Below are 72,089 nucleotides of genomic sequence, written 5' to 3'. Positions count from 1 at the left end.
TTGGCATACGATTTTCAAAAGGAAACGCGTGAACGAAATCGGGAAAAGCTAGTTTTGAAATGTCTTTATTTTTCCTTTTAAAGTCAATCCGAGACGGAAACCGAGATCGCGATAAGGAATTTGAATATTTTCTTGAATGGTGTTCTGTTCTCATGTGAGAGGGCGATCAAATGTGACTGATTGATCCTCACATCTAGTAAAAAGAGAATTTTTGTTGAAATGACAGTGATAACTTTAATGAATCTAATAAATAGAAAGAACGGTTGAAATGAATTAAAATAATAATAATTGCTAACAGATCGGAGAAACTAATGTATTGTGACTGTGAACTAAAAGCATAATTAGTCTTAGAGAAAGATGAGGAACAATGTAAAGCGAAATGTTAAAGATAGTTACCAACAAAGTAACAGAAATTGAAATGGACATGATAATCGAAGCTCTCAATTAGCAAGCTTCAAAGTGAGACAAACTATTTGATTATAAACTGTAAAAAATTGCGTACATAGTAGTGTATAAGAAGGCTTAAAATGGTGTGGAAGTCTGCCACAGATACGATGAAGATAAAAAGTGTTAAACGTGCAGATAGGCCGACGGACAATGATAGTCCGGTTGTATAACCGAAGGCGGTGATGTGATTACGTGCAGTGCATCGGAAATCAAGTGTGTTAGCTGCTTTGCAAAGTGCGAGCGCTAGCCTACCTTAAAATCTTCAAAATCGGCTGGAAAATGTGGAGACAGGGATGGTTTCAATGGAGTCTTAGTCCCTGGTAATCTTCGTCCCTCCACACCAGCTCAGCAAACCACAAAAAACCACAACACCATCGACGCAACGTGTTCACTGAACCGTGCGCGGAAAAGCTGAAGTACCGCGTGGAGGCTGGTGAGCGCCTCGAGTTGCGATTCAGCTCTAACAATCAGCCTGTGTCAACGTCCATCGACGCAACAAACGCGTTAAATTTAAAGTGATGTACTTGCACAGCACTCCCGCTGCAGTTCGACGAAACGGACTTTCCATGAAAGCCGCTCCCAAAATAAAAGACTCTTATATGAGTTCACAACATATCACATACTATGCTAATGTTATATCCCGTGGATGAAATGCGAACAGCCAAACCACACGCGAATTGTGACAAAGTCAAATTCCTATGAATCCCAAGTCCTAAAATAGATTTAAGCTTAGTTCTTAGACTAATGGGTATTTATATTTTTTGTTACATGTAACGTGTGTACGTAACGTGCGAGTGAGACTCGCCCGCCAGAGCTGATGAAAAGTTTTCTACTCGGAGACCGCAAAGTAGCGATCCAACTTCTCAAGGCATAAGCTTCACCTGGAGAAGAATCAAATTTTATCTATCCTGTCAATACACAAACGATGAAAGCGTAAAAATTATAACAACTAGTGAGCAATGGAAAATGGACACGTGTGAGAAATTCCATGTGTGAGAAGTATATGTGTATAAAAATGGACACGTGTGAGAAATTCCATGTGTGAGAACTATGTGTGTATAAAAAGATGAATCCTATGTGTTTTCTTTCAGGAGCAAAGAGCCTATGAGCTCTGGACAATAACTTGAGGCCACAAAGATGGTCGGTATGAACTGTGTAAAAAAAAAAGGACTGTAATGAGTATAATGTATAATGTCCATTGTAAACTTCGTAGATTTACTGTCTTAGTTTTTAAATTTTTTTTGTGTATCTTTACCTTAAGAACTGACTTTGTCTATGAATGAGAGATCACCATATTTGTGTAATCCTAATAATCAAATGACAGGAATACTGTGTTTGATCAATGTAAATCTGTAAAGTACTCAATCCCATAATGTTAACGGCGACATGTGAATCTTGGTAATCTCCTTGATTTCCAAGATCCCCATGGAAGGCAATGTAACATTATGTGATTGCCTTATCATTTTAAATCATTCATTAATCGAGCAGTCGCTCGGCAACAGCTACAGTTAGCAAATAATGTTGCGAAAATGTAAAAGGTGAACGACCTGTGATGTAACTTGTTTATTGTCGAAGCGCCGTCAGAGATACTGTGAGTTATTGACTTTGAAAACCGCGGCGCGAAAAACGGACAGAAGAAGAACATTTTTACACATTTTGTTTAGATGTACGAGATATTCTCGATGAACAGTTACTCATTCTTTTGTTGTCTCCTGTAATTTGTGTCGGACGCGCATGTCTTGCCGCCGTATTATTATTGTCAAAATTAATATTGTTCTAGTGTAAAGTAAATGTGTAATACTAAAAGTGCCTAGCAGTAGATTTATTGTGCGACGTGTATGTGAAAACGTCAAAGGAATTGTTTTCATTAAGAGAAGTGCCAGTCAAAACGGCATCCATGTTAAATCCTTCATTGCAGTGTAAGTTCGTCTATTAATTGCCATAAATTCAGAGTTAAATGGAACTGGTGTATGGACTATTCATTTACAACAGAATCTATGTCTCACTTCTTCATGAAATTATTTAATTTTCTATATGTTTCTGCCAAATAGAGAGTTCACAGTCACGAATTCTTTCGTCGAGTTCGGACGGAAGTTGCATGCGGCGAAATATTTTCTCCGCGCCATATTCTACTGGTAAATGCATGATAAACTACGGTCCCTTAGGAAATTCATGTTGAGCTATCCAAAATAATTATATTTTGAATAGGCATCTACTCTCCTCGGCAATGCAACTTCCGACTGATCAGACGATCCAACAAGAAACAGCCGCAGACGGTCGGCGTTCGCAAATATGTTTCCACCGCTGATTATAGCTATATGTTACAGCACAAAAGTAACATATTGTTATAATTAGAGACTACGAACGGGAACATTTATAACTGTATGTTTATTTCCGGAGAAAAGTTTCAGACGTGACACACCATCATAGTAAGTAGGTAACCGGGTCAGTTAAACGACACCCATCTTCAGGTAGTTGGTTCTAAGACACCAGACAATGTTAACTATGGTGGTAACTACATTGTGGTGTTTAACATTGTCTCACGTCACTGTATTAATTAGAGTGAAAGTAAGGTCTGAAGATTGTTGTCACTCAAATGAAATGGGTAATCTTCTTAATTTTGTGTTATGATCCCCCTCCCCTGACGGTTCAATTCCGCGTCCGGTCTCCCTGATTTAGGTTTTCCGTGATTTACCTAAATCGCTCCAGGCAAATGCCAGGATGGTTCCTATGAAAGGGCACGGCCGACTTCCTTCCTCGTCCTTCCCTAATCGGGTGAGACCGATGACCTCGCTATCTGGTCTCCTCCCCAAAAAGATCCCCAACCCCCCCCCCCCCGCCCCGCCGGCCGGAATGGCCGAGCGGTTCTAGGCGCTACAGTCTGGAACCGTGCGACCGCTACGGTCGCAGGTTCGAATCCTGCCTCGGGCATGGATGTTTGTGATGTCCTTAGGTTAGTTAGGTTTAACTAGTTCTAAGTTCTAGGGGACTAATGACCTCAGCAGTTGAGTCCCATAGTGCTCAGAGCCATTTGAGCCTGCCTCGGGCATGGATGTGTGTGTTGTCCTTAGGCTAGTTAGGTTAAGTAGTTCGAAGTTCTAGGGGACTGATGACCTCAGCAGTTAAGTCCCATAGTGCTCAGAGCCATTTGAACCATTTGAACCCCCCTCCCCATAAGCTCAGGGCTTGTAATATGTCAGAACGACCGAGGGGTATGGTTAAGTAGAGAGAGATGACTCACGCCAAAGCGCGCAAAGAAACATACTCAAGTGTGTCAATGACTTTATTACATCTAAGAAACACAGCCAGCGTTGAGCTGAACTCGGCGAAGGCGCCGCGCAGCGTGCGTGGGTCAGCGTCATGCAAATGCTGGAATCTGCAGCGTCAGTGTCCCGGCTGACCAGCCTTGCGGACGTAGCGATGCCACACGGGCCACGGCTAAACGGCCGCCGCGTGGAGAAACTGTGCCCGTGTCCCGGAACACGACTGACTGCCCCATCAAGCGTGACTCGTGGATCCCATGTTGAGCTTCTATGGGGTGCAGCCGACCGCAGTCTTGTAGTGAGCCTTTGCAGCTCCGGCAGTGCGCTCATGGCAGCTCATTTAGCGCCCAAAGACAGCTCTGCACCCGGGAGACCGCGAGTTCGTGTGTTGCCCCGCCTTCGAGAACGACAGCCTGCTGTCCGCCAGACTATGCTAGCAGCCCACTCGCTCCTCGTGCAGGTGGAGCTCCACGGTGCGGCCCACAGCATCACAGCTATGAAGCGTCTCTGTAGTGGAGGTTCGAGGTTACTTCAGCGGGCCAGTTGGCTGCCCATCTCCGTCACTAGAAGGTCGTCGTGGTTGGCCTGTAACTCAAACAATCTACATCCTCTCCTGTTCTAGATGAGTATGAAATGGCGACACGACTGCCTGCTTTGAGCGTCCAGACTCTCTTATTTATACGTGTTTTCCCTATGCTTCTGATGTAGTTCCTCTGGAGGGGAGAAGTGGAGTTCCCTTTGATAGTTACAGTAGTAGGACTGAATTTAAAAAGTTTTTTTTGTTGTTGTTTAAGGAACTGGTACAAATCCTTAGTATTCCTCGAAGTCACAACCTTGTGCTTCGACACAACACGTATAACGCGATTCCCACTGCATGTACACCGTCTGGAACTCGCTTTCCAAGACCCTCTTTGGAGATACCGAGTCGGCGTTTTGTACGTCTTTTACGGAGCCGAATCGGCGTTCCTTGAGGTCCCTTTGAGCTGGGGAAAGAGGAAGAGGTGCGCCGGTGAAAGATGTGGACTATAGGGAGGGTGAGATAACGTGGCAACCCTGTGCTTGTCCTGGTGTTCCAAAACCCACCGCCGGCTGAAGTGGCCGAGCGGTTCTAGGCGCTATAGTCTGGAACCGCGCGACCACTACGGTCGCAGGTTCGAATCCTGCCTCGGGCATGGATGTGTGTGATGTCATTAGGTTAGTTAGGTTTAAGTAGTTCTAAGTTCTAGGGGACTGAAGATCTCAGAAGTTAAGACCCATAGTACTCAGAGCCATTTTTTGAGCCAAAACCCACAGCTCGCAATGGCACGGCGTGTTGTCATGGTACAGTTTCCAACAAGCGGCGACGCCTGGCCGCGCTAGGAGGACGCGTTTGCGCAAACTTTCTAGCACTTATTCGTAACAATTAGCATTCACAGTTCGTCCATGGGGCACAACCTCTCTGTGAACCACACCACGACGGCCAAAAACGCAGATGAGAATTGTTTTGATCTTGACTTTCTCATTTTGGCTTTCTTCGGATGCGGGGAATTGACGGTGTGCCATTGAGCGCTCTGGCGTTTGGTCTCCAGGTCGTAGTCGAAATACCACGACTCGTCACTGATAATCACATTGTGAAAAAATTTGGGTTTTCATGGACACAGTTCAGAATTTTGTGGGAATTTTGCAAATTTAGTATTCACAGTTTGTCCAGTGGGTACAAAGTCCCAGTGAACCACACCCCGACGGCCAAAAAAGCAGATAAGCATGGTTTTGACCTTGACTTGCTCATTTTGGCTTTCTTTGGACGCGGGGAATTGGCGGTGTGCGACTGAGCACTTTGGCGTTTGGTCTCTGAGCCGTACTCGAAACACCAAGATTCATTACTGGTGATCACATAGTGAAGAAGATTTGAGTTTTCTTGGACACAGTTCAGAATTCCCTGGGAAATTTGCACACGATTCAGTTTTTGTTCTTCACTCGGGATTTTTGGTATAAACGTGGCACACACCTTTCGTATGGCCAAATGCTCGGTAGCAATTTTTAAGATGGTACCGTACGAAACCCCCAACTCATCAACCATCAGACGAATGATAATTAATTGAAACCCTGAGCTGCCGACAGGTGTTGTTGATATACCTCGATGGGGACAGCTGAAAATGCGTGACCCGACAGGGACTCGAACCCGGAATCTCCCTCTTACATGCCACACCCTCTATCCATTTGAGTCACCGAAGACACGGATCAATAGCGCGACTGCAGGGCCTTATCCCTTGCTCGTTTCCCGTGATACCCACATTCCCAACTGTCCACAATCTACATACATAATGCACCTAACAGATATTTGCCCATTCACTCATTACTCGCGCACGCTAAGGTGACAATTCTCGTTAGTGTTTGGGCAACGTGTGCGCATTCGCAAAGTGGATGGGCAAATATCTATTAGGTACATTATGTATGTAGTTTGTGTACAGTTGGGAATGTAGGTCTCACGGGAAGCGTACGTGGAGTAAGTCCCTGCAGTCGCGCTATTCATCCGTGTCGTCGGTGCCTCAGATGGTTAGAGCGTCAGCCATGTAAGTAGGAGATCCCGGGTTTGAGTCCCGGTCAGGGCACACATTTTCAGCTGTCCCCATCGAGGTATATCAACAGCACTTCTCGACAGCTGAGGGTTTCAATTAATTATCATTTATTCCAGAGAAGTTGCACGGTCAACAATGGTATCTGTTATTTCGAGAACAATTACTATCTTCATACATCAGACGAATGTTGAAGCGCCGGTCGGAGTCCAGGACCGCCTTCACTTTGGCCACATTTTCATCATACCTTGAAGTTGATGGGCGACCGACGCTCTGGTCGTCTTCGTCGAGCTCCTGCCCCTCCCGGAACAGCTTTTGCCACTCAAACACTGTTGAGCGGCTTAGGGCAGCAGCCCAGCAAAGCGTCCTTAATCATTCCGATGATCTCCGTCGCGGATTTCCCGAGGTTCACGCAGAATTTGGTTGCGTAGCGCTGCTCGAGATTTTTCTCCATTTCGAAACGCGACCACACTAGTGAACGGAGGACCACAAAAATCGATATACTCTGCGCTTCCCTGCAGGGGACTGGAACAGTTGTCGGTCTCTCCGGAAGGATCGCCACTATCACTCCCAGGCAGTCCGACCCCCTTCCACCGCTCCGTTCGCGCTACAGAAATTCAGTCCTACTGCTTATGAGCACACACTGTACAATGTCAGCTTTCTTCATCCCGCCTCGGCCCCTATACACAGGTCACTAGTCGCTGTTGTAGCTGCAACGTATGGGCTCTTCACAGCACGTCGGGGCCCTGTGCTGCCCTGATTACTTCACATTAGTATGCAGTGCCCGCTCGGCCGCGGCCCCTAGCCTGCGAACGGTGTCCTAAACCTGCTTCGCATAAGCGTTTGCAAAATATCAACATTGCCTGCGCCTGCCATCCGATGTGCCAGTCTGTGCCTTAACTACCTACTGCGCGTAATTTGTAAGAATTCCTCAAATCCTCACCACACAGATATATTATTCAATAAAGAATGATTTGAATGTGACAGTGATCCACTAGGCTTGGTCTCATTGGAGATGGAATACTCTTGAATTCCTCCGACCTCAGAGCTCAGTTATACAGCCGTTACATGAAGGAAGACAATTTGGCGAGTGCAACGTGGTTCTTTTAATTGAAATAAATCAGTGGAAATAATGAAGGAAGCAATAAGGGCCAGAAAAAATTCATCTTGCTAAGTGGAGATCAAACCTTCGAATTCGTGGCGTGGTATTTAGTCAATGATCCATTACGCAGCAGATGAGCACATATGATAGATTGTGCATCTCAGCTGTACTCGCGCAGTATTCAGTAAGACCGTCATAGAATTTTTTTATGTACAGTCATTTTGTTATAAGAAAAGACATAAGAAAATGAGACTTAAAGCTTGACGAATATATCTCTAACAAGTTGATTGGTCGACGGTACCGAGTACAAACTGTTTTAAATTGAAACCAGTAGCTTCAATGGCCTTCCCACGACTCCCTTCCTATAGTTCTGACAGCTGTTCGCGGACTCCCGATTTCGTGAACTGCAGAAGAGTTGTACGATATTGTTTTAATATCCACGTCTTTCAACCACTAACCAATAGGAGCAGAAATTTTCATTGTTTGGAGTCCACTATAGCCAAAGGACGAGCCAGCAATTCTGTGTTACACACGGTCCACTTTTCATCTGAAGAGCGGTTCCGTTAAACGCTTGCCTTAGCAGAGACCAGAAAATATTTAATAGAATTGGTGAAGAGCTATTAACGTACGTTATGTGACCTTGAAACGAAGTTACGTTACATTTTGCAAGTCATGAGGTGCCAACCTCTTCATCTCAGTACCCCTAATACGTGACGTCCTCTGTTATCTGCTGGATTTATTCCGATCTCTGTCTTCCCCTGCAGTTTTTGCTCTTTGGTTCTCTCTAGGAGCGTAGAAGTAATGCCCTTACGTCTTACCAAACGGTCTTAGCACCTTGCTTCTACTTTTAGTCAGTGTTTTCCACATATTTCCGGCCCGCATCTCGTGGTCGTGCGGTAGCGTTCTCGCTTCCCACGCCCGGGTTCCCGGGTTCGATTCCCGGCGGGGTCAGGGATTTTCTCTGCCTCGTGATGGCTGGGTGTTGTGTGCTGTCCTTAGGTTAGTTAGGTTTAAGTAGTTCTAAGTTCTAGGGGACTTATGACCACAGCAGTTGAGTCCCATAGTGCTCAGAGCCATTTGAACCATTTTTTCCACATATTTCCTTCCTCCTAGATACTGCGAAGAGCCTCATTTCTTATCGGCCCATTTCATTTACTACACCCTTCTGCAACACTACTTCTCAATCGCCTCGATTCTCTTTCTCATTTTCCCAAAATCCATGATTCACTTCCACACAATGCTGTACTCCAGACGTACATTCTCAGAAGTTTCTCCCTCAAGTTAAGGCCTACTTTCAATAGTAGGAGTTCCTTTGGCGAAGTAGGCTGTTTTTGTCCGCTCTTGACTATCTTTTATGTCCTCCTTGTTTCAAACTTCATGTGTTACTTCCTTCCAACGCAGAACAATTTCTTCAACTCCTCAAGTACGTGGTTCCCAATTCTGACGTTAAATTTAATATTAATGCCATTGCTACTCTTCCTCAACACCCTCGGTTTTATTCTGTTGTCTCTCAGCTGATATTCTTTGGTGAGCTGACAGCTTATTTCACTCTATAAGTAGTGCGATTCTTCATCACTTTTACTCGAGAAAGCAAGGCGTTCAGTGAATCTTAAAATTTCTATAGATCACCTTGAACTTAAACTCCACTTCTACATCTTACCGTTACGTCTTCTACGAAGACTGCGTCCTAGAGTGAGGCCCTTTTTCATCTAAGCTGTTCTCTTTTGATTTTACACTCTTATTTTTCCCTATTCATCCCCTCACCTGTATGTACTGCATATTAACCGCCTGTTCCCGTCGGTTTATGTGGAACGTACCAGGGGACTTCAAAAAGTACCCTAATCTTTATTATGACAAGTAAAGCAACAATTATGCATCCAGGTGACACAGATACATGGCGCTTCAATACAGTCACCAAATCTCTTTAAAACAATGGCCGAAACGTTCTACCAGTCGTTCCTATCCTCGTGATGGAAATCGGCTCCTTTGTGAGCCATTCGAGAACAGCTGTAAGAATGTCCTTGTCGTCGTAAAATCTGCGGTTTCTGCGAATTAGTTCGTAGATTGCCTGGATATTGTCGTCCGTGGGCGATATCTATGTCCTATCTTCCCGATCAGCATTAGCAACGTCTATGCTGCCTTTGTAAAATTCTTGGCACTATTTCACTCTAGCTGGACAGGACTCTGGATTTGGTCCTTATTGCATTAGACTGTTGTTGTTGTGGTCTTCAGTCCGCAGACTAGTTTGATGCAGCTCTCCATGCTGCTCCATCTTGCGCAAGCCTCTTCATCTCCGAATAACTACTGCAAACTACATCCTTCTGAAACTGATTACTGTATGCGTCTCTTGGTCACTATCTACGATTTTTACTCCACCCCTCCCCCGCCCCTCCCGCTCACACTTCCCTCCAGTAGTAAATTTGTGATCCCCCTGATGTCTCAGAATGCGTCCTATCAATCGATACCTTCTTCTTGTCAGGCTGAGCCACAAATTTTTTTCTACCCTAATCTATTCAGTATCGCCTAATTAGTTACGTGATCTCTCCATCTAATCTTCAACATTATTCTACAGCACCACATTTCAAAAGCTTGTATTCTCTATGTGTCTAAATATTCATCGTCCATGCTTCATTTCCATACATGGCTACACTCCATATCAATAATTTCAGAAAAGGTTACCTGACACTTTATTCTCTGTTCCTCTTTTTCAGAAATGCTTTTCTTGCCACTGCCAGTCTACAATTTACAACGTCTCTACTTCAACCATCACCAGTAATTTCATTGCCCAAATACTCATCCATTACTTTGAGTGTCTCGTTTCCTAAACTGATGCCTTCAGCATCGTCAGATTTAATTCGATTGCATTCCATTATCCTTCTTTTGCTGATGTTGATGTTCATCTCATATCCATCTTTCCAGACACTGTTTGTTACGTTCAACTGCTCTTTCAAGTCCTTTGCTGCCTCTGACGGAATTGAGGCAGATCTCAAAGTTTTTCTTTCTTCTACTTCGACTTCAATTTTTTTCTCTGGCTTCCTGTATTGGTTGCTCAATGTAAAGATTGAATAAAATGATGGCTAGGCTACAACCCTGTCTCATTCCCTTCTCAACCACTGCTTTCGTTTCGTGCCCCTCAACTGCGATAACTGCCATCTGGTCTCTGTACAAATTGTAAACAGCCTTTCGCTTCCAGTATTTTACCCGCTACTTTCACAATTTCAAAGAAAATATTCAAGCCAACACTGTAGAAAGCTTTCTCTAAGTCTAGAAATGAAACGTAGATTTGCCTTTCCTTAATCTATCTTCTAAAATAAGTTACGAGGTAAGTATTGCCTCACGAGTTCCTACACTTCTCCGGAATGCAAACTGATCTTCCCCAAGGCTGGTTCTACTAATTTTTCCATTCTTCTTTAAAGAATACGTGTTAGTACTGTATTTTACAACAATGATTTATTAAGCTGACAGTTCGGTAATATTCATACTTGTCAGCACCTGCTTTATATAGAATAGGAATTATTACATTCTTCTTTATGTCTGAGGGTACTTCGCATGTCTCACAAATCCACCAGGTGGAGGAGTTTGGTCCTGGCTGGCTCTCCCATGTCTGTCAGTATTTCTGACGAAATGTCGAGTGTTCCTGGACCTTTGTTTCGAATTATGTCTTTCCGTGTTATGTCAAATTCTTCTCGCAGTATCATGTTTTCTGTATCATCTTCACCTACTTCCTCTTCCATTACTACAATATCGCACTCAAGTATATCTCCCTTGTACACACCCTCTACATTCTTTCAACTGTCAGCTTTCTCTTTTATGCTTAGTACTGGTCTTCCATCTGAGTTCTTGATACTCATATAGCTGCTTCCCTTTTCTCCAAAGGCCTCATTAATTTTCCTGTAGGTAGTATCTACATTCCGCCTAGTGATATATGCTCCTAAATCCTTACATTTGTCCTCTGTACATTCCTGCTTTGTCATTTTGCAGTTCCTATCAGTCTCACATTTTAGACGTTTGAATCCCCTTCTGTTAATACGAGCAATAAAAGACGCAGTCTGAGGGAAGTGACTGGTCTGTAAAATGGCTCTGGGCACTATGGGACTTAACTTCTGAGGTCATCAGTCCCCTAGAACTTAGAACTACTTAAACCTAACTAACCTAAGGACATCACACACATCCATGCCCGAAGCAGAATTCGAACCTGCGACCGTAGCGTTCGCGCGGTTACAGACTGTAGCGCCTAGAACCGCTCGGCCACTCCGTCCGGCGACTACAGAGACGGTCCATTAGGACATACCTGAGCAGATAATTAAGGTGAATTGCACAGATAACAAACTCCATTGAAATAATATTTTTATTGAAAGTAACCGTGAGAAATTGATCATTACGGAATTTTACACAGTGTGTCATCCGATATTTGGAATCCACACCAATATTTATTGTGTTTCGGCCGTTGAAATAGAAAAGCTTGCGTTTCAGCAGTAGTACATTCCTGCTTTGTCATTTTGCAGTTCCTATCAGTCTCACATTTTAGACGTTTGAATTCCCTTCTGTTAATACGAGCAATAAAAGACGCAGTCTGAGGGAAGTGACTGGTCTGTAAAATGGCTCTGGGCACTATGGGACTTAACTTCTGAGGTCATCAGTCCCCTAGAACTTAGAACTACTTAAACCTAACTAACCTAAGGACATCACACAAATCCATGCCCGAAGCAGAATTCGAACCTGCGACCGTAGCGTTCGCGCGGTTACAGACTGTAGCGCCTAGAACCGCTCGGCCACTCCGGCCGGCGACTACAGAGACGGTCCATTAGGACATACCTGAGCAGATAATTAAGGTGAATTGCACAGATAACAAACTCCATTGAAATAATATTTTTATTGAAAGTAACCGTGAGAAATTGATCATTACGGAATTTTACACAGTGTGTCATCCGATATTTGGAATCCACACCAATATTTATTGTGTTTCGGCCGTTGAAATAGAAAAGCTTGCGTTTCAGCAGTAGTACATTCCTGCTTTGTCATTTTGCAGTTCCTATCAGTCTCACATTTTAGACGTTTGAATTCCCTTCTGTTAATACGAGCAATAAAAGACGCAGTCTGAGGGAAGTGACTGGTCTGTAAAATGGCTCTGGGCACTATGGGACTTAACTTCTGAGGTCATCAGTCCCCTAGAACTTAGAACTACTTAAACCTAACTAACCTAAGGACATCACACACATCCATGCCCGAAGCAGAATTCGAACCTGCGACCGTAGCGTTCGCGCGGTCACAGACTGTAGCGCCTAGAACCGCTCGGCCACTCCGTCCGGCGACTACAGAGACGGTCCATTAGGACATACCTGAGCAGATAATTAAGGTGAATTGCACAGATAACAAACTCCATTGAAATAATATTTTTATTGAAAGTAACCGTGAGAAATTGATCATTACGGAATTTTACACAGTGTGTCATCCGATATTTGGAATCCACACCAATATTTATTGTGTTTCGGCCGTTGAAATAGAAAAGCTTGCGTTTCAGCAGTAGTACATTCCTGCTTTGTCATTTTGCAGTTCCTATCAGTCTCACATTTTAGACGTTTGAATTCCCTTCTGTTAATACGAGCAATAAAAGACGCAGTCTGAGGGAAGTGACTGGTCTGTAAAATGGCTCTGGGCACTATGGGACTTAACTTCTGAGGTCATCAGTCCCCTAGAACTTAGAACTACTTAAACCTAACTAACCTAAGGACATCACACACATCCATGCCCGAAGCAGAATTCGAACCTGCGACCGTAGCGTTCGCGCGGTCACAGACTGTAGCGCCTAGAACCGCTCGGCCACTCCGGCCGGCGACTACAGAGACGGTCCATTAGGACATACCTGAGCAGATAATTAAGGTGAATTGCACAGATAACAAACTCCATTGAAATAATATTTTTATTGAAAGTAACCGTGAGAAATTGATCATTACGGAATTTTACACAGTGTGTCATCCGATATTTGGAATCCACACCAATATTTATTGTGTTTCGGCCGTTGAAATAGAAAAGCTTGCGTTTGAGCAGTAGTATCTACTACATTTGGATCAGAGGAAGGAAGGTAACTTACAATGTATTGAGTGAGCATAATTTCTCTCGCCGAATTTACATTCTTTGACCTGATGCTTCAAGGGTGTGCTCGTAAATCATTTGTCGATAATTTCCAATTGCTGAAGACTACTATCGTGTAAATCTTTCCCTTCTATTTACGTCAGTCATGTGAAATTCTGTGTTTATTCTCCCTGCATACTGAGCACAGGCCATTCTACGACTCTCACTTGGTTCAGGAGTAGACATTTCGAGCTCCTGTTCATTTAACTTTTACAGCGATACTGTTTCTGACAGTATCTCTCCCATCTCATACAGAGAAGAAAGTTGCAATCGTCTTGAGCGGCAGCTTGCAGCTACATGCTCTTATCTCAGAAGAGAATGTACTCTCTCCCTCCTGCGGTTGAGTTACAGCCTTCATCTGGAGCTATCGTGTTGTATAGTGCACCACCTGCAACACAGTTCTCAGAAATTATTACGTTTCCCTTCAACAGATACCTAACGAAACAATTTCTGAAAGTACCTGCAGCAATTCTCCGCGTATAATTCCTTCTTGTGTCACCGTAAAGAAACGGGCTAATACCTTTCACACTACCTGGAAGACAGAGAGGATCGGCCAGAACATGTCAAAGGTATTGTTAAACCACAGTCTAATACATACATTCACAACACTCTCTGGAGCGAAAGTTGTACCGTTTGACAGCTGGAGCGACACTTGCGCTCCAAGTGGTCAGAAAGTGGTACCATGCATCGTAAAGGTAATGTTTGTTTTGATTATTTTCTACTTAATTACTGAAATAGTGGTTATATCTTCGAGTTCCACGCCTTAATGAATAAGCAGGAGACATAAATGATCGTGAAACATATTTAAGAACAGTCGAATCACACTGATTCAATGAAATAAGCTATAATTTATTCACGAAAAAATACTGTCTAATGTGTATATATTTGAAGCTTATTCCGTTGAAAGCAAGAGAATATAAATGAAAAACTTATGTAGGATATGCAAATATATCTGTTATCTGTTCTTGACGATGTAAAATTTTTTGAGTCTAGTGATTCGCACGTTCTTATCTTCACTCGATTTTCTAATACACGAATATCTGTTGAAGATTCATGCCGTTTGTGGCTCAAATTTAACAAGAACTGTGGTATTGGAGTCTTCTGTGTTGGGGAAACAGTTTTATTGCTTTCGAAGATATATTATCACGTCTTTGTGGTACATCTTTGGTTACTTATTTGATACGTTTAATAATGTAGATATTACATTCAATATACTTTTTTTTACGTTCATATTCACCGATATGGCTGAAAGTGTAGCGAACAAATCTCAGCGTTGTTGGGGTAGACATACGACGTCTTTCAGCAAAAGGTCAGGTCTTCTAGAGCTTCCTAGTAAACGTTTGTTGTTGAAGGAAAACGATACTGCTCAGCAAACGACTGCATGTTAGAAGAGAATCTTAAGTAAACCGTCCTTAGACATACGACGTCTTTCAGCAAAAGGTCAGGTCTTTTAGAGCTTCCTAGTAAACTTTTGTTATAGAAGGAAAACGACAGTGCTCATTAAATATCTACGTGTTAGAAGAGAATCTTAAGTAAACTGTCCTGTAATGTGCCATTTTGTACCTTATAACGTCCTTAGGAAACTAAATAAAACAAAGGCGGTGTCGCTTTTCGATTATTGTCGACTTTCATGACACTACATACACACCCCCTATTGTAAACACCATGTTACAAATCAATGTAAACTTTAGTACTCGCAATCATCCGATATCGTATTCAAAAGTGTCGTTAACTGACTGCTTGGGACGCTGCTGTCGCTATGGGTAGCAAAAACGAGACGGGGTGTCGCGACTGTTATGCTAGACTGTGGTTAAATGTTTCACAGTTTGAGAATGCAGTTTAGTATCTGTGACCAAAGATAGAACACGTCTATGTACGTGAACCTCGTTTCCAGGCAGTCGTAAACAGCTTTGGTGGGACACATTAACGGCTCTCTCAGTAACAACCCAGCTTACGCGAAGAGCGTGTGGTGCGTTCGCTGGCAGGTAAAGCTAGTACGTCGTTCAGTGTACAATGCTCTCTAATAATGTCAGTATTACACAGGTGTCACAAAGGGCAGTGACTAGAATTCCTGTCTGGGCACCCAGGTTTACTTTTTCCGTGCCGTAATTCTTTTTAAAAAGCTCGCCTGACTTCCTTCCTCATCCATATCCGTTCCGGGGTGCAAGTGATTTCTAATGACGTTGTCGTCGACTTGATTTTACCCATTAATCTCGATTCCTTAGCAACGTTTTCGTAAAGTACCGTGGGCTGTTTCCTGGATTGATTCTTGAAAAAGGGCTTGTACAATACACGCTCTTATTTTTCGAACGGTAGATCGTCTCCAGTGCCCTCAATATCGAAGGGGTTTGAAGCTCTACATATCAGTTTACGATGTCGTTGGTGCTAAATTTTTCTATGGAAGAGTCTGGGTAATTGACGTCTAGATAGGTATATTCATTTACGTACGCTTTCCATAGCGCAAGATATCTCTAGTTCATATCTTTGAGTAGAAACGACCAGCAAAGAGGATCACAACAATGTGTGTTACAGTTTCAGAAATATTCCATGGAAGTTATGCGCCGGGAAGAAACAGTGAAGGTCATTGTTTCTAAGTGAGCCGTTAGTGAGACAAAATATGAGTAATAAGACAAAACGTTTGTATGTACATCTCAGAAGTAGAAGCATATGCGTCTTCTCTAGCTTTTCAGTCACTCCTATCCAAATGTTACTGTTGTTTCTCATATTACGAACGCCGTGGCAGTCATATGTCAAGAGGAATGCGGAAGAACATAACATTAGACATTGGCTGTAAATATATTATAATTAAAAAGTGAAAAGAAAGCTTATTTAAAGTATGTTCTTCATTTATATTAGCATTAAATTCGCACTACTAAACTAAATTTGCAAATTTCCGTATTTCCAAGTTATAAGTGAACATTCTAACAATGATTGTTACTGTTTATCTCAATTACGCATGTAAAAATTATTATTACAAATGGAGGAAAATTTACGTCATCCTTTCAGAAGACGTCATTGTCAACTTTGGCTGTTACAGTTATTTATTTATAAGGTCAACGAGTGCATTTGAGCCATTTCAGGGTGGACGCATAACAATTGCAACTGCAGATTTTTAAATGAGAAACGTTTTATATGACTGTGGTGTTCATTCCTGCACCTCTCCCACCCGCCCCACATCCCCCACCCCTTCCAAAATCAAAGTCTCTATTCGTTGACTGTCTCTCACATAGCCAGATTAATGTGTTGCCTACACCTTAATTCTCTCTTGGCAGACACTCTCCGTAACTTCAGGGCTGTGACTGTTTCCAGCGATACGCTGTCGGTCTTGTAGATAAGCGATAGTGAGTGTTTTCGGCTATTCTGCATTACGTTTGGTTACAATGTTCAGGTCCCAGTCATTTAACGAAACATTGTCCTATTAACATTCGCAATTCTAAGGATACCTTACGCCCTCATTATGAAAAGCAGTATTTTAGACAGTTACATTATATTTTAAAATTTTTTTTAAAAATTTATTCATTTCAATGAATTCCTCTACCAGATTCATAAAAATTTTAAAGTTTTCAGTTAAATCTAAGTGATAGTAGACAATGTCATCTTCCTCAATGAATCTCATATTCAATATTTTCAATTACACACCAATATTTAATTAAAAAGTAAGTAGTGAGTGAGAGTCAGAAACACTTAACGAAATTTGCATCTTAAAAAATATTTTTAGTGTGGGCACAAGGTACCACCACCCTCCTTGGTAGTACACGTTACTGAAAGAATCTTGATATTGCTAAGAGTGTGCTAAATATCTACATCTACATCTACATGGATATTCTACAAATTACATTTAAGTCCCTGGCAGAGGTTTCATCGAACCACCTTCAAATTCTCTATTGTACCAAACACGTATAGCGCGCGGAAAGAACGAACACGAATGATTATCCGTACGAGTTATGATTTCCTTTATTTGATTATGGTGATCGCTTCTCACTATGTAGGTCGCTGTCAACAAAATATTTTCGCATTTGGAGGAGAAAGATGGTGATTGGAATTTCGTGAGAACTTTACGCCGCAGCGAAAAACGCCTTTGTTTTAATGACGTCCATCCCAAATTCTGTTATCATTTCAGTGACACTTGTCCCGTATTTCGTGATAATGCAAAACGTGCTGTCCTTCTTTGAACTTTTTCGATGTACTGCGGTAATCCTATCTGGTAAGGTTCCTACACCGCGCATCAGTATTCTAAAAGAGGACGGACAAGCATAGTGCAGACAGTCTCCTTAGTAGATCTATTGCATTTTCTAAGTGTCCTGCCAATAAAACGCCGTCTCTAGTTAGCCTTCCTGACAACATTTTCTGTATTCCTTCCAATTTAAGTTGTTCCTAATTGTAATTCCTAAGTATTAAGTTGAATTTACGGCCTTTATATCTGACTGATTTATCGTGCTAACGAAGTTTAACGAATTCCTTTTAGCACTCATGTGGATGATCACACACATTGCGTTATTTAGAGTAATTGCCAATTTTCGCACCATACAGATATCTTTTCTAAATCTTTTTGCAATTTTTTTTTACCTTCTGATGACTTTATTAGTCGATAAACGACAGCGTCATCTGCGAACAACATAAGACGGCTGCTCAGATTGTCTCCCAAATCGTTTATATAGATAAGGAACATCAAAGGGCCTATAACACTACCTTGTGGAACACCAGAAATTACTTCTGTTTTACTCGATGACTTTCCGTCAGTTACTGTGAACTGTGACCTCTCTGACAGGAAATCACGAATCCAATTACATAACTGAGACGATATTCCACAAGCATGCAATTTCATTACAAGCCGCTTGTGTGGTACAGTGTCAAAAGCCTTCCGGAAATCCAAAAATACGGAATCAATCTTAAATCCCTTGTGAACAGCACTCAACACTTCATGTGAGTAAAGAGTTACTTGTGTTTCACATGACCGATGTTTTCTAAATCCATGTTGACTTTGTGTCAATAGACCGGTTTATTCGAGGTAATTCATAATGTTCGAACACAATATATGTTCCAGAATTCTGCTCCATATCGACGTTAATGATATGGGTCTGTAATTTACTGGATTACGCCTACTACCTTTCTTGAATACGCAACTTTCCAGTCTTTGGGTACGGACCTTTCTTCAAGCGAACGGTTGTATATGATTGTTATGTATGGAGCTATTGCATCAGCATGCTCTGAAAGGAACCTAACTGGTACGCAGTCTGGACCAGAAGACTTGCTTTTATTAAGTTATCTAAGTTGCTTCACTACTCCGAGGATATTTAATTATACGTTACTCATGTTGGCAGCTGATCTTCATTCAAATTCTGGAGCATTTACGTCGTTTTCTCTTGTTAAGGCATTTCGGAAGGCTGTGTTTAGTATCTCTGCTTTGGCTGCACTGTCTTCGATAGTATCTCCATTGCTATCGGGCAGAGAAGGAATTGATTGTGTCTTGCCGCTAGCATACTTCACAAGCGACCACAACCTCTTGGATTTTCTGTCAGGTTTCTAGACAAAACTGGAAACTATTATAAGCATCTCACTTTAAAGTCCGCGCTAAATTTCGAGCTTCTGTAAAAGATCGCCAATGTTAGGGATTATGCGTCTGTTTAAATTTGGCATGTTTGCTTCGTTGTTTCTGCAATAGTGCTCTGACCAGTTTTGTGTACCAAGGATGATCAGCTCCGTCGTTGGTTAATTTTTTTGATACAAATCTCTCAATTGCAGCCGATACTACTTCTTAGAATTCAAGCCACATCTGGTCTCCAATTATGTTGTTAATTTGGGTGTAGTGGAGATTGCCTCTCAGGAAGGCGCCAAGTGAAGTTTTATCTGCTGTTTCGAAAAGGTATACTTTTCGTTTATTTTTGGAGGATTTGGAGGTTACAATATTCAGTCTCGCTACGACAACCCTGTGTTTACTAATCCCTGTACCCGTTTTTAAGCTCGTTATTAACTCAGGATTATTTGTATATAAGAAGTCAAGTGTGTTTTCACAAATGTTTACCATTCGCGTGGGACCATGAACTAATTGCTCGAAATAATTTTCAGCGAATGTGTTTAACACAATTTCGGATGACGTTTTATGCGTACCTCCGGAATTAAACATGTATTTTCATTTTCTGGAGACTACTATTATATCGTTACCTCTTTAAAAAGTATATTGTTAACATAAGTCAACAACAGTTAAAGAATTTAATTTTTTAATAATTCTTTGTAGGGTGGTCATAGAGTACTTTCCGACCCCACCCTTGGAAATGTGTCTTATGGAAAAGACGTTGGTCTTGATAGGGCAAAGTACATTGCTATTTAGTTGCAGGTTATATAAAACACAAACAGTGTAACTGTATCCAGGTCACTCAAAAATCTCAACGTTTCTCAAAGTAATCTAGAAATAGTACTTTCCCTGGTGGACCGAGAAACAAAGTGATGCCCACGGGAACAAATTATCATCCTCAAGGGAATAATAGTCTTTATTATCCTTAATAACATTATAGACAGCTGACGTAACCAATTCTTCCAGCGCTACAAGAGCAACAAGAATATTCGTTTCGAAACAAAGAACGTTGCTGACTGCCAATGCAGGTATTTAGGTACATGGTACGGCAGCTCTGATAAAGGAATTTAACTTCAGAAATTCAGACTAAAATATTGTCTATTTAAATAAGTATATAATGTATATTATATGCATTTAAATATATTTTTTGTTACTGAGCTTCGTTAATAATGTATGAAAACACAAACTGAGGACATAACCAATGCAAAACAACAACAGAGAAATTTCATACGAAATCCATCAAATATGCCACCACTGCGCAAATGTTAAAAAGTGACCATTAGTACTTACGATAAAATACATGCTGCTATTAACCTCCTAGATACTCTGAATGAATATTAATATTTCCGATTTTAGCTCTGAGTCGAGGATTTTCTTACACAGAATGTGGCAAAGTCTAAGAAAATTCTTAACCGAAATTAGAACATTCAGTTCAGAATTTACTCGTAGACATTATGAGTTCATTAAAAATCCAGTACAGTAGTTTCATATAGAAAGCAGCAGTTTTATTGTTGGCATTCTTTTACATCTTGCCACTTGTAGTTTTTGTACCTGTTTACTTTTATCTTCAACTATTTAAACTTACAAATTGTTGAAAAAAATCAAGAGCTTACGACATTTAAGGAAAAGGAATTCTAAAACAGAAATCAGTTGTTAAAGTACAACAAAAAGGAAAATTTGTATTTAGCTACCCACAGTTTATGAACAGCTTTGCGTTTAGCAGTTTGTTACACGTGTCACTCCATAAGTAGATCTAATTTCTCAAAAATCTGTAAGAAATGATTTTGTTTCCTTGACATGTGTTGACAGGAGACACTTTCAATAACTTTTCGAGGTTAGAGACAATAATAGTTCTCGCGGCTTCGGGTAAGGAATTAAGCTGAAATATTTCAAACTTCCTTGGCTGTACCCTCGTTGAAGAGTACACTTAGATTTGTTGACTTACGCGCAGGCCAGCACTTCGGCTTCCTGCGCCTCATATGTTTTCAGAACAGAAACATACCAGACTTCGTATCTGCCTTGCTACACAAGACATTGAGAGTACTTCGTTGTTAAAAATTACCAAGCTTTATTCCAGTGGACTATAAAAGAGCGCTACTAGGACTGTAACTATTAAACTTCGTCGTGTGTCCATCAATAAAGTTCGCGGGGGACACACTTGGAGCTTAAGAAGTAAGTAAGATGTCTGTTTGCACAAGGGTAACCTTGTGCCGAAATAGCATGATGTTACTCCAAGGGATGACCACTCTAACTACCAAGAAAAGTCCACTACATGTGATATCCAGTGTTATGTCTGTGCTCTACATTGTTACTGCCTGCTAGTCTCACTGAATTTACAAAGGTCGTTAGCGAGTAAAATTTTATGCAAATAATATTACGAAGCTCCTATCAATAGAAATCAAATGCACACTTCAGCGCACTAAAGTAAGCATTTTTAGAATAATAGTTCTAATTGTAGATAGACCAAGAATGGGACATGTTTATAAGACAAAGTAGCGTCTATGGAGACTGAGAGGGGGCTTTCGCTTGGGACAACGTTACCGGAGCAACAGGCAAACTTGAACACAGCCATGACTTTTTTGGAGGTAAGACAATGCAACCGCACCAGGTGCGTAGCTATAAATTGAAAGCATCTCGTACTGACGCACCATGTGTTTCCCAATGTTGATCGTTCTGGATGCCGATGTAGCTTCAGAGTGATAATTATCCATATGTCAAACATCATCACACATCTATTCGAAGTTCAGTTACATTAACATGAATTTAATATCATCAATATCTCATCATTGCATGGCGGTCTACGTCAGCGAGTGTATTCGGTTGTCACCGGATATCGATATCCAATACTAGGTGTCTTTCTTTTGAACTTTTGGTACACCTGGTCTAACTCATTAGAGTTTTAATTGAAGTAGATTTTTTGTCATTCTGTATTGGCTCCTCAGAAAGTCACTGGTAGATGAGAGAACGTACTGCAGGTGGAGATGCTTCAGATGCGAGCACATTAACAATTCTACAGTTTTTAAGGCTACACCATAGGATGAACAAAATGATTTACTAGTGTGTATGTTGAATGCTCGTCATAAGGAAATCAGAAATAGCTAAGGCAGGTTTTGTATAGGTGGTAGAAGATGAAACTGATGTGTCTTCAAACTTTCAGATGGTTGTAATATTTCGTTATCTATTCTCTACTGGAGAGCCTGTTGAAACATTCTTCTTCAGCAGCTTGAGTTAGAATGTCCACGCCGATCTTGTCGAAGAACACAAAGAAAAAGTAACATCTGGGAGTTATGATGGTGCATGCGTCATGTGCAGTCAAATGTAAGAGAAGAGTATCATTTATCGTATTATGTGCTTTGTTATGCATACCATCCGAACTTAATTCTTACCAAAGATACATGTAAAGTAAACAAATAAAACTGTTCTTCAGTACTACTGTAGACGTACCAAATTCTTCTAATTCAGCTCAAGGAGTGGTTTTCTAGATGCAATTGCGAAACGAAGAGTCCATTGTGGATCAGCCACAAAATGGGGGCTTAAAACTGAGAACAGTCTTCACAGTTCATGAGGATAAAGAGGCCGTTCAACAATGTTTCGAACACATTGAACATACCAGAAAAAACGATGACACCTGTGTATCTGCCTTATAGCCTGAGGTTGAAGCAGCACCGAAAATTTCCCTTTTGGTTTCCGGTATTTTGTAAAATAGTGTCCCACGTGGATGTCTGGTATAGCCAGTTACCAAAGCGCACCACCGATAATAAATCAAGCGACTGTATCATTCTAAAACTAAATTTTCAAAATCAGAGACAAAGTTGATAATATCATGATCGAGGAGGAACAAAATGTAGCAAAAAGAAGATGCGACGATATATGTATGACATTGAATGTAGCTGCGAAGAAAGTATGTGACTAATAATTCAGCAGAGCAAACAGAGGTTTCAACTCTCCAGCCCCCAACTTCTTCCCTTTACAAAGAAATAAATTTCCTTAAAAAATTCCTTTCTGTTGCTGTGCAGTCCTATCCATTTTCAATTAAAGCCACGTCAAAAACAGAATTACAGATCATTTATTCCCGAAATTATTTTCAAGAAATGGAAAGTGCAACAGCGCTTCTGAAGTTTTGAATTGAAAATAACCAACAATAATCTTTTGATGACGTTGTAAAACTGTTGAAATTAGCGAAGCACAGAAGTGTTTCTCCGCTTGTCGCGGATTAAAACGTTTCTTGAAAGTACGATGGATGAAAGCAGGCTGTCTGCTCTTGATCTATTGAAACGGAAATGATCCACAGGTTCCCAGGTTTCGTCGGCAGTCAGCACGGAAAATAAAAAAGAAGGCCGCACATTCTCCTAAATATACCTGTGTAGGGGATTCAACCCCATGAATGTTGTCAGACTGGTTTTAAGATAATTTTAGAGCTACAGAAATAATTTTAATAATGTAGAAAAGTACGTTACTTGGAAACGTAAACTGCATAATGCTGTAAAAGTAGTGAACCACCTTAGGCACCAGCCTCTATGGCTTTTACCTTTCGTAAACCCAAACTGATCGTCATCTAACAGATCATAATTTTTCTTTTCTATTCGTATTGTCTTTTTTTTCAGCAGTTTGGGTGCAGAAGCTGTTAAGCTGATTATGGCATTTGCTAGTTTCGGAATTGTGCTGGTAATATTCTTCATAGAGTTTGATGGTACGTTCCCACTCTCACAGATTCTACTTCAGCTTGAATGATTAGTTTTCACTTCCTCCAATGCTTTTAAAAATTCCTGTTGAGGGTTATCAATCCCTTCTGCCTTATTTGATCTCAAATCTTCCAGAGCTTTTTTAAATTCTGACTCCAATAAAGGATCGCCAATGTCTTCCACATCGACTCACATTTCTTTTTCTACCACCTCATCAGACTAGCCCTCCCCTAGTTACAGGCCATCAATGTAATTTTTCCACCTGCCCACTCACCTGCTCTGCGTTTAACAGTAAAACTCTCATTGCTTTCTTAATGTTACCTCACTTGCATTCAACTTCACCAAAGCCAGTTTTGACGTTTCCGTATGCCGAGTCAGTCCTCGCGATAGTCACTTCCTTTTTATTTTTTCACAATTCTCTGGCAGCCGTTTCACCTTGGCTGCCCTGCCGTTTCCATTTACTCCATTCCTAAAAGATTTATATTTGTGTATTCCTCTATTCCCCTGGGCATTTTGTAATTTGCTTCTTTTATCGATCGACTTAACTGTTTGTTCCGTTACTCAAGGTTTCTTCGCAGTTATCTTTCTTGTACCTAATTTGTCTGTCAATCATTAATGATTGTCCTTTTTAGAGATGTCCATTCCTCTTCAACTGAACTGCCTACTGTATTAGTCCTGATCACAATATCGACATCCTCAGTTAACTTGAAACACGATTCATCATTCCTCAGACTTCAGTATACCACTTCCTCCACACTGATTATTCGGTACGGTTCTCTATAAACTTCATTCTACTCTTCAGCATCACTAAATTGAGATTTGAGTCTTTATCTGCCACTGGGTACATCTTACAATCCAATACCTGATTTCGGAATCTCTGCCTGACCATAATCTAATCAAGCTGTAATCTTCCGGTGTCTCGGAGTCTTTTCCAGGTATGCTTCCTCCTCTTGTGATTCTTGAGCAGACTATTTGCTATTACCACCTGAAATGTATTGCACCATTCAATTAGACTTGCTACTCTCTCATTCCTACTGCCAAGTGCATTTTCTTCCGAAACCCTTTCTCCTACTCCCTCCCGTAGAACCTCGTTCCAATGATCTATGATTAATATATTTTCCTCTCCTTTTACATACTGAACTACCCTTTCAATATCCTCATATACTTTCCCTATGTCGTTTTCTCATTGCGACGTTGTCATGTATAATGAGGTGTCGTGGTTGGCGTTGGTTTGCTATCTAATCTGACGGGTACAACCCTATCACTGAACCGTTCGCAGTTGCTCACACTCTTCTTTCACTCTCTGTGAAGAATCGTAGCCCCATTATATGATTATCTGCTGCTGTTGATACTACCCCATACTCATCCTTGTCTTCTTTCCATTTCAGTTCACGGACTCCCTCAATATCTAGATTGAGCTTTAGCATTTCCCTTTTCAGATTTTCTGACTTTCCTAGTACGTTAAAACTTCTGACATCCCACGCTCCGTCCTGTAGAACGTTATCCCGTTGCTGATTATTATATCTTTTTCTCATGGTCACCGTCCCGTTAGCAATCCCTTGGCCGAGACCCGAATGGGGGAGTAGTCCGGAATCTTTTTTCAATGGAGAGATCATCATGACAGTTTTCCAATTACGGACCCCATGTCCTGTGGATACATATTATATGTCTTTAATGCAGTGGTTTTCGTTACCTTCTGCATTCTCACGCCGTTGACCATTGATGATTCTTGCGTCTTTTCGGGGCATTTTCCCACCCCAAGGACAATGTGTACTACTTCGCCTTCTTTAACAAGGCAGATGCCAGAACTATGGTGACTTATAGTGTCGGAAGTCCTGGGCAACCATTTCTAATGGCTTTTATTCAAAAATGAAGCAGTGGCTTTATTGGAAATCGGGCCCAGGTCGTTTGGGTCACTGGCCAAAGACGCTACCCCTGTAGCCCTGCGTCTGAGTGCTGCCTGTTGCTTCTAATTTTGTACTTCATCTGCCTCAGTGAAACTTTTTTGTGGGAATGTCTTGAGGTAGATTCGTATTGTACTACTAAAAACATTGTTTCTTAAACTATCAGTTTCTTGGGTTTAGTATCCTGACACCTTTACAACTGATATTTGGATGTCTTAAGGTTTTGTTATTAACTTACTCTCCAATGTTCTTCATAATGTTGGTTGACGTGTGTGTACAAGAAAAGAGGTTTCTAATTAGTGCAATAGATTTGCTTAAGTCAGTATCGTTGTGCACCATTTTGGTTACTGCATATTATCTTATGCCTCTTAGATTAAAGTTTTAATGCCGATTTGTTTATTTTTCTCTCAGTGAGGGTTTTCTATATATCTAAGGCAGGATACAATTACAAATCATGAGATTTGGTGAGATATTTGGAATAGTGGTTTGGTTTCTCTCTTAACGAAGTTTATGGATGTTGTTGTTTTAGATATTATTACGATTAGATCAGAAGCCGTAAGCGTTCTCCTTTAATTGTTAATAAATTCCGAGGTAATGAAATTAATTTAGTTATGTACATATAATCTTGTTATGAAATCATCAAATGATAGTTCTGATTAATTTCTGTTGTTCAGCCGCTTCAAAATTTGTTGTAAATTTCAAGACATTTTTTCTTTCGAGCCTAATTGTTTTTCCGCTGTAGCTGGACACCGGTGCACCCTTTGCACCCCCAGATACAGGCACCTCTATTTCTGTACTTCGGAATTAGGGCAATTATTTCCATTTGCTGCAATGTTTTATATTGTTGAACAAACAGGTTGCGCTGGTGACCAAAAGGCCGTCTCCGGGCGGCAGGGGTGTCGTGATGTGTCTTCCATCAGCGCTGAGGCCACGTTGGTCGTCATCCGCAAACCAGTCCTGCCACTGGGCGTCTACCAGCTGGGTCTCGGACCCCGGGTCGCTCGTCTTCTTCGATCTGCTGGTGCTCCTCGTTCGGTCAGTGTACCCCCTCCTGACCGCGGCTTACGAATTGCCTCGGGATGCCGCCTGTGACATGGAGGGCCGCTACGACTTCGTTATTGTGGGCGCTGGAAGTGCCGGTGCCACCCTGGCTGGCCGTCTCAGTGAGAACAAGAAATGGAAGGTAAGACCAAGTACAGCTGACCGCGAGATTTCCGTATTTATGTACAAAATGTCTCCGAATTCAGTAGTAGCCTGGAGCGTTGATCTTCCATTTTCATATTTGGCCAACACCACATGTAGTTAAACCAGTACGAAAAAAACGTGACAGACATTCCTGTATACCAACATCTAAGTAGAGAACGTGACTCAGGTACGTGTTTGTACAAGCTATCATCAGAGTACCAATTCTCGAGCAGTGATAATCATACGTTTCAGTAGTAAAAGAGTAATGTGGCCTGTTTGGAAACATATACAGGGTGAATATTAATGAAACCGACAAAATGCAGTGACGGATTCCTGATTGGAAATGGAGGAAAAAAAGATCCTATGATCATGTGTCCGGAAAGGGACGGTGTACGTGGAACGACAACATATCGTCCCGGAACACAGTGCACAGCTCAAGTCATGGTTCAAATGGTTCAAATGGCTCTGAGCACTATGCGACTTAACTTCTGAGGTCATCAGTCGCCTAGAACTTAGAACTAATTAAACCTAACTAACCTAAGGACATCACACACATCCATGCCCTAGGCAGGATTCGAACCTGCGACCGTAGCGGTCGCTCGGCTCCAGACTGTAGCGCCCAGAACCGCACGGCCACTGCGGCCGGCTGCTCAAGTCATAAAATGGCTCTGAGCACTATGGGACTTAACATCTGCGGTCATCAGTCCCCTAGAACTTAGAACTATTTAAACCTAACTAACCTAAGGACGTCACTCACAGCCATGCCCGAGGCAGGATTCGAACCTGCGACCGTAGCGGTCTCGCAGTTCCAGACTGTAGCGCCTAGAACCGCTCGGCCACACCGGCCGGCACAGTGCAGAGATGCATTGCATCCACGTCACATCAGATGTTCCAAGTGGCCTCCACGGAATTACAGCTGATAGGGATAATAGACGTTACCATGCAGGATCCGCATTATCATACTTCGGCTTACACCATGTTGGCGGGGCACTTTCCATGAGCGTGTAGTACGTTTCAACTCAATATCTCGTAGAACGCAGTCCTTCAAATCTGGTATGGGCACATTCCGCTGTCTCCCTGCATGTTCGCCTGTCTGAAATGACCCATGATCACACAAACGTCCAAAAAGGGCTTAAAATGTTGTGTGATGTGGTTCGTGTCTGCGAGGGTAGTTGTTTTGATACAACCGTGCTGCCTCTCGACCGTTCCATCTACCTGGTCGTATACAAACACCATCTCAGCTTATTCTCGACAAGAATACCGGACCGTTCTTCCACTTACAGTACGCTGCATACAACATACAAAGAGCACACGGGACGTGGTCAAATGTTTAAATGTGTGTGAATTCCTAAGGGACAAACCTGCTTAGGTCATCGGTCCCTAGACTTACACACTACTTAAACTAACTTATGCTAAGAACAACACACACGCCCAAGCCCGAGGGAGGACTCGAACCTCCGGCGGGAGTGGCCGCGCAGTCCGTTACATGACGCCTCAAACCACGCGGACACTTCGCCCGGCGCACGTGGTCAGAGCAATTGTCATTCGTCAGCGCTGTCTACAGTTACAACGATGCATTACCGGACACATGTCTGTAGTACCTGTTTTCCTCCATTTCCAGTCAGCAATCCATCATGTAAGGGGTCGGTTTTATTAATGTTCACGCTGTATAATATTCTCAGATGTAACCAACGACGTATCCTGATGTCAAGGTCATGAACATGAGGAATAAGAGTAGAATAACACATTGAAAATTTTATATTGCACAGAGTATTTGCCACTGATTGTTTTTTAACCGACAGGCCAACGAAGACTTAATCAATCTCTATTCATAGATCACGTTTATTGCAGTGTCTCTTTTTACACCATCCAGGTGCTCGTTAAGACCTATTTTCACTTAATAACCAGTGACAAAGTGTTATCAACTTCCATTATAATAACTATTATACAAAGTATCTTTCATCCAGGCTCAGCTGTCATAGTGCCTCTGTTGTGGCCTGTGGGACAGTCACGTGTACTCAATTTCACCCACTGTATACTGCCAAATCGCCTACACATTTTATCATGTACTAGTAGAGAAACGCGGAGTTGCTCAGGTATTTATTTATAGCTGTACTTCCACGGCCGTAGTACGCAGCGTCTTGTCTTGGGTTTAACGTTTATGACGCCACGTATCCTCATCTGTGTGTCGTACAATGATAAAATTTGGTAGGTACATTCGGCGGCATATTTGGACATTGTCTGCAAAATTTGTTGCGAATGGAAGTAGTTGCAACGAAGTAATAATAAACTTATTACGACAGATGCACGATGCGAAAGTTTTACACGCATGCAGTGTTCATGACGTCATATCTCCTACAATGATATAATGATACAACGATATAATATTGCAAATATATTCAGCAGCCTATGTGGATACCGTCTGCCAAATTTATTTCGAATAGAGTTAGTAGCAAAGAAGTAATACATTTAAACGTCGTGCATGATGCGGCATTTTTCACTCATATTATTGTTTATGACTTCATGTTTCTTGAACTATGTGTCCCACAATGATGTAGTTTTGCACTCATATCCAGTGGTATACGTGCATACCGTCTGTAAAAAGTGTCGCGAATACAATTTGTAGTGAAGAACTAATAATTTATAACGTCATGCCTCGTGTGGTACTTTTGTGAACAACGGAAAAGTAGTAAGCAATACACATTTGTTGTTTCAACGTTTCGTAGGGGTCGTGATCGAAAAAAAAATTCGTAAGGGTTTGAAATTAAGGTCTGCAAAGTCGCTAACAGCTCTCATTCTCAAATAAATACTGCGACTTCACGCGTCGCTTACTACGCCCGTCAGGAGGAAATGTGGAACATACACATACCCACACATAGACATACGTACACTTTTATACAATTTTATTTATTTATTTATTCTTCATAGTTATAGACTATTATCTGAAAAGCTAAAATCGACCATGAAAATCACATTTCCTTGGATAATAAGAAAATTATGTGTTAACTATTTATCTCTGATACTTAATTTAAGAAAAAGAAAGAGGTCCAAAGAAAGAAATGAAAGGAAACTAAAACTGCTTCTACTACTATAAAAATACAATGAAACCCTTAACCACTTAGGTTGGTTTGTGTGGGTTGAAGGGACCAGACCTTTAACCACTTACCGAATTACTGATCTACTATAAGCACTACAGAATTTGTACTCTGTTTGTTCATTTATTTTGGTGCATTTAACTTGTAGATGGCTACCTCCGCTACAGGACCCGCCCTCATACTATTCCGGTCAACAGCCATTATCTCCAGGATTCCTCGGGCGCCGAGCAGCACGTCACCAGCGTTTCAACTATAGCAAGTAATTCCATCCATCACTGTTACGTCTTAAACTCCATACTTCCGTGATCATTTGCACCTGCCCAATGTAGATTCTTCGGGCAGTATTGCATTCGGTGGTCACCGACCTCTTATCTTCTATCCATCTACAGAGTATGTTGTCTAGCCTGGGTGGCAGCATGATGACTTATGGTTGAATGCCTCGTGAAGGCTTCCTTGTCCTTCCTGGATGCTGCCCAAAATGGGCCAAGTCGACTAACCCCTTAGTGCTGCTTTGGGATCCAACGTGCTTAATACCTGACGTCCATTACACGCTGCATCTTCAAGGAGCGTGCAGTCCACAACGTGTATTCTGATGTGCCTACACTGGCAAAGACGCAGCTATCATCCATTTGTCTTATAATTTTGTGTATATAGGTAGCATATGGGCCACGGCCAGTCGGGTAATGTACCTGTCCACTCGAATGATTAAGAAATCTCATTTTTAATCTCTCCCTAATGTTAGGAAGGAATTCGTATGGCCTCCTACCTGTGCCTGAAGTGTCCCATTCATTTTCTCTCATTTATAATACGCGATATTTTATTACCTATTACTGCCTCAGTACCAAGCACCCTTCGTACTTCTGTTTGATTGCCTTTCTTTAACCAGTAAAAGGCTCCCATTTTCCTAATTTCGAAGTCCAATGGGCATATTCCTAGAATTACTAACAAAGCATCATTAGCATGATGCATTAGGCACCCGTCCTTTTTAGTAGCACTCCTGGTTGAACCCTTCTCGCTAATGAGGTTGGCTTCACTAGCCACAGTCTATGAGCCAGACATCCAAACGTATAAAACAAAAGAAAAAAGAAAGAAACTGAGGAAGTACCAAGAATCAAATCCGGGTCCTTCCGTTTTGAAGGCAGCGATGTTGACTAATCGGCTACTTAACCTGTTTATGATCCAATCCTAAGTCTTGAAATCGTGTTTTGCTCATCTTCTGTAAGTTTTCGTACTAGGAGAAAACCAGGTGGCGCTGTGGTAAGGAACTAGGCTCGTGTTAAGAAGGACAGTGCTTCAAATGACCGTCTGACCATACACCTAAATCACTTGAGTCGAAAGCACGATTGTTTCTTTGAAATTAGGCGGTCAGTTTTCTTTACCGCCTTTCCACAATCCGAGCGTGTTCTCCATCTCTGACGTGCCCGACGTCGGCGCGACATCAAACTCCTAACTTGTGGGACGCGAGCCAAGCTAGTAAGTCTTGTGGCTGCAAAAGTGATCTGCACTGGATGGACCGACTGAGAGACAGACTTTGAAACTCACGAACTCAGATACGTAGATGATTCTGTTGCGCAACGGACTGAACTATATGAATACAATGCCATTGGAAAATCAGTCCCAGGTGTTGGTTCCTACAAAAAAAAATTAGAGGTTAGATAATTAAAAGGGGTTTTTCTACTGAATTAAGAGTCTTGACCAAATTTTTAACTCCAGCAGATTTGTTACAATCATTGCTTGTAAGTACACACATAATCAAGAAAGCAACAAATACACATTGTACAGTGGGGGCCGATACTGAATGGATTTAATAGTATAAAATTTGATTTTTATTTTTCACTTTATGTCGTTCAGTGCCTTCTGCCTGACGGCTAGTTACAGCATATCAGTCACGTTGCAAGACCAGACAGAACCACTTTGAAACTCACGTGTTGAACGGTCAGCAGCTAAACTCACGTGTTGCTGACGAGGTAACGCAGCCGAACTGCGCGTCTAGAACTTGGCTGTCCAACAGGGAGGGTTGGAGGAGGTTACGTGGTGGTGGAACCGCAGCCAGCTGCCGGGAGCGGACACTCCGTCCGCTCTCTTCTGCTACCAGCTTCCGAACCGACTAGATGCTCTCCTCTCCTGCTCTCTTGGGCAGCAGCCCATTCAGTTTCAATGGCTTCTCTAGACCTGCCTTTCCTTTTTACGGTATTAGACATCCATCCACTTAAAATGTGATTTTTCACCTCAATGGGTGCCCATTGCTTTCCCTTCCTCGCAATAATTCGCAAAGTGACAGTAATTACCTAATATGAACGTTGAAATACGCTTAAATCGGAGGTAGACTGATTGGCAAATTCTATAAGAAAGAAGCGGGTCAAGAGTGACCACAGTTTCAATACGTTATTCATCCACAACTATGGAGAGGTGTGTAACGATTAGCCTGATCGTGACAGAAAGACATATGAAATCTGCATGCGAAAGACAGAGTCTGCTCTTTCGTGGATGAGTCCTCGAATCTCAGATCATTTGTTAAGTCACGAAACCTGATTAAATGCAACGGACCAAAAAACGCCTGTCTCCTTTCCTTCCCAATTATTCTGTGCTGCCAAATAATGTCACTCAGGTTGACTCGGAGCGTCAAGCCCTGCAACCGTCGGTACCTTCTGCCAGCCGCGGATCACCAACCGCTGTGGGATCGGCTGACACTGAGAATCCCAAACATGTCGTCTGCCGTGCCTCCGAAGTCCAAAAATCCTCCTCTCCACGGTCCCAAGACCCGAGAGTCTGCTTCAGCACTTTCATCCAGACTGCCCAAAAAAGTTTTATCTTACCTCTCTGCTCTGCACAAAACCTGCGCAAAAGAATATTCCACCAGGCAACAGGATTCGTTTAACACCAGAAAGTAAACTCTTTTCTTACCGGCAGTCCAACATTCCACCCAGCAAATGTTTTACTAGTTATCCAGTCAGCTTCCTTCCGGCGTTCTGGCGAAAGCAGTTATGAGAAAGCCGACTTCCGAACTCTTGCTTCACAGATATATTTTACGTCGCTCTGTGGGTTATATTCCTGCGTCTGAAATTTCCAGAAAAGAGCGACATAAACTCCAACTTACAGATTTATTACAGATTTCGTACAGCCAATGGTTTTCCCTGCATCAGTGCGAGAGAAAGAAGATAAGTGGAGTGGCCTCAGTCTGTCACAGTTCCTCTCCCATAAATGCAGAAGAAAAAATGTCAACAATAAACAGCCACTGAGGTTACCACGAGAAAGCAGGGATGAAAATATTCCAACCAGCCTGAGATAGTCCGTTCTTTGACGAAAAGCACTACCAACGATATCAACTTTCCACTCCGGTGTTCTATGAGCAGAGAAAATAACTTGTAGAAATAATGTCTTTCGCGCTGGCTGGATGTGTAACGCAGTCCATTAACTGGCCCTTTTCAGACGGCCTCCGAAACCCCACAGCACGTGGCTATGTCTGACGTAATCATGACCGCTCGCACCATGCCAGAGCGAGCCCAGACAAAACAAAGTCCTTGACCTACCCGCCTGTTTTCAATTTCCGGGCCACTGCCCCTGCTCCCAGTAGCCCGGTTCTAAGACTCTGCCTGTTTTCCCTAGAGATTTCCAGAGTTTGCTGCTAGTGGCCCCAGTACCTTCACTGAGGACCCATTTAGGACTCTTTCCAACTCGTAAAGCACAGAAAGTACAGGATATGTTAGTAACTGAAGAGACAGAAGGACAGTGTGAGATGTGTTGGCATGGTACTTTCTCCCACAAGGACATGCTGGAGGACACAGAAAGTCTTTTTATAACTGTTTTATACTTATGGGACATCAAAAATAATTTAGTACGTAAACATTGTATGATCTGAAGTTTTGTAGATGTACAGCTTAAACGAATGAAAACTTTGTGTGCTAATGAAAACTGCACTGTGAAATGTTCCCTAAAATAAAAGTTATTCACAGTGCTAACAATTATAAATTTAACACTTAATCTAAATGTTTATGTCTTATATAACAGTATTTCCCGGAAAATTCCGAAATTACAAGGAACATAATCATAGAAGTGCTGGCCGCACATCACCTCGTGTGGTTTCAAATTGCTTTGCTGTCCTTCGAGGCTTGTACTTCAATGGTCATGCTGCGCAAGTTGTTTTTTCCTCTGAGAGAACAAGGAGTGAATAAAACAGGTCATATGGGCTACAAGCGATGTGTGGTCTCTTGCAAGTTGAGATAAAAGATCTTTGAAAAGGTAGGTTTTCAGTGATCGGAAGCACACATGAGAATACGCTAGGCAAATTGGAATGTTCTGTACCAGTGTTTCAGCTCGACACTCGAGAGGGCAGTAGTGTGCGCCACGACGACGGTCCGCTCGCACATCGGTACCAGGGGGCATCCGCTTCACCTGCTGTTGCCGACTCACTCTGGTGTGGACGTGTGTCATCTAGTGCAACAATAAGAGACGACGGCCCGGTACACAGTCCAGGATCAGGCCGACATGGTCTTCACATAAGAACAGACGACTGGCTATGGCAGGCAGCAGCATGATTGTAACAGGGAAAGTATCCCAGCCGACATCACCTGCACAATAAACTGTTTTCAACTGTGTCGTCGTTTGTGTGACGCAGACTCGTATATGGGAATGGGTAGTTATGAAAGACAGGTGCACGCGATACGTACACAGGCCCTCGAGGAACAGGTGTTGAACACTGTACAATATGATCCCGGTATCAGTAGGAGGGAGGTGGCATATGGTAAACTAGATGACCTTGTGGAGCATTCTCCAGAGTTGCCAGTATCCGTATCACTTACAACGCGCACACGACTTATTAACTACGAACTTGCCTCTGCGGCAACGGTTTTGTCGCACGTTCATCGCGCAGACCACCATGGTGCCGAGATTACCGTCGTTCGTGCTTTTCACAGATGACACTATTTATGTGGGATCGTATCGTCAACCATGACCACCCTCACCTGTGAGACACGGAGAATCTCTGTGGTATGATGGCAGCGAGCCATCACACTAGTTCACCCATAATGTATGGGCCAATCGACCGCCCCGTGGGACCAGTGAAATGAAATGACATGACCATATGGCACTGATTGCCGATAATCACCAGCTGGGAAAGTTCGTCTGCCAAGTTGGAAGTCTTTTTAGTGGACGTCACTCTGGGCGACTTGCATGTCGATGCTGATAAAATCATGATGTGGGCAACATATCACCCAGTCCCAGAGCAGAGAAAATCCCCTAATCGGCCAGGAATCGAATTTCGGCCCGGTGCATGGCAGTCAGAGGTGCTGACCACTCAGCTGAGACGGCAGACAGTAGGGGCAGTGATCTTTCCACAACGGTTCACTGGCTCTGGCATATCTGTATTTCTTGCGGAAGACCCTGTTTGCCCTACATGTTGTAACCTCCCCGCAAAAATTTTTTAAAAAACGACAATAATTGAATAATAATGCAAATAGTGCCAAATGTTAGCTTCCCACAGTAATAAAACTCAATGATAATAAAAATGTGCAAAAATGTTAAGTCCCCACAAAATTAATGTTAAGATGAACCTGATAAATTTTATATGGGCACTTGCGCTGACCTTCGGCCCTGTGCAATAATTAAACCTAAACACAAAAACCAAAATTCTTACCTCAGTAAACTGCATCCATATCTGCTCTTATTTTTCGGCACAGCTCCGTGTAATGCTGGCCCATGTTTAATTTTGATTCTTGGAGGGAATGCATAGGAAATATTATTTAACTTGAAATGAAACTTTTTCTTTAAAAAGGTTACTTTGTAGAAAAATTATTATTGGGGAAATTCTTGAACAAATTAATTACAATTAACATATGTTATTAGCTGAGCGCAATGCTGCTTCATTACCTTCGATAACAATATACCTGTGACCAGAGATGTAAGGAGAGCACGCCGCCGACCCATGTCGACGCCCTCTCAGTACAACCGTCCACTCGCTACTGGTGCTTCCGACTGAGTGCAACTCGCAACTCACTACTCGCTCTGCCGACTCCTCACACACAACTACTGTTCCTGCCGACTCGCTATACGCAACTGAACTCTCGCGCGGTCAAGCGCAGACTAGCAACGATAAATAACTCTCTGGTCAGAGATTCTGTCATACCTCGCCATCGCTGGTACACGTTTCAATGTAAGACGTGTCTATGTCGACACGAAGGGTAATATGGCTTCTACATGATGGTTGGTGCTCCAGTTCATTTCCACATTTCCATGCGGGGGCACTCCGACAACATCTGTTCCAATCGATGGATCGGACGGCGTGCTCCGGTTGCATGGACTGCCATATTGCCGGACCTCAAACCTTTATATTCCCACTTTCAGGGGCACCATATAGTAGTCATGTACGCGGATCATATCTCGGACGTACAGACACTGGGACAGCACATTCATACTGCCTGTAACACCATTCGGTTGCAAGTTGGCATTTCTGATGGTGTGATAGTTCCTGCTGCATCGAATTTGCGAATGCGTAGAAGACCGTCGGAGCCGCTTCGAACACTTTGTTAACGCTGGTCTCATGATAGCATATGGTTCTCTGTACTGCACTCTACTGTACAGGCGTGATGAATTAATAAACACCCTATTGCATAGAAACAATGAAATTTGTGGTAAGGTCTTATGGAACCAAACTGCAGAGGCCATCGTTTCCTAACTTAAAGTAACTTATGCTGAGGACGAAACATACACCCACGCCCGAAAGAGGACTCGAACCTCCGACGGGGGTAGCCGCGCGGCCCAAGACAAGGCGCCCTACACCTCGCGGCTGCCCCGCGCGGCTGAGAAAATTTTGCCAAGTGCGAGGACGACTCACACACTGAGGCTTCCGAACAAACTTCATTACGTGGACAGAAAGTTCGTCCATTACAGGAGGCAGAATCTCGACGATTGTTGCCTGTTATCCACACTGATACTGGCAAGACATCGGTCGCAGAGATTCCAGGGCTTTCGAGAGTGTTTTAATTTCAAGTTTGAAGTCGTGTAACAAATGACAAAAGAAATATCTTTTTACCTGTGATATACATTACAAATTATCAATTTTCTAATTTTTTCCCTTCCTTGTATTGTGAAACTTTTTTTTTCCTGCCAAATTTCTTGATTCTAGGCAAGGGGAAGTACCCTATAGATTTTAATGAGTGAGTTTGCGAGTGTCAAAATATGTGTTACAAAGGGACGGACAGACAGGAATTTTTTAAGTAAATGGTAAGTTCCTTGTAAGTTTTGGACAGTAAGTTTGCAAGTATCAAAGTATGTGGCATAAATGGTCATATCTTTTGATTACATTGACTTAGAAGCTTAGCTTCGTTACAACGTCAAGTGACTATAGACCTTAAATTTCAACTTGAAAAGTATACCCGCCTGAGACAGACCGAAGGACAGACAAACAGTCCTGTAACAAATGACCAAAAAAATGTTCGACTCATATAATTACAATTAACAATTTTTGGATTTTTTCCTTTGGCTCTGCCGTACCGTGAAAGCTCTCCTGTTGGAAAATTTCATGATTCCAGGACGACGGGAAGTGCCCTATATGTTTTGCTGACTAATTTCGCGAGTATCACAGTATGTGACATGTATTTTGCTGACACTGACTTCGAAGCTTCATTTTTTACATCTTCGTGAGATCATAGGCGTTAGTACATCTGTCTACATCTACATGATGTTCCATTCTCGAATGTTGGAAAAACGAGCACTTAAATTTTTCTGTGAGAGCCCTGATTTCTCTTATTTTATCGTGATGATGATTTCTCCCTATGTAGGTGGGTGCCAACAGAATGTTTTCGCAATCTAAGGAGTAAAATGGTGATTGAAATTTCATGACAAGGTCCCGCCGCAACGAAAAACGCATTTGTTTTAATTATTGCCACTCCAATTCACGTATCATGTCTGTGTCACTATGTCCCCTGTTTCGCGATGGAACAAAACGGACCGCCCTTGTTTGAACTTTTTCGATGTCATCCACCAGTCCCACCTGATGCATATCCCACACCGCGCAGCAATACTCCTGAATAGGGCGGACAAGCGTGATCTAAACAGTATCTTTAGTAGACCTGTTGCACCTAAGTTTTCTGCCAATGAATCGCAGTCTTCGGCTTACTCTACCCACAACATTATTAATGTGATCGTTCCAATTTGGGTTATTTGTAACTGTAATCCCCAAGTATTTAGTTGAATATACAGCCTTAAAATTGTGTGACTTGTCGCGTAATCGAAATTTAGCCGATTTCTTTTAGTATTCATGTGAATAACTTCGCACTTTTCTATTTTCAGAGCCAATTGCCAATTTTCGCACCATACAGATATCCTATATATATCATTTTGCTATTCGTTTTGGTCATCTGATGATTTTACAAGACGGTAAATGACAACATCATCTGAAAACAATATAAGACGGCTACTCAGATTGTCTCTTATGTCGTTAAAATAGATCAGGAACAACAGAGGGCCTATAACACTTCCTTGGGGGACGCCGGGTATTACTTCTATTTTACTCGATGACTTTCCGTCTATTACTACGAACTGCGACCTTTCTGACAGGAAATCACGAATCCAGTCGCACAACTGAGGCGATATTCCATAGGCACGCAGTTTGGTTAGAAGACGCTTGTGAGGAACGATGTCGAAAGCCATCTGGAAACCGAAAAATATGGAATCAATTTGACTTCCCATGTCGATAGCACTCATTACTTCATGAGTATAAATAGGTAGCTGTGTTTCGCAAGAACGATGTTTTCTGTATCCCTGCTGACATGTGTCAATAAATCGTTTTCTTCGAGGTACTTCATAATGTTCGAATACAGTATATGTTCCAAAAAGTGAAATTAATTTCAACTTGATACGTCTACTCGTTCCTCAGGAAAAGGGTATTGAAGAGTCGGACATACAGGCATCCTATTCTACCTACAGAGGTAGGGAAAGCTTAGAATCACCCTGGATGTCAGAGGTATGATACCTGGACCTGATCACTGCCGAAAAAAGTGTCAGGTATGTGCACCTAAAAAACTGTGCGTAACTGGAGTGGTTCCCTGTGGAAAGATGATATCTTCTGTAGCACAGAGAGGTGTGTAAGTTAAGAAAAACTTAGGTCGACAGGATGGTTTAAGACGTTATCGCTGTTTGGAACTTATTGTACGACTCGCAGTAATCGAAGATGGTGAACAATGACCACTGAAACTTCCAAATGAACCGATACTTACAGTGCGAAACGAATAACGAGTTTTCGACCCTTATAAATAAGGAGGAAAATAGGGATTTTTGTGAATCGCGGGTGATAAGGGACTTATGCAATAGTGAAACGACGAGTCTTGGATGAGCTGTGAGGATTCCTGGCCACCAGGTGCTGCTTCTGGAGGAGGGGTCGGCGCCGCACGTGTCCTCAGAAGTGCCCGGCCTGGTTTCGCCAGTCGCACTGCGCTCCAGCGGCAAGATGTTCCACACGGAGCCGGAAGCCCACGCATGCCGAGGACATCTGGGAAACAGCTGCACCATCGTGACCGGCCGCGGTCTTGGAGGCAGCAGCAGCATCAACGACATGTACTACCTCCGCGGGCACAGGTCAGTCATTATCAATGTCTACCTCAAAAGTTATTACTATTAGCCTTTACCCTCAGTGCTTTCAAAATGGTTCAAATGGCTCTGAGCACTATGGGACTTAACATCTGAGCAGATCAGTACCCTGGACTTAGAACTACTTAAACAGCGGCCGGCCACTCAGGGCTTTGCTTATTGTGTTACTGTAACGTGACTGCTGTGGTGATCTTATAATTCGGTTGCTTTCTTTGTCAAGCATGTGAACGAGGTCGCTAGTTCGACCTATTCTCGAGTACTGTTCGAGTGATTGGGATCCGCACCAGGTCGGATTAAAGGAAGACATCGAAGCAGTTCAGACGCCCGCTCCTAGATTCGTTACCGGTACGTTCGTATAACACGGAAGTATTACGGACATGCTTCGGGAACTCAAGTAGGAAGCCCTTGAAGAAAGGTAACTTTCTTTTCGAAGAAATTTAGAGAACCAACATTTGAAGCTGACTGCAGAATAATTCTACTGCCACCAATATAATTTCACGTAAGGACCACGAAGACAAGATACGAGAAATAGGGTTCATACAGAGCCACATAGACAGTCATTTTTCCCTCGTTCTGTTTCTGAGTGCCGGCCGCTGTGGCCGAGCAGTTCTAGGCGCTTCAGTCCGGAACCGCGCTGCTGCTACGATCGCAGTTTCGAATCCTGCCTCGGGCATGGATGTGTGTGGCATCCTTAGGTTAGTTAGGTTTAGGTAGTTCTAAGTCTAGGGAAATGAAGACCTCAGATGTTAAGTCCCATAGTGCTTTGAGCCATTTGAACCATTTTTGTTCCTGAGTGGAACTGATCAGTAAATGACTAGCAGTGGTACAGGGTACCTTCCACCACGAACTGAGTGTTGGCTTGCGGAGTATGTATAAATTTATCAAAAGCGCTGCTTTCGTCTTAATTTATTTGTCATCTGTAGCTATGGCACTGTGGCAAATAATTGTTCATCTATACACATCCCAGCTGATGGGATATCATTTCTTTGTATACGACTAGTAGGATATCATACAAAATGTTAACATCTGAAAGCAAATAGGCGATTTTGTTTTTGTTATGACTTCCCATTTTTTATGTTTTTTATTTAATTTATATATATATATATATATATATATATATATATATATATATATATATATATATATATATATATATATATGGTTCCCTTACCTACTGCTCCTAAGAAGCAAGAGCCACTTCTGACAAACCTATCAGCCCGTAATGGAATGTGGTACCTCAGGACATAATCTTCCAAAGAATAATATAACGTTTTCAGGATGACTTAAGGCCTCCACAAGCAATCTCATGGCCAAATCTGTGTTAATGTGAGTAAAACTGACCCTCTGTGCAAAGCTGATTTCTGTATCTTGATTAGCTACGTCTTAGATTATACAGGACGAAACGAAGCATAGATTTAGAGAAAAAGACAGCAGAATGATAATAAATGTTCATTATTGTGCTTTAAAAGCATAAAAAACATGAATACAAAATTATTAAAACAATTTTTCCTGATATATACGTCATATGCTGGAGAGAATTTTTAATTAAACGCCAGGGACAGGTAAAGGTATCAGGTCGAAATTTATTTCACATACTAAAGTCTATGGTTCTATGGCGGTGTTATAAATGTAAGCTTAAAAGTGAACGCGACCAAAAGACGGCCGGCCGAAGTGGCCGTGCGGTTAAAGGCGCTGCAGTCTGGAACCGCAAGACCGCTACGGTCGCAGGTTCGAATCCTGCCTCGGGCATGGATGTTTGTGATGTCCTTAGGTTAGTTAGGTTTAACTAGTTCTAAGTTCTAGGGGACTAATGACCTCAGCAGTTGAGTCCCATAGTGCTCAGAGCCATTTGAACCATTTTGAACCAAAAGACGCGGCCATTTAGGTCACTATTTTGATACTCGCAAATTCACTCATAAAAACCTAAAGGATACTGAGTGTTGGCCCAAGGTCATGAAATTTGGCAGGGAACAATGTTTCAAAGTACAAATAAAGGAAAAAATCCGAAAATTGTTAATTTGTGATTATATTACACGAAAAAAAATCTTCGGTCATCTGTTATCCGACGTCAGATTTGAAATTAAAACAACCACTAATTCTGCATTCAGGTTGATCGGGTCGCCTTTTTTAAAAGTCAGTCATCAGGCATAAAGAGGGACGAAGATTGGATTTAACGTCCCTTCAACATCATCATTAGAGATGGAGCAAAAGCTCGGATTGTCTCAAGGATAGGGAAGGATATCCGCAGTGCCCTTTCAAAGGAGCCGTACTGACATTTGCTTGGAACCTAGGAAAATCACGATGAACCTCAGTCTGAGTCGACAGACGTGAGTTTGACCCGTCGTCCTCCCAAATGCGAGTCCGGTGTGCTATCTACTGAGCCACCTCACTCGGTAAACATCAGGCAAGGAATGACCATTGCCCAATTGACGCTTTTCGGAATTTATTCACCATCAGATTTCTAGGTGTGATTACTGCTCGTATATATGGCGTTTCAAATTGTATGTGACACAAAAATTCACAGACTAGTCTGCCTGGATGGAGATATACTGATTATTTTAATAATGGTCGCCTGCCTGTCGCATGAATTTGTCACGTTTATATTACTGAAATTAAAACATTGTGGATAATATTGAAATTCAAGGGACCGATATCTTGCCAGTATCAGTGTCGATAACAAGTAAAAGTGATCGAGATTCTCGATTCCTCGAATGGATGAACTGTCTAGACACATAAGTAAGTTTGTACCGAACACTCAGTGCGCGAGTTCTACTAGCACTTGGCCAATTTTTTTATTTATATGTGTGGTCCGAGCCTTATCAACAAATATTACTTGGTTTCGTGCTTATGTTCTGCACATAAGTGCAGATGTACAAGGTGTAATTCAGAAGTTTCAATACTGATACATTTCTGAGTAGGGGAGCGTGCGCGGACCGGTTCCGCCCGATGGGGGTCTCAGGGAACGAACTGACGCTGCGGCAGTTGCCTCCGGAACCCTGTTGAGTGCGCATCGCTTGCAGCGTGAGTGCGTGTCATTGACCCCGGTCGAAAAGTGGGAGAGGCGGAAATGGAGAAGCGTTATGCGATTAAGTTTTGCGTGCGACTGAACAAAACCACCACGGAGGCTCTCGGTATGATTCAAGAGGCCTTTAAGGAAGAAGCCATGTCCCACGCAATGGTTTTCATGTGGCACAAACGCTTCAAAGATGGCCGCGGGAATGGTGAAGACGACGACCTCTCTGGGAGGTCATCATCAAGCCGAATGTGGAGAGAGTGCGGGCACTTTTTAAACAATGACCATCGTCTTGGTGTGAGTGCTCCGCCGTTTGAGGGATCGAGTTCACTGCGTCCGCCCGGCGATCAGGGGTGATTGGATTCTCTACCATGACAACGCGCCCGCTCACACGTCGCGCGCCGCCGCCGAAGTTTTGGTCAAGTTCAATGACAACACTGCCGCAGCCACCCTGCAGCCCTGTCTCGACTCCAAGTGACTTTTTCCTCTTCCCCCAAACCAAGACTGGCATAGGGAAGTGATTCGACTCCATCATCGCCATCCAGCAGGCTTCGACGAGAGCCCTTCACAGCATGACGCCCGAAGCCACGAACAGTGGAAGACGCGCTGACAGCGTTGTGTTGATGCTGAAGGATCATATTTTGAAGAGTTTTAGTTCGCTGTACTTACATGTCCAATAAATCTCTAATTCTGAGTTAAGTCTTGAAACTTTTGAGTCACACCCTGTACAGCTGCACATATTTCGTATGTTATTGGGTAGCTTTATCTTGTCTTCGTGAACTACAGTACCAGGAAGTAGTATTAATGTTTCAGAGACACAGAGACGCTTATCTTCACGTTTGCGTTTTCCACGAAAATATGACGCAATGTCCCCTGGCTCAGATGTAACATTTTGTGATAGCCGTCGCTGCTGTATATGAATAAGGAAGCTAGGAATCGAGTGAGTGCTTATTACATAGACCAAGCTGTCAGCCAATGAACGACAAGTTCTCAGGTAAAAAGTCTGATAGTCGTGTCAGACGTGCACAATGTTTCGACAGTAAAACGAGTTTCCACCGTCAATGGGCACTCCAGCTTCCTGCCATCAGACCAACATTGCTCCAGGTGATGAAATCTCGTTTTTCTGTCGGAATAGTGAGCTTGTCTGATACGACGAGCTAGCCGGTTGGCCGACAACCTTTCCTCCGCACTAAAATCGGTAAAAATTATGAATTACACGATTTAGTTTTTGTCCAGTTAGTGACAGAGTTGGCTAATCTTGGCTTGCAGATACGATTACGACAATTGGGAAGCACTTGGCAATCCCGGCTGGTCGTATGTGGATGTGCTGCCCTTCTTCATGAAGTCTGAGGACGCGGTGTCGGAGGACGTATGGGCGCTACCAGACGCACAATCCCACCACAGTCGCGGGGGTCCTCTAACCGTCACCACGGCGACCAGGGAACATCCGATTATCCACGCCCTGCAGCAAGGTACGCCTATACAATTGTGACTTTCTTAAGCGAGACAAGTACACCGCGAAAAGTACTATAGTTGAAGTCACGAACGATGGCGGTCGAATTTAGGCTTGTTCTGCGCACCTATGCCACGTATTCTCCGGCAGCCAATCAGCGTTCAGCATGTTCTGAGTGCCTTGCTGTGAATGCCGTAGCTACTGCGAGGATGAAACGTGATCGTAACGACTTTTTTTAGTGAATTTCGATCCAAATTGTTACGAGTTGACATCGCTAATTGTGGCGATAAGTATAAATTCTGCACAAGCAATCGAGAGACATAATTTGTAGGAAATCCGCTTTGTTCAATGGGAAAGCACGCGCATGCACGTTCCGCAACTGTCTCATAGAATCGTCAACAATGCCATTCGCGTCCGTGCCTCGACATGCGCGAACCGCCATCGATCGTAGATCGGACTACAGCCACGCGATTACATGCATGCATTGGTTGCATTGGAGCGATGCAAATCAGGTAGAATTGGTACGAAACGGCCATGTGACACTTCAGCGCTGACGTGAGTTATGACTGTGAAGTAAAGTGTATGTGACAATCAGTTACATGGAATCAGTGCAGTAATATGGATTCACGTAGGGGCCTTACTGAATGTTAGAATGGAAGTGTCCATGACCACAATGTTAGTGATAGTCTGCAAGGAATGGTGTATCGCTCGCAGCCGTAAAGCACATTGTAAGAACAACGGACGAAGACACTGAAAGTCAGGGAGAAGAGATGAGTGTTGCGTCCTGTCAGTGACAATAGCTTTCAATTTCGACAGCAGTTGCTGCTATCAGGGAGCGCAAATCCATTACAGTAAGTGTCCGAGCAACGAGGAATAGAATAAATCACAAAAAAATAAATAAATGAAACATATTGCAGCAAATCGGCACATAAAGCGTCACGTCTTCATTAGGACAAATAACGCAAAGCTGGGCAGCAAATAACTGCAGGCGTTTGAAATTATTTCCTTACTATAATCATTGTTTTAGTAGAATTAAGTATACTCTGTCCAATAGCTCTCGGAGGGCCCAACGGTATCGACCGACGCTGTGTCATCCTCAGCCGATAGGTGTCTCTAGATATGGATAGATATGGGGCTACCACAGCGCTCGCGCGGCACTTTCTTAATTTTCGTGACCATAGCAGTTACTTCACAGTTATGTAGCTTCTCAACTGGTCTCACAAGGCATGAATAAACCCAGCTTGCCAACAGCTCTCGGCAAACCCCGACAGTCACCCATCTGAGTGCTAGCCAAGCCCGACAACGTTTAGCTTCGGTGATCTCACTGCGACCGTTGGTACCACAGTGGAAAGACAATTTGTCATATGCATATTATATATACAAATGTCATCAGCGAATATTGCTGTTATTCTCCTTTCACCTTGAATTTTAATCCCAATCTTGAATCTTTCATTCATTGCCATCATTTCTTCTTCGTTGTTTATATTGAACAGTTCAAATGTTCAAATGTATGTGAATTCCTAAGGGAGAAAATTGCTAAGGTCATCAGCCCTAGACTTACACACTACTTAAACTAACTTCTGCTAAGAACAACACACACATGCCCGAGGGAGGACTCGAACCTCCGGCGGAAGGGACCGCGCAATCCGTGACATAGCGTCCTAGACCGCGCGGCTATATTGAACAGTAAGGCCAAAAGTGAGAATAAACAAGGAAGACAGGGATGTACACTTTCGGCCTTACTGTTGAATCTAGCAATGAAGTCAATGAATGAAACGTTCAAGACATTGACTAAAATTCGATGTGAAGGGAGAGTAACAATAATATTCACTGATGACATTTGTATCCTCGGTGAAACTGATGAAGATTTAAGAGATTTTGTGAACTGAATGAACATCTAATGAGTATGGAATACGGATTGAGTAAATCGAAGGAAGACGAAAATAATGAGAAGTAGCAGTAAGAAGAAAAGCGACGAGAAACTTAACTTCAGAATTGGTGACCACTAAGTGGAAGAAGTTAAGAAATTCCGCCAGGAGCAAATTAAGCCATGACAGAAGGAGCAGGGAGGACATAAAAGGCATATTGACTCTGGAGAAAAGGCTTTCCTGGTGAAGAGAAGTTTACCAGTACCAAGCATAGGTCTTAATGTGAGGAAGAAAACTCTGAGAATGTACGTCTGGAGCACAGCATTGTATGGTAGTTTGGCATGGACTGTGGGAAAACCAGAAAAGAGAAGGATCGGAGTATATGAGATGTGATGCTACAGACGAATGCTGAAAATTAGGTGGACTGATAAGGTAAGGAATGAGGAGAGGCGAGGAAAGGAAGATATAGAAAACACAGAGAAGAAGAAGGGGTAGGATGATAGGACATTGGGACAGAGACTGGAATACATCCGGCAATAATTGAGCACATAGATTGTAATTGCTACTGAGATGACTGAGGACCTACAAAACAAAAATAAGTATGCTAGTATAGCGACGTCACGTTAAAACCGAAACAAAATACTGTACATCCCGAAGCGAAGAAATTTCGTGGATAGTTTTTGCCAATTTAATCCAGTCCAAGACGAAATAAATTGCATATGTATAGTGCACGAACTGCACAACAGGACACAACACCAAGATGAATGGAAGAAGTTGAAAAACACTAAGTACGGCAAAATAAGTATTCCACCAGTAACCTCTGATAATAAGCATTCCGAACCTTCTATCTAGTAAGGCTGGATTCACCAGAAGTAAGACACTCAGAAACCTGACAAAAAGACCAGAGAGCTAGCTGGATTAGAATCTCAGAGTTCTGTAAATTACAAACCTTATTATAGCTTTACAAAGTTTACTTGTCTGTTAGTGCTTGGCTATTATTTTTGTGGTTGTTGTGACTTTATAAACGAGGACCGTATGTTCTAAAAAGATTCACGATGAATGTACTTTATTAACAATCCCACACCATGGAATTTTGTAGTATATCAGACTCTTAAAAAATTAAATGTCTACTAATCAACGGAAAAGTCTGTTTAATGATACTTCCACAAAATGTAAAAAGCAGTTTGTCCCCAAACGGACATTCGAAGGGGAGACAGGTTTAGGTTCGGAATATTCACCGTTTAAGGGTACCCATCAGAAGACTGATTCCATGTTCGTACAGGAGTGATGGAAAAGGATGGTAATGCAGGTGCAAGAGTATATAGACAATCAATATCTTTCTGTCAGATCGACAGTGGAGGACATATCAAAGGTTCTATTGAAATTCATAAATGTTGCGTAGCGCCACCTCTGTGTTCGGAAAAACAGGTTTCAGAAAGAAATAGTACTGAGTGACTAAACATCAGCACAGCAAGTTTCTTTTCATAGACAACCAAATATGTTAGCCATCGAAAAATTATCTTTAGTAGAAGCTCATTATTACACATAGGGATGGGATAAGGAAAGCAGTGGATACTAGTCCTGTCTTGGAATTCGTAGAGTAGGCTGTCCGGTCAACTAGCTCCATATAGCAAACACAACGTCCAACAGTTCCAAGCGATGCCATAAGAAATTAATAAACCAAAATTTTCGGGTATGTTGTGTGGAGTATCTGACACTGCAGACTTAAAAAAGATATTAACAAAACCTTTGCCCCAAAGTATCCACTAAACTAATCAGTGAAAGTACTACCCATTATTATTGCCCTCCCCGCAAGTGTAAATACACTACCATGTATAATTTATAACAAAATAGATATGTTGAAACGTCCCCTTTGAACAATCATACATGACTGTGTTTAAACTGACACACAATATTTTTTGCGCAACGCAATCTGACTTTCAAAAATCCCTACAAAAGAATGGCCCTGACTAACATTAACCTATACCTTTCACAAATCACTTACCTCACAAAAATCTTCGTTACTCGAACTACTGCAATACAGCGAGCGCCACTACTGCCAGCTAAATAAAAGTTTCAAACTACGGAAGGCACTAACTACTGATTTATGGAAAAGACAAAGTTAAAAAGCAGATTATCTTTCAATAAACGGTTTTACATGTGCAATGTGGTGCAATCTTTTACCCTTCATAGTACTCAGAGTTTCAACTTGAACGCAATTATCATGCGGTATACGTCGGTAACGAATACTGGAATTTTTCTCAAGGTTAGCGTGTATGTTATTTTTCTCTGAGCCAGCCGGCGCACGCGGCTGCCTGAGGTGCGAGTCATTGTCTGTCTCTTTGTTGGCACGCGTCGTTATTGGGATTAGGAGACCTAACTTCTACAAATTCACCTAATCGAGAGTGCCCTGCTCTGTTTGAATCTCGCCAGTTCTGATGAAATTCTGGTCTGTCGTTATGATTATATCGTCTGTCGTCATGTTGGTAGTTCCTGTAGTTTCTTTCTTGTCGGTTAAGTGGCGGAGAATTTCTCCCTGAATTATCACTGCACGGTACACCGTTGCGTCTGAAGTTATTCTGTCTCCCGTGATAATAATAGTTCTGGTTGCTATATTGTATGCTTCTGTGATTGTCTCTGTCACATTCATTAGTACGGAAATGCGATCTTTCTCTGTAACTATTATTCTGCCAACGGTTGTCATACGGGTGGTGTCTGTTTTGGTCACGATATACGTTGTAAGAGTAGCCTTGTCGTGTATTATTTCTGTCATCGCGGAATTGTGACAGATGTGACCTGTAATTGTTGTGCTCCTGTTTTCGCGTTCCGCGATGGTCACTGTCAATTTCCAGTTCTTGTAACAGTCCCTGAAAAGCTTCAATGTCGTCTTTGCAACGTCCTGCTAAAATAATATGTCGTAAGTGTTCAGGCAATTTGGTTAAGCAAATGCGGATGAGTTCTGAGGGGCTGTATGGGTTAGACAGGTACTGATTCTTGTGCAACATGTCTTCAAAATATTTCACAAGACTGGAAAATTCAGATTGTTCGAAATGTTTCATCATTATGATGCTATCTTTTACTCGGTCTTGTGTAGCTTGAGACCAATATGCTGAGAGGAAAGCATGATAAAATTCTCCTTCACTGTGACAATCGTGAATGACCGATCGCATACTTGCAGCTGGTTAATTCTCTAAATAGCCACACATAAATTCTAATCTGTGCTCTAATGACCAGTTGGGAGGAAAACAATGAGAGAATTGATGGAGCCACGCTTGTGGATGAATGTCGTTGCCAGAATTCTTAAATGTTATGAATTTACGTGTAGTAATGAACAGCTTATAGTCCAAATCATCGTGTCGGCGAGTCGCACATCGATCATTGTTACTTCGTTTCGGCGGTTCCATCTCAAAATCCAATGTGCATTGCCAATTTCTTTTATAATTTCCGAAGTGTCCCGTGTTATTATTTTCTGGTAGTTCCGTATTTCTATGTCCCTCTTCCCGTACTGGAGCGCGAGTGTCCTCTGAAATATGTAATTCTTGTATTACTTGTGCCAACAGATCTTGTACTTCCCGGAATTCTCTTTTGTACTGTGTATTGATTTGATTTTGATTTTGTTTGAATTTTCTAATTTGCTCATACTCTTCAGTGTCCGTGAAGGCTACAGGTCTTGTGTCATTCAGATCATCATCTACCTTTATAGATAAGTTAGTGAACTGATCTGAAAGTTCGGCTACTTTATCCGTTAGTGAAATTATTTCCTCTGTGTGTTTTTCTGAACCAAGTTTCAGAGTGTCCATTTGTGTTGAAATCGTATCTACTGTGTCCTTTAAGTTTTCCTGAATTTTTGCAAGTTGCATAACCGAATCGGTAGATGCAGCTGAGTCAATTTTAGCTTGCAAGGTGTCGTGATTTTCATGAACAATAGTTTGCAGTTCTTTTATGGCTGCTTCGTGATTCTGTAATGCATTTTCATGACGCGAAAAAATAGGTTGGAAATGCTCACAAATCTGTGTTTTTACGTCGTTACAGACTTTTTGACATTTCGATTCGATTTTATGTAACTCAGTAGTAAAATCTTCACGTGTTTATTCAAGAGTGGTGTGAAGATTTTGTTCCATTGTGTCTAACTTTTGAAGATTTTGTCCCATTTATTTCAGATTTTGTTCAAGCGTTGTGTCTAACTTTTGAAGATTTTGTTCCATTGTGTCTAACTTTTGTAGCCTTTGTCCCATTTGTTGCATTAACTGTAATAACAATGCACTGGTGTCTGAAACATGTTCCTCAGTGCTATTCGGCAGTGCATTTGAACCGGCAATATTCGCTTTTTGAAAAGCAGAAAATGTGTCTTGACTTATTTGAGAAAATGATGAGGACGCAAAACCTGAATCTACAGTATTTGCAAGATTGTGTCCTGTCATTTCGGAATCCTGTGGCGAGCTGTTGCCGACCGATCGATCGATAATGCTTCCCTGTTCACTAATTGTTTCACTGTCTACACCATTATTTGCCGCCGCTCCATTTCCCTATGCACAATTATCAAATTACTATGTTGAACATTAGTTAATTCATTACACAGTGGTGCTGATAAGCTACGCTCGTCGTCACTATTATTTCTCAGTTTACTTTGGAGCCTAGTGTTACGTTTTTCACACGCCATTATTGTCACAATATTTCACACGATAACATAGAAAAGCACAATTTGAAGAGCAAAAATAAGAGAACACATTAACATAGCACTGAAAAAAATATCTGGTTAATTGCAAGCGCAGCTGCGAAATTCTTCGTGCAAATTTACATGCATGCCACAACTGTTTTACTGTACAACAATGAAAGACTGCAACTTCAAAGGAGATTCTCTCTACAGTTACACGCTAGCAATAAACTAAAGCTACACTAATTACACAAACTACAAGAAATATCAGAAGATTCCAGTGAGGTATCCTCGGCTAAGGGTCGACATATGAAACGTCCCCTTTGAAAAATTATACAAGACTGTCCTTAAACTGACGCACAATATTTTTAGCGCAACGAAATCTGACTTTCAAAAATCCCTACAAAAGAATGGCCCTGACTAACATTAACCTATACCTTTCACAAATCACTTACCTCACAAAAATCTTCGTTACTCGAACTGCTGCAATACAGCGAGCGCCACTACTGCCAACTAAATAAAAGATTCAAACTGCGGAAGGCACTAACTACTGATAGGCATAGTTAGCAAATGAAAGATTTTAATAGAGAACAAACAATGTATTTACCTTAATAGTGTTGAAAAATCATAATATACATAGCAGTTCATGACATCCAGTCTTAGAAATTTAATAACTCCGCCATCTCTCTCCCCACATCCACCACTGCTGGCGGCTCACCTCCAACTGTACAACGCTACGCGCTGTTAACATCCAGCTGCCCAACACTACAATGGCAGACAACAATGCAAACTAGCCACAGACTGCACACAGCACAGCCAGTGATTTTCATACTGAGCGCTACGTTACGTTACCAATAAGAAAACCTAAACAGCCTACTTACAATGTTTATGAACTGCTATCTACCAGCGTGTGAAAAACTGCAAGAGTGTAATACAATGACAGCTGGAAGATTGGAATGGGAAACCCGATGTCAGACACTTATGTATGAAACTTCCTGGCACATTAAAACTGTGTGCCGGCACACAGTTTTAATCTACCAGGAAGTTTCATATGAGCGCACACTCCGCTGCAGAGTGGAAATATCACTTATGTATGAATGTGAACAGCATTAAATAAATACGTTTAAGGGAAGAAAATAACATATTCCTGTATAATTTTTTATTTACGTAACTTCTCTAACCTGAAATAAGTGTATGAAGGGTTTTCCACCTAATTAATTTGTTTGTAAGAACTTTATAGATCCTACTGCTTACAGCTGTCAGATATTTGAAGTAAAGCACCATGAGCCTTCAGCTGTATATATGCAACTTTATTTCATTTACTACAAGCATATCTCTGGAGGACTAGAACTAAAACGAAACGAAATATATATCTACTGCACACAGTCAAATAATAACATACCCTGCCAGAAAAAAATTTTGTGCGCCCTTTTAGAGGTTTCCATTTCACTCAATATTTATTGTTGCAACAGTTCATGTGAAGTACATGAAATGATTACATTGCAACGTCCCCTTAGAAAAATTAATGAATTACTGTGCTGATAAACCTCTTACATTATTTGCTTTTCAAACAGCTGAGCAAAACTGAACGTACTCAGACATTACTATCTTTACTTATTCTGATCAACACTAAACTGACACACAATATTTTTAGCGCAACGCAATCTGACTTTTAATAATCCCTACAAAAGAATGGCCCTGACTAATAGTAACCTATAACTTTCATGAATAACTTATCTCACAAAAATCTTCGTTACTCAAACTACTGCAATACAGCGAGCGCCAATACTGCCAGCTAAATGAAAGATTCTAACTACTGACTGAAGTCACTAACTACTGATAGGCATGGTTAGCAAATGAAAGATTTTGATAGAGAACAAGCAATGTATTTACCTTAACAGTGTTCAAAAGTCATTATATATATATATATATATATATATATATATATATATATATATATATATATATGTGTGTGTGTGTGTGTGTGTGTGTGTGTGTGTGTTTGTGTGTGTGTGTGAGTTCATGACATCCAGTCTTACAAATTTACTGTCTCTGATGGACATACATCCAAATCATCCAATCTCAAAACTCCACCATCTCTCTCCCAACATTCACCACTGTTGGTGGCTCACCTCCAACTGAGCAACGCTACACGCTGTTAACATCCAACTGCCCAACACTACAATAGCGAATATTACAACAATGCTAGCCAGCCACAACCTCCACACAGCACAGTCAGTGATTATCATACAGAGCGCTACGTGGCGTTACCAATATAGACACCTAAACAGCCTACTTACATAGCCCACATGCTCCCAACAAAAAATTTTACAAATTGTTTTCGGCAGTGGGCAATACAGATTTGAAAATTTTTGACATAATTACAATAACAAAGAAATCAAATCCACACACTTATTAATACAATGTTGGTCAAAAGCTAAAATTTTCTCACAGTCCATAAAGACAGTCCTGATCATTCATCACAGTAAAATTGCAGTGTTTTTTTTTTCTCAAAGTCTGAGCAGTAAAAGAAAATGTACACAGAAGTAGAGGATTTCCATGCAGTCTTGAAGAAGTAGTGTTGCCCTTCCAACGGAAAGACAGTGCCGACTCTTGACATGCAGACAGGTAATGGGACACAACAGAGCAAACCCACAGCAGAGTCAGTCGAAATTTTGAAGAATATTGGTAGGTAGGTCATCACAGAGTAGACTCACTGTAGTCCTGGAAGAGATGATGGTATTGATGGGCCACCAGAGGTGCAGACCCAATGCAGTCCTCGTAGAAATAATGGTATTCGTGGGCCATCAAAGATGCAGACCCACTGTAGTCCTTGTAGAGATGGCCAGCGGCCATCTGTTGCGACTGTGCGGGTGCACAATCACCATCGAATAGTCTTGCGGACAATATAGCAAGTCCATGAATCATCACTTGTGCAATCACAAAACTTTTTGGAATGTCCTTAGAACCTACAATGCTGTTAACCAGTCCCTTGCTGAATTATTAACACACGTGCAAGCACTAACACTCCCAAATCTCACATACTGGGAATATATATCTACCAACAGTAACGTGTCCACTGAAATTAAATTTAATTTGAAGAACTGGTGTCTATACAATTATAAATTTACAACATAAGAATACAATTACAAAGGTACAAAATAAATTATTAAAGAACATAACAATACAGATAACATTTGTAGTAACACAGGCTTTACAAAAGAATAGAAATAAACATATACATCAGTGTTACAGGAATTATGACATACGTAAATACATAAAAGGTCAGAATAACTTTCGAAACAAACTTCACACGTGAACATTAAAACAAAAGAGAATAAATAATGTCTAAAGAACTTTACAACGTAAATAACATAGTATTAGAAAAATTCTACAACATAATTCTCATCAGATAAACACAGAAAGACAGGAAGAACACAAATACACAAGGGTACACAAACACATAGCGGAATAAGACAAAAGGAAAGGACAGGGTTTGTTTTACTGTAGTATTTTACGAACAAAAGTTTCTTTACTTCTTGGAGATCTCCATTCATCATTATTCCCAAAACATCCTATCTATACCTGCTTTCTGTACTTTTTCCGCATAACTTCTCGATGCATTTCTTCCAATTCATCGCAACTCATTCTCTTATATAGCCTACCCCCTCTTAAGCTAACTTAAATCCACTTAGCTCAGATGCTAAACTAAGGGACGAGGCAATGCAGCAGCACAAAACAATTAAAAAATTTCACAAGTCGAGAATTTGCGATACAAATGTGTAGAAACAAAATCCTATAAATACAACAGTGCCCAAAAAATTTTCGGTGGCATTGTGATACATTCACACATGTACACACATTTCATAATTCTTAAAGTACGATTCTTGGTTTCCAACATCCTTTTCCACAAATCAGGGTCCCTAACCACTACTCCTTATTCATATACATATAAACACGTAATCACATTCCTCATATATGGTAGCATCATCTTATTGATCATAAACATACCTCAACAGCATAATACACATCGTCATCGTAATAATAACATCATAACAGATCAATCACATCTCAAAATCGTTGCAGCTTCTTTCAATAATTTCAAGACCTCCAGTAAAGTCATCTACCTCAAACGTACTTCAAAAATCATGCTCCCTTACTAAATACGACATTCAAAGCTCTCATAGAATCACAATGGTTCCGAAAAAGTATGAACAGTTCAACAGTGCAGACAAAATATAATTTCATAAGTGTGAATTATCCAATTGTGTAATCACGTAAGCATGTGTCACTGACGTTGTAAAAAGAATGTTTGTTTCTCTGTCAAATAATCGGATAGCTGTGTAATTCTTTGTTAGAGAAATATGGTACCGATGTGTAAAATTGTATAAGCAAATACCATATTAACTAAGGCTCCTTGTGCTTGCCAAACACATGGTACACAAAGTAGGCGTGTACCCCCCCTGAGGATTAATGTAATTATACCGTCAGGTGTTACAGATTACAGCAATGGAATGAAATGTATCAAGGAAAACCTTTGTATCATTGTAATTCAAAAATCTTTAAACATAGATATTTTAGGTACAAAATCAATCACTCAAATACGTGAACTGCAGCGCTAAACTGTGCGTCTTGTTGTAAGATAATCTCTGTCATTACGGTAAAAATGTGCCAAGTGTCGTAAATATCGTCGTCCATAAGCAGAATTCTGCAGAAGTCAATGTACTTATCTCGTAATAAACAAAAGTGAAATGCTATGCATATAGATATCGTAGTTGTTACGCTTATTGCCGTGATGAAGTAAGTACTGTACTGTAACGTATTGTTGTGCTACAGAAAATGCTGTCTCATTGTAGCTATACAACAAAAGTTACTACTAAAACACGTTTTCCTTTCCAGAAGAATTCAGACAAACTGTGCAGATATAAAACAGATACACCGCAAAAACAACAATGTAAATTGTGTCACTCATTAGTAGCGTCATGATATAGTCGTGTAGCTGTCAAATAAACTAACCACTGTGTCATCTGGTATCTCTCAGAAAGACTTTAAATCCATAATGTATTTTCAAGTAAACCAAAATGTTGCAGTAAAATCTCATTAGCAGTACAGGTATATGTTCTAAGTATGTAAGCCTTATAGTCGTTACGTAATCGTGCAACTAACAAGCAAGAATGCAAACACACAATAACACTGTGTCATCTGTTCACTATAACAATGCATTCGTAATTACTCTCTAAATATGTTCCCTAGGTTCTAGACTGGATAGTTAACATTAAAACATAGTTACATTTTTATAGTTTCTAAGTGTGACAAAGAGTACTAGTAACGTCAAGTGAAAAATTTTATAGCGAAGACTAAAATAAAAAAAAAACAGATTATCTCTCAATAAACGGTTTTACATATGAAATGTGGTGCAATCCTTTATTCTTCATAGTACTCAGACAAACTTGAACGCAATTATCATGCTGTATATGTCGGTAAAGAATAATGGAATTTTTCTCAAGGTTAGCGTCTCTGTTATTTATCGCTGAGCAAGCCGGCGCATGTGGCTGCCTGCGGTGCGAGTTATTGTCTGTCTCTTTGTTGGCGCGCGTCGTTATTGGGATTAGGAGACCTAACTTCTACAGATTCACATTGTCGAGAGTGCCCTGCCATGTTTGAATCCTGCTAGTTCTGATGAAATTAAGGTCTGTCGTTTTGTCGGTAGTTTACATAGTTTCTTTTTTGTCGGTCATGAGGTGGGTAATTTCTCCCAGAATCGTAACTCCACGTTGGACCGTTGCGTCTGAAGTTATTCTGTCTCCCGTGATAATAATTGTTTTGTTTCCCATATTGTCTGTTTCTGTGATTGTCTCTGTGATAGTCATTATTGCGGAGAGGTGATCTTTCTCTGTAATTCTTACTACTGTGCCTACGGTTGTCATACGTGTGGTGTCTGTTTTGGTCACGATTTACGTTGTAAGAATAACCTTGTAGTGTCCAGTTATTATTTCTGTCATCGCGGATTTGTGACGGATGTGACCTGTAATTGTTGTGCTCCTGCTTTCGCGTTCCGCGATTGTCAGTGTCAATTTCCAATTCTTGTAACAGTCCCTGAAAAGCTTCAATATCGTCTTTGCAACGTCTTTCCAAAATAATATGTCGTAAATGTTCAGGCAATTTGATTAAGCAAATGCGGATGGGTTCTGAGGGGCTGTATGGGTTTTAAAGATACTCATTCTTATGTAACATGTCTTCGAAATATTTGACAAGACTGAAAATTCAGATTGTTCGAAATGTTTCATCATTCTGCTGCTATGTTTTACTCGGTCTTGAGTAGCTTGAGACCAATATACTGAGAGGAAGGCATGATAAAATTCTCCTTCACTGTGACAATCGTGAATGACCGATCGCATTTTTACAGCTGATTCATTCTCTAAGTAGCCACACATAAATTCTAACCTGTGCTCTAATGACCAGTTGGGAGGAAAACAATGAGTGAATTGATGGAGCCATGCTTGTGGATGAATGTCGTTGCCAGAATTCTTAAATGTTTTGAATTTACGTGTGGTAATGAACAGCTTATAGTCAAAATCATCATGTCGGCGATTCGCATATCGGTCATTGGTACTTCTTTTCGGCGGTTCCATCTCAAAATTCGGTGTACCTTGCCAATTTCTTTCATAATTTCCGAAGTGCCCTGTGTTATCATTTTGTGGCTGTTCCGTATTTCTATATCCCTCTTCCCGTATTGGAGCGCCAGTGTCCTCTGAAATATGTAATTCTTGTATTACCTGTGTCAACTGCTCTTGTACATCCCGGAATTCTCTTTTGTACTGTGTATTGATTTGATTTTGATTTTGTTTGAATTTTCTAATTTGTTCATAATCTTCTGTGTCAGTGGAGGCTACGGGTCTTGTGTCATTCAGATCATCATCTACCTTTCTAGATAAGTTAGTGAACTGATCCGAAAGTTCGGCTACATTCTCCGATAGTGAACTGATCTCCTCAGTGTGTTTTCCTGAACCAAGTTTCAGAGTGTCCATTTGTGTTGAAATCGTGTCTACTGTGTCCTTTAAGTTTTCCTGAATTTTTGCAAGTTGCGTAACCGAATCGGTAGATGCAGCTGAGTCAATTTTAGCTTGCAAGGTGTCGTGATTTTCATGAACAATAGTTTGCAGTTCTTTTATGGCTGCTTCGTGATTCTGTAATGCATTTTAATGACGCGAAAAAATAGGTTGAAAATGCTCACAAATTTGTGTTTTTAGGTTATTACAGACTTTTTGACATTTCGATTCAATGTGATGTAACTCAGTAGTTAAATCCTCACGTGTTTGTTCAAGAGTTTGCTCCAATGAGTCTAACTTTTGAAGATTTTGTTCCACTGTGTCTAACTTTCGAAGATTTTGTTCCATTGTGTCTAACTTTTGAAGCTTTTGTTGTGTTTGTCCTATTTGTTGTATTAATTGTAATAACAATGCACTGGTGTCTGGAACATGTTCCTCAGTGCTTTTTGGCAGTGCATTTTCACCGGCAACATTCACATTTTGACAAACAGAAAATGTGTCTTGACTCATTTGAGAAAACGGTGAGGACCCAATACCTGAATCTGCAGCACTTGCAAGATTGTGTCCTGTCATTCCGGATTCCTGAGGCGAGCTGTTGCCGACCGATCGATCGATAATGCTTTCCTGTTCACCAATTGTTTCACTGTCTACGCCATCATTTGCCGCCCGCTCCATTTCCCTATGCACAATTGCCAAATCACTAGTTTGAACATTAGTTAATTCATTACACGGTGGCGCTAACACACTGCTTTCGTCTTCACTGTCATTTCTCAGTTTACTTTGGAGCCTAGTATTACGTTTTTCACACGCCATAATTGTCACAATATTTCACACGATAACACAGAAAAGCACAATTTGAAGAGCAACAATGAGAAAACAAATTAACATAGCACTGAAAATAATATCTAGTTAATTGCAAGCGCAGCTGCGAAATACTTGGTGCAAATCTACATGCATGCCACAACTGTTTTACTGTACAACAATGAAAGACTGCAACTACAAAGGAGATTCTCTCTACAATTACATGCTAGCAATAGACAAAAGCTACACCAATTACGCAAAGTACAAGAAAAAATCAGAAAGATTCCAGTGAGGTATCCTCGGCTAAGGGTCGACATATGCAACGTCCCCTTAGAAAAATTAATGAATTACTGTGCTGATAAACCTCTTACATTATTTGCTTTTCAAACAGCTGAGCAAAACTGAACGTACTCAGACATTACTCTCTTTACTTATTCTGATCAACACCAAACTGACACAATATTTTTAGCGCAACGCAATCTGAATTTTAACAGTCCCTACAAAAGAGTGGCCCTGACTAATAATAACCTATACCTTTCATGAATCACTTACCTCACAAAAATCTTCGTTACTCAAACTACTGCAATGCAGCGAACGCCAATACTGGCAGCTACATGAAAGATTCTAACTACTGAAGTCACTAACTACTGATAGGCATGGTTAGCAAATGAAAGATTTTGATAAAGAACAAACAATGTATTTACCTTAACAGTGTTCAAAAGTCATTATATATATATATATATATATATATATATATATATATATATATATATATATACCACAGCTGGCGGCTCACCTCCAACTGAGCAACGCTACGCGCTATTAACATCCAACTGCCCAACACTACAATACCGAATATTACAACAATGCTAACCAGCCACAGACTGCACACAGCACAGCCAGTGATTATCATACAGAGCGCTACGTGGCGTTACTAATATAAAAACCTAAACAGCCTACTTACAACGTCTATAGAGCAAGAGAAGAAGCTGTTCTGAGGTACCAGGTAACGACCCATGCTAAAACACCAACACTTGTACGTGGTGTAACCTCCATCGGCGGCAATGCAAGTGCTGATTCTGGCACCCAGTCGATCGTACAGATGGCGAATACCATCCTGGGACACGTTATTCCACGCCTGCTCGACTATATCACGTAGCTCTGGTAGAGTTGGTGATTGACGAGTCGGACGAGTCGCTTCTCTACCCATCATGTCCCACATGCGCTCGACTGGTGAGAAGTGCGGACAACGTGCTGGTAGGGAAAGTTGCTGCACGTCTTGCTGAGCACGTTGAGTTTGAAGGGCAGTGTGTGGGCGAGGATTGGCTCTTGTTTCAAATGGCTCAGAGGACTATGCCATGCCCGAGGCAGGATTCGAACCTGCGACCGTAGCGGTCGCGCGGTTCCAGACTGAAGCGCCTAGAACCGCTCGGCCACACCGGCCGGCGGGCGAGGATTCTCCAGTTGGAACGACACATCACATTCATATTGAAAGACCGTCTAACAACATTCTGAATGTGCCGAGCGCTGGTTAGCGTTCACTCCAGAAACACCCAAGGTGAACGAGTGTTGTAGCTAAAGCACTCCAGACTATAAGGTCTGGGGTGGGGCGAGTGTGGCTTGTACAAAGACATTATACGAGACAAGACTTACCAGGTCTACGTTATACGTGCGAACGACGATCACTTGCGTGCAGGCCCAACCTGCTTTCATTTATGAATATCACGGCGCTCTACTCCTTCTTCCTAGTAATCCTCTGATGGATCGAGCCGTCCACGTCCATGCTATATCGTGACTGGGAGACAGGCTAGAGTTGTGGGTGCCCATAGTCACATTGCTAGTAAATGGTTCGCAACAGTTGCTGTTGACACGTCTGGGCTCACGAGCCCACTTATCTATGTTGTGGTGGGTGTACGGTCTGCCACAGCTGCCCTTACAATACGACGATTCTGGAGGGCATCTGTGCTGCGTGAACGTCCAGAACCTCGTCTACGGGTGTGAGAATGTTCACATGACCACTGATACCAGCATCAGTGCACAACCGACGCAGCACTCCCAATTTGGGTGGCAATTCTCCAGAAAGTCCATCACACCACTGGGAGGGCCACAATTTGACCCCTTCCAAACTCATTCATTTAGCAGTAGGAAGCCCGACTGCATTTCCCTGCACGGTTGCTGCTTGCTTCACGCTTCGACACCACACTGGACCTTGCGGCTGTGAGCATTCCCTGTTAAAGGGTATACACAGATGGTGATCTAGTAGCTACGCCACTAAGTTTGTTGACGGACGATGTTGAACCCATTATAAGAACGTCTACTTTACCCCAGGAGGTATATGCCGTCATCGGATAAAAATCGATGTCGTCTTCCTGGGTAAACTATTTTTCTTTTCCCCGGCAGGACCGATATTGTACGTTTAAAGAGAGAGTCACCTGCCATGCTTACAGAGTTCTACAGCGAAAAATCAAAATGCTGTTAACATGGCGTAGGGCGTTATAATACGTTCGAAGTAACTAAATATCATGATGAAGAGCACACCAACTATAAACCTGACTTCTGTGAGACTCATACAGATAGTGCTATAAATATAACGTAGCAAACAGGTATATGTTATCAACATAACGCAAAATATCGTGTAATGAAAGAATATCAAAAGCAATGGAACATCTATCATCACAGACAAACGAATCTTCTATCAGGTCAAAGATTGGCAGCAGTTATAGATAACAAAAAACATGTATTGGCGTCCACACAATCCTTAGTCAAATCATAGTCGTATCCAATAGCGAGTCCTTATTAATGAAGTGTACAGTAGTAATCTGTAATTATAAAGGTAATAAACATTATAAGTAAGTAACAACATTTCTATGAACACCATCGTTACATAATGAAGTGATAAGCTAGTGCTGTTTAAGGGAACATTACAGTCATGTAATTCAATCATTCTTACGCTTCCTGTTCCTTTTTGTTTCAGTAATCATCAGTAATTCAAATATGTCGAAGTAATATTAAAGTAGTTCACTAAATCACATTTTCTGGGTGACTTCCAGTTATGCGCAGGATACGGTCTGTACTCGATAATTCCGGAATTTTCTACAATGATAGAAGTTTTCGTCCTGAACAGTAAATAATTTTCCCACGCCATATCCAAACGAAAGGTGGAGGAATGTTGGTAAAAAATTAGTCGTGTTACAATGGTACAGAATGTTTCTCAAATTTGTGTTAGCTTTATTCTTTGCGTGTATATAATTATTCTATGGTCTTTTTTTCTGTTTTTCAGGAGCACTTCATTTCAACTATTCTTTAGTCACAGACTTCAACAGAAATGATATGATGGGTTACGGATTAGTCCAGCACACCATCAGGAATGGAACCCGTTGTAGTACGGCCAAAGCTTTTCTTGCACCAGCCAAACATAGGAAGAACTTACACGTTGCGCAGAAAGCCTTAGTAACTAGAGTACTAATAAATACGAAGACGAAACGTGCTTATGGAGCTGAGTTCATACTCAGAGGCAAAACACGTCAAGTAACAGCTTCTCGAGAATTAATCATTTCCGCCGGCGCCTTAGGCTCGCCAAAGCTACTCATACTCTCGGGTATTGGCAGACCGGAGCATCTACGCAAATTTGAGATACCTGTCATTCAGAACCTGAGCGTGGGAGAAAATTTACAAGACCATCTAATGTATGTTGGCATTGCGTACTTGTTGGACAAGGATGTGTACAGCGAACCAGAAAATATCGACGCTGTGTACGAATACCTCAAAGAAAGGAGAGGACCTCTCGCTTGCCCGGTGTGTGAACGCTACACAGGTTTCGCTGCGAGAGCAAACAGTGAGACGAAGGGCGCACCTGCTGTTCAAATACGCCATTACTGCACTACCCACAAATTGTCGTTGAGGAGCGCCAGCATGCTGTCGTTCTTCCAAGGTCTGAAATTAGACACACTGCTGAGTTGGCTGGACGTGCTGGGACAAGCGCAAGCTGCTGTAGTGCCGGTGGTGACACTGCTTCGGCCACTTAGCAGGGGTAAGTTGGAGCTGCGCAGCAAAAATCCAAAAGACCCTCCGCGGATCTCTGCCAATTACCTGTCCCATCCCGATGATGTGGAGGCTCTGCTGGACGGTATCCAGCAAGTGGTCGACATTGGTCACCACGTGCCTGGGGTTAACTCCGTTCACGACATCCCCGTTAGCCAATGCTTACAGCACCCGCGCCTCACAAGGCAGTACTGGCGATGCGCCTTGCCCTATCTCACTTCCTCAGGGTCCCGCCCAGTTGGAACGTGCCAGATGGGCACCCATAGGGAGTCAGTGGTCGACCAACGTCTGCGAGTAAAGGGCATCAGTGGCCTCCGCGTAGTCGACTCCTCTGTTTTTCCGCTGCACGTCAGTGGAAATTCTAACGCACCTACCATCATGGTGGCAGAGAAAGCAGCCGGCATGATAACTGAAGATTGTGGTGGCACATGTACCTCTTGACACCGACGTTTCATGTACGAATAGAGTGGATAATCAGACCTAAGAAGTATCACCTTGAACCAAAGGCAACTGATACGATCACCAGTTTCTGTAATGATAAATTTACTTCATAGCATTAAAGACTTGAGGACAGGTATGAGTCTCACAACTCATTTGAAATTTGGTGTTCACTGTCAGTGGTCTACTTTCCGCATCTCGATTTCATTACTACTAATGCATGGTATGCTATCTCTATAAAAAAACAGCGTAATATTGAGATATGCTGGTTATATTAAGATGCCAAAATACCCGGCCGGAAAGACAAATGTGTTGAAGAGCGGCTTCCTGGTCGGGAAGTATCACCTTGAACCAAAGGCAACTGATACGATCACCAGTTTCTGTAATGATAAATTTACTTCATAGCATTAAAGACTTGAGGACAGGTATGAGTCTCACAACTCATTTGAAATTTGGTGTTCACTGTCAGTGGTCTACTTTCCGCATCTCGATTTCATTACTACTAATGCATGGTATGCTATCTCTATAAAAAACAGCGTAATATTGAGATATGCTGGTTATATTAAGATGCCAAAATACCCGGCCGGAAAGACAAATGTGTTGAAGAGCGGCTTCCTGGTCGGGTAGAAGCCGTGACCCCGGATCGAATCCGCCCGGGGATTAACGACTAGGCTTGGTGTGATGGACAGCCTGGATGTTGATTTTAGACGGTTTACCACATTCCACTAGGTCATTACCTGGTCGGTCCCCATGTCTCACTTCAGTTAAATCATTCGTAAACATTTAGAAAACTTCTACTCAATTACGCATCAACAATGTAGCATGCAGACAGTTGTGGTACACATTTTCCCTCCCACTGAGGGTGGGTATCGGGCCACCGTTAATTTAACCATACCAACACTGTTCATAACCATGACGACCCTGCGACTATGCAGGATAACGGCATAAGAAAAAGAATAGGATACTAATGCACCAAAATAGAGAAGTCACGAAGCTGGACAGGCAAGCACACACAACGTATTTCAGAAGTAAAGGCTGTAGCAGAATCAGGGTCTTCTACAATGCTTTTACAGCTTTGTGGGTCTCCACGGCTTTACTTCTGTTATCGTCCTATCTCAAATCTGTATGAGAATATAGTATCCTTTTAGAACGCTTTATTGCTTAGATCGCAGGTTTCGTTAGACAGATAACCAGCGGCCTTCTTCAGATGAATAATCCCAGAACTTGCAACATATTAAACGTTGTTTAGAGTACTGAGCACTGTGACGTAGTGCAGAAGAACGGCGCATAATCCCTGTTTGGGCAGTTAGGACGCCAGTTTCCATCAGCGGGATGGTTTCAACTTGTCCCCTTGTCATGCAGGATGGGGTGTTATATTGGTTATGGTTATTGTCTCATAAAACGTGAGATCATCATACACATGGGGTTCTGTGCAATTTTTTGCGTCATGTTATAGTGCTCAGTACTCTACACAACGACTAATATGTTTCACGTTCTGGGATTATCGATCTGAAGACGGCTATTGAAGTGGCCGACATTGGTTACCTACGTAACAAAATTAGCAATCTAACCAATGAAGTGAGAGCTGCATCAAACCAGTCTCAGGACTGAAGACCACAACAACAACAACAACCAATGAAGTGTTTTAATGGGGTACTAGAGCCTCAAATGTAGATCACTTCCTGATAATCGTAACTAAACTTTATTGTTTTTATTTACTACACGAAGGCTTAAAACTTGAAACTTCCCCCACATTTTCATTTGAGATTTGCGTACCAGTACACAATTCTTTGTACTCGTTACGTATTTCTAGTTATTACTCGGCAAACAATCGCTGTTCCCCCTTGTGATGTCTGTGACGTTGCTGCAAAGGGTATGTTAAGAGTTAATATTCTTTCTCTTTTCTTCTTTCATTTTTGCCGTTCCATCTATAAAAATAATTACTTTTGCAGAGTAGTTTTAGTAAGACATTTCATTGTAAATAGTTTTAGCATGCCAGTTCATCATGAAAAAAAATTTGCTTTTTCCTTAGCACGAAGCTGCTATTGAAAATATAGCCTCTCTGTACATACTAAGTTGTAAGTGAGGAAGGACTAAGACAGGACTATTAGTTAAACATGAGACCAAATAGACGTAAACAGTGCATTTTCGTAAAGTATGCTACGAAAGATCACGAACTCTTGCAACTGTTTTTCAAACCTGAGATATTTGGCCAAATCCTTCTTAACAATTGTATTTTCCCCAGTACAACAGATCTCATACTCTAAATTGTGCGGTTCACACAGTTCCTATAAAAATATTCCGTTCTGTGCAGAGAGGTTTACAGTATACGTGAAGATAGTATGTACTTTTCTGACATACGTTATGTTGCCTGTTACTGATAGTGAATGTCACTTTATTACGTAAATGTTCGGCTAAGACACTACTAAATAATTTAATTTCTTCTGTTCGGAGAGATGTATTTTGTTATTAGTCATGTGTCTGCTTAATCAAACTAATAATTATCATCATGATCACATACACTGGATTCCAAGTTTGCCATTAAAGTGTTTTTTACTATCCTGGAACATGTATTATTCTTTGAAAAGATCAACACATTATTGTCTTAAATCCATCTGAAACTTTGCAGGTATCTTGCAAATGTATTACGTATATATTTTATATGCAGATAATACACTTTCGTTCTAAAACACATTATAAGTATGTTACGTTAGTGCGTATCAAATTGTATCCTTGTTAACATTTTGAATAAACGATTTTAAAAGTTACCTAGTAACATAACATTTCTCTGTCTGTAAAGTCTCCTCGTCTAGAATCTGAGGAAATTTTGTTCTTCATTATGTAACTATGTGCCTGAATAATGCTCATACTTCTAGTGAATTGTGCGCAATAAAATTCCCAAAATGTTTTGAAACAATATTTTACCACTATTTCTTCAATGCTCTTGATATGGAGGAAAGTAGTAGACTGGTTAGTAATCTCTAAGGAAGCATTTAATTAAGTTATTATCGTTTCATTAATGGCCACATCCTTGTATGAAAATCATCATATTTGCTACAAAGAAAGATGAAAGATTTTTGCTAGACGTTAATTCCGGTAACCATAACTTATGAACGAATAATCGTTTCGCTGGTTATTTCATTTTTCTACTTTCAATTAGTTGTCTGTCAAAGGTTAAAAATAAGTTACAAAAATGAATGACGAATTTTTTAATAGGAAATTCACAATATACCGACCAAAAAATAGGCAATACGTATTTAGAGAGTACAGACGTGAGATTAGATAGTATGGTATCTGCAGGGCTGCACCCCTGCGTACTCGGTCACCACACTTGCGTATATACTTCACGCGCCTGGTAGAGACTTTACCTCACCTTGGATGTTGCTTGTCAACTGAGGAGTGCTGAGCTGTTTACTGTCAACCGTCCTGCAGTCGCACAGTGTCAGAGGGCGAGCAGGCCGTGATAAAAAGCGCTGCAGTCACAGTTACCTCTTCATGTGCGCGTGGTCGTATGTTCGCGTTCCACCACACATGTAACATTTCGCGGACGTGATCTTTAGTCCGACCCTTGAGATCCAGTCGGCCGCTGCGGGCGAGCGGTTCTAGGCGCTTCAATCCGAACCGCGCTGCTGCTACGGTCGCAGGTTCGAATCCTGTCTCGGGCATGGATGTGTGTGATGTTCAAAGCCCTCACTTGTTAAGTCCCATAGCGCTTAGAGCCATTTTTTTGAAACTTGAAATCCGGCTATGCTCCACACTCCGAGCAATCATCAGCTGTCACGGTTTTCCGTTACGGACCCAACGCCAGCCAGTGCTGCCCACCACGGTGTCGTCTTGCGCTCGCTGTCAGCTACTCCCGAGAGCACTGCTTCACACGATCTGCATGTGACTGCCCACAAATACGCTGCCTCGAGGGACTGTGTTGTTACGACACCTTACTGCTCACCAGGAACTGCCCTCTAGCTCCCAGCATCGTTGGATAGTCTCGTTACTATCGTCCCAGATCCACAATACGCAGACGTTCATGGAAATGTGTGCTCAGAAGCTGTATTCAGCTTAGTTCCTGTTAAAAAACAAACAGTTGCTATTGCAGATGTGTACCTCAGTGCTATCCGTCACATCACTTGGCAAAAGACATAGTGATACACTGCGGAAAAAATATTCCGACACCAAAAGATAATTAATGTAGAGTAACGAAATTTCGGGAATGCATTTGCCTGGGTTAACGTTTTTAAGTAATTAACATTGCAGGATTAAAGGTTAATGTAAGCGCGAGATAAGCGATTTCAAATGTGATATGCTGGTACATTAATAAGCAACATAACAGCCATAATGTTGAATGCAATCATGCAGACGTGCACGCATTGCGTTGTAAATGTGCCCAATGTCAGCTTGTGGGATAGTGTTCCATGCCTGTTACATTTGGTCAATCAATCAGCAGTCAGAGAGCTTGGGATAACTATGAGAGCGCTCCTTCTGGCAAACGTAATCGCACTGCAGTCAATAACTCCAGGTGTAGGTACAATCTGTATAGCACATAGACAGGTTGGTTGCAGGCCATCAACTGGCCTCTTTGTTACCAACACACGCCATCACTGGCGACGCACAGAACCAGCTTCCATTCGAAAACATAACAGACCTCCACCCTGCCCGCGAATGAGCTCTCGCTCCACATCATTGAAGTCGTAAATACCAGTGGTTTTTGGTCAGTGGAATGCACGGACTCTGGCTCTAGGCTGTCCTTAAAGTAACCTATTTGTAAGAGCTCATCGTGTCGCTGTGGTGCCCACTGCTCCTCACATTGCTACTGCACATGCAGATAGACGCGCCAGATCCACACGCCGAACATGATGGTCTTTCCTCTCCAATAGTGCCACGAGGCCGTCAGAAGTTCGGTCTTCTTGAGACCGTACATTCTTGTGTCCACAGCTGCCAGTCATCATATACATGGCTACAATACTGCCAATCTTCCTACAATATTGCAGAATGAACATACAGCTTTTCGCTGCCGACCTTGTTCAAACTCAGTGACGTGTTGTTAATGGCATCTTTGTCACTTTAAAGCCATTCTTAACATGAACACACGGCCTTCAATCTCAAAGGTAACTAACGCTCACGACCGTTACAACGTTTACTTAAAGTAAATCTTATTTGTATCCTCATAGCGTCGCTACTAACGCCAGTCTCATGCGACTGGCGCGAAATTGGAATAGAAATCAATTTTTATATGAAGAAACACGCCTACAAACTTACTTTTATTTCGCTCAACTCCTTCTTGCTGAAGCGATTTTCGCCGTCAGTTTAGTACCTGTATCTTCATCCAGAGTATTTTTTTTTTGTTGTTGTTGTTGTCAGAATCACTTCCGAAATTGCACACAGTTCATCATTCATCGGCGGTGATGATTTGATCTGAATATCAGTACAATCGCTCTAGCAGTGATGAGATACAGAATGGAGTTGATGATTCACCGAAGGCGTCTGGGAGCCGTCCTTTGCCCTGACCACTGAAACGCTGCACATAAACTGCAGACAAGAGTTAGGTCCAAGGCGCGAATATTTCACTCGGTGGCATCCTTCATGTGCTCAGTAGGACTGACACCACGTTTCCTGGGGGAATATAACCTTCGTTACGATTACAGAAGGTCCTTCAACGATTCTGAAACAATTCGAGGCTGATTGCCTACCACATTATCCTTCCGGACATAAATCTAGCTTACTGGTGAATAAATTAACCACAATGTCTTATGGTTCCTCTGTGACACAAGATGTCTGATGCACCGTATGCCTCATCTCATGCCTTTTATTTATCCTCCATTTGTGTATACAGGGCTATTACAAAAGATTGAAGCGATTTCATAAATTCACTGTAGCTCCATTCATTGACATATGGTCACGACACACTACAGATACGTAGAAAAACTCATAAAGTTTCGTTCGGCTGAAGCCGCACTTCAGGTTTCTGCCGCCAGAGCGCTCGAGAGCGCAGTGAGACAAAATGGCGACAGGAGCCGAGAAATCGTATGTCGTGCTTGAAATGCACTCACATCAGTCAATCATAACAGTGCAACGACACTTCAGGACGAAGTTCAACAAAGATCCACCAACTGCTAACTCCATTCGGCGATGGTATGCGCAGTTTAAAGCTTCTGGATGCCTCTGTAAAGAGAAATCAACGGGTCGGCCTGAGTGAGCGAAGAAACGGTTGAACGCGTGCGGGCAAGTTTCATGCGTAGCCCGCGGAAGTCGACGAATAAGGCAAGCAGGGAGCTAAACGTACCACAGCCGACGGTTTGGAAAATCTTACGGAAAAGGCTAAAGCAGAAGCATTTCTTAAACAGAAGATTGGAAAACCGATAGATCGGTCGTGGTGGAGATCATGATCAACAATTCATGTCATGGCCTCCACGCTCTCCCGACTTAACCCCGTGCGATTTCTTTCTGTGGGGTTATGTGAAAGATTCAGTGTTTAAACCTCCTCTACCAAGAAACGTGCCAGAACTGCGAGCTCGAATCAACGATGCTTTCGAACTCATTGATGAGGACATGCTGCGCCGAGTGTGGGAGGAACTTGATTATTGGCTTGATGTCTGCCGAATCACTAAAGGGGCACATATCGAACATTTGTGAATGCCTAAAAAAACTTTTTGAGTTTTTGTGTGTGTGTGCAAAGCATTGTGAAAATATCTCAAATAACAAAGTTATTGTAGAGCTGTGAAATCGCTTCAATCATTTGTAATAACCCTGTACTTACACAACACCCTCCCCCCCTCCCCCCCTCCCCCCCCTCCCCCGACCTAATATACGGTGCCCAACTGGCTAGTGAGATGCATTACTTTGCGTTGTTTTGCGTATATTGACATCAAGCCAATGTATTTCACCAACACCTCTCTACCAAATATTTACAACCTGTGACCAGGTGGACCGGCGTACTGCCTTTGACATTTCGTTGTGATAGAATAATACTAAGGCGGCCCAGTTCTAAGGTGAGTGGCGTTACCTCACACTGCGCTATTCTGGCCCCTCTGTGTGACTAGAATCGTTGTCTCGTCGTAATAGAACCAAGCTGAGGGAATACAAATGGTGGCCTCTGGCCTGATGTGGGTCATCAGCCTCAACAAGAACTACCTGCCACCGCCGTTAAGGTTTGGTCAATATACCTTGTAAGTAGGCTGTTTATGTTTTCTTATTGGCAACGTTACGTAGCGCTCTGTATGAAAATCACTGGCTGTGCTGTGTGCAGTCTGTGGCTAGTTTGCATTGTTGTATGCCATTGTAGTGTTGGGCAGCGGCAGCTGGATGTTAACAGCGCGTAGCGTTGCGCAGTTGGAGGTGAGCCGCCAGCAGTGGTGGATGTGGGGAGAGAGATGGCGGAGTTTGGAAATTTGTAAGACTGGATGTCATGATCTGTTATGTATTATGATTTTTCAACACTATTAAGGTAAATACATTGTTTGTTCTCTATCAAAATCTTTCATTTGCTAACTATGCCTATCAGTAGTTATTGCCTTCCGTAGTTTGAATCTTTTATTTGGCTGGCGTTAGTGGCACTCGCTGTATTGCAGCAGTTCGAGTAACGAAGATTTTTGTGAGGTAAGTTATTTGTGAAAGGTATAGGTTAATGTTAGTCAGGGCCATTCTTTTGTAGGGATTTTTGAAAGTCAGATTGCGTTGCGCTAAAAATATTGTGTGTCAGGTTAAGCACAGTCTTATGTATAATTGTTCAAAGGGGACGTTTCATAACCTCTCCTAGAGCTGATACTGCTGGTGCTTAATGCTGCCGGCCGCTGTGGCGGAGCGGCTCTTGGCGCTTTAGTCCGGAACTGCGCGACCGCTACGGTAGCAGGTTCGAATCCTGCCTCGGGCATGCATGTGTCTGATGTCCTTAGGTTAGGTTAGCTTTAAGTAGTTCTAAGTCCTAGGGGACTGATGACCTCAGATATTAAGTCCCATAGTGCTCAGAGCCATTTGAACCTTTTTTTTTTTTTTTTGTCTAAATGCGAACACTCCAGCTGGCGTCTCCCCTAGACTATCATTAAGCAGCACCTAACCGTCTGCGAAGAGTTCTGGGTTGACAGTCTGCACCCTGGAATGACTTGATTGGATGTACTGACGCTTCTTACCAGAGTTCAGCAGTTATGTGGCTTGCTCTTGGTGGTACACGGATGAGACCATGTGCCACCTAAGTTGCTGATCAGACAACTCTGCCTGCTGGTGTTTGTACGTGCCACTGAGACGTTACCTTCGGCTACTGCACGATTTATAGCTAAATAATGATGAGGATGATGATCATGATCTTGATTTGGCTGCATTTCTGACTCCATAACCATCGAGAAACTGGTTCCTCACACCCAGTGCCCTCCTCACTGTTCTGAGACAACCATGCTGACGCTAACGAGGTATCAGTTCTCTACTAAACTGTGTCGGAAGAGCCATTAACGTCAAACAGTTTCTTGGGTCAGCGTACAGTGTATCATAGTGTCATCGTGGTGCCTGAAGACAAATTATCGTTCTGCTTTCCATCGTAGTGACTTGCAAAGGCGGAACACATGCACTGGAGAGAGAATTTCAAAGCGCAGTTTGTGAAAGTTGACTCAGTACAGATTTTTAGGAACAATGGAGAGATCTATGCAAAAGAGAGCCCAGTTGTATATAGAGAACGTAATTATCTGGGGGGGCACCCTACGCACAATAATGATTTGTAGTTTTTATTCTACTTCTGCAACATACTCCACAAGCTACAGTATGGTGTGTGTCGGAATGTACCCTGTACCACTGTTAGTCATTTCGTTTCCTGTTCCACTCGCAAACAGAGCGAGGGAAAAACGACTGTCTATATGCCTCCGTACGAGCCCTAATATTTCTAATCTTATCTTCGTGGTTCTTACACGAAGTGTATGCTAGTGGTAGCAGAATCTTCCTGCAGTCAGTCTCAAATGCCGATTCTCTTAATTTTCTCAATAATGTTTCTCGAAAAGAACGTCGCCTTGCCTCTAGTAATTCCCATTTGAGTTACCGAAGCATTTCCGTAACACTTGCGTGTTGTTCGAACCTACCAGCAACAAATCTACCAACGCCACTCTGAGCCTGTCTTCCTTTAATCCGACCTGGTGCGGGTACCAAACACTTGAGCAAAACTCATCAATGGGTCGCACTAATGTCGTATATGCGGTCTCCTTTACAGACGAACGACAGTTTCCCAAAAATTCTCCTGATTAACCTAAGTCGACCATTCGCCTTACGTACTACAATCCTT

At 41.9% G+C, this 72,089-nt stretch overlaps 1 protein-coding gene across 1 annotated transcript; it reads left to right on the top strand.

Moving 5' to 3' along the window:
* The first annotated feature begins 26,750 nt into the window (after positions 1–26,750).
* Positions 26,751–62,839, top strand: LOC126237312 (oxygen-dependent choline dehydrogenase-like). Its single transcript, XM_049947317.1, has 4 exons — positions 26,751–26,840; positions 39,290–39,507; positions 43,802–44,004; positions 61,638–62,839. Exons 1-4 carry the CDS (start codon positions 26,751–26,753, stop codon positions 62,837–62,839), a joined length of 1,713 nt encoding a protein of 570 aa, XP_049803274.1.
* The last annotated feature ends 9,250 nt before the right edge of the window (positions 62,840–72,089 follow it).

The sequence above is a fragment of the Schistocerca nitens genome, chromosome 1 (genome assembly GCF_023898315.1).
Source record: "Schistocerca nitens isolate TAMUIC-IGC-003100 chromosome 1, iqSchNite1.1, whole genome shotgun sequence".
NCBI lineage: Eukaryota > Metazoa > Arthropoda > Insecta > Orthoptera > Acrididae > Schistocerca > Schistocerca nitens.
Note: the sequence above shows the minus strand (reverse complement) of the source record. Positions and strands in the feature narration are given on the sequence as shown.

Excerpts from the sequence above, each read along its gene's own strand:
- LOC126237312 (XM_049947317.1), top strand. The coding sequence starts at position 26,751 with ATGGAGGGCCGCTACGACTTCGTTATTGTGGGCGCTGGAAGTGCCGGT. Across the intron at positions 26,841-39,289 it reads GTGAGAACAAGAAATGGAAG|GTGCTGCTTCTGGAGGAGGG; the intron begins GTAAGACCAAGT and ends CCTGGCCACCAG. Across the intron at positions 44,005-61,637 it reads TATCCACGCCCTGCAGCAAG|GAGCACTTCATTTCAACTAT; the intron begins GTACGCCTATAC and ends TCTGTTTTTCAG.